The sequence below is a fragment of the Coregonus clupeaformis genome, unplaced genomic scaffold, assembly GCF_020615455.1.
Source record: "Coregonus clupeaformis isolate EN_2021a unplaced genomic scaffold, ASM2061545v1 scaf2226, whole genome shotgun sequence".
NCBI classification, from domain to species: domain Eukaryota; kingdom Metazoa; phylum Chordata; class Actinopteri; order Salmoniformes; family Salmonidae; genus Coregonus; species Coregonus clupeaformis.
In genome coordinates this window covers 980-73,068 of record NW_025535680.1, presented here as the reverse complement: position 1 = coordinate 73,068, position 72,089 = coordinate 980, and the positions used below count along the sequence as shown (strand labels likewise).

The 72,089-nt window shown below is 46.2% G+C and overlaps 1 protein-coding gene across 2 annotated transcripts; it reads right to left on the bottom strand.

Annotated features, from left to right (window-relative positions):
- Positions 1-55,001: 55,001 nt before the first annotated feature.
- Positions 55,002-66,492, bottom strand: LOC121567209 (ATP-sensitive inward rectifier potassium channel 1-like). Of its 2 annotated transcripts, none has more exons than XM_041877139.2 (2): positions 66,357-66,492; positions 55,002-56,585 (listed from the first exon to the last, which is right to left on the bottom strand). In XM_041877139.2, the coding sequence occupies exon 2, from the start codon at positions 56,573-56,575 to the stop codon at positions 55,454-55,456; it is 1,122 nt and encodes a 373-aa protein (XP_041733073.1). In that variant the 5' UTR covers positions 56,576-56,585; positions 66,357-66,492; the 3' UTR covers positions 55,002-55,453. The 2 variants fall into 2 exon arrangements, with proteins under 2 accessions (XP_041733073.1, XP_041733072.1); XM_041877138.2 differs by having other exon boundaries at positions 66,408-66,492.
- Positions 66,493-72,089: the final 5,597 nt, after the last annotated feature.

Here is a 72,089-nt window from a genome sequence, read left to right as displayed (position 1 = left end):
TCCACTTGGGAGAGATGAGGATTCCTGTGCCACCGCCGCGCTGACCAGATGCTCTCGGCGTATGCGAGAACACATGATCAGACGAGGAAAGAGCAGTAGGAGTGGCAGTGTTTTCAGTGGTATTCCATGTTTTTGTCAGCGCCAAGAAGTCGAGGGACTGGAGGGTATCATAGGCTGAGATGAACTCTGCCTTGTTGGCCGCAGAACGGCAGCACATACTTGGTTACAACTGTCACGCCCTGACTCAGGGGACTCTTATATGTTGAGTCAGGGTGTGTATATTCTTTGTTGTGTATGTTCTATGTTGTATTATCTAATATGTGTATTTCTATGTTGGCCGGTGTTGTTCCCAATCAGAGGCAGCTGTCGCTCGTTGTCTCTGATTGGGGACCATACTTAGGCAGCCTATTGGCACTGTCTAGTTGTGGGATCTTGTTCCGTGTGAGGAATGTTGTGTGTTCTACCTTGGACTTCACGTTTCGTTTCGTTTCTTGTTTTGTTGGGTGTTTATTTGGTTTAATAAACATGTACGTATATCACGCTGCGCCTTGGTCTGACCAGTCATTCAACGAACGTGACAGAAGATCCCACCAAACACGGACCAAGCAGCGTGCCCAGGAGCAGCAGACACCCTGGACACAGGTAGTGGAGAAGAGATCATGGACTTGGGAGGAGATAAGAGAGGATCTGGCCAAGCACATGGAGGCCCTGAAAGGGATGAGGGAGAAGGAGGTGAGATTAGCCAATAGCGGACCCTGGGCGAAGGAGGAAGCCCAGGCAGGAGAGGTGAAACAGAGACCCGGGGGGGACACACGGTGTGGACGACGAGGCAGCAGGAGGCCGTTAAATGGCGGATCTGCAGGTTAGGAGAGGAGGCCACCATGTTACGGGGGCTATTGGTTCAGAGGGAGCAGGAGTTATTCGGTCAGAGGTAGGCACTACAGGAGGCTAAAAGGGAGAAGGAAAGAGTAGAGGCATGGCGAGAGGAGCTGGTTAGGCAGCAGAAGGAGCGGGGGTTAATAAAGGAACCCAGTCCTATTCCTCGCACCAAGCAAGTGGTGCGTGTCGCCAGTCCGGTCCGGCCCGTTCCTGCTCCCCGCACCAAGACAGTGGTGCGTGTTCCCAGTACGGCCCGGCCGTTCCTGCCCCCTCGCACCAAGCCTGTGGTACGCTGTCGCCAGTCCGGCCCGGCCCTTCCTGCTCCTCGCACCAAGCCAGTGGTGCGCGCTCGCCAGCCCGGCCCGGCCTGTTCCTGCTCCTCACACCAAGCCAGTGGTGCGCGTCGCCAGCCCAGCCCGGCCTGTGCCTGCTCCTCGCACCAAGCCAGTGGTGCGCGTCGCCAGCCCGGCCCGCCTGTTCCTGCTCCTCGCACCAAGCCAGTGGTGCGCGTCGCCAGCCCGGCCCGGCCTGTGCCTGCTCCTCGCACCAAGACAGTGGTGCGCGTCGCCAGTCCGGCCCGGCCTGTTCCTGCTCCTCGCACCAAGCCAGTGTTGCGCGTCGCCAGCCCGGCCCGGCCTGTTCCTGCTCCTCACACCAAGCCAGTGGTGCGCGTCGCCAGTCCGGCCCGGCCTTTTCCTGCTCCTCGCACCAAGCCAGTGGTGCGCGTCGCCAGTCCGGCCCGGCCTTTTCCTGCTCCTCGCACCAAGCCAGTGGTGCGCGTCGCCAGTCCGGCCCGGCCTGTTCCGGCTCCTCGCACCAGACCAGTGGTGCGTTTGTCCAGTCCGGCACGGCCCGTGCCCGTTCCACCGGAGCTGCTCCACTCCGGAGCCAGAGCAGTCCGCTCCACCGGTGCCTGATCCAGCTCCGTTCAGCTGCTCCACTCCGGAGCCAGAGCAGTCCCCTCCACCGGTGCCTGATCCAGCTCCGGTCAGCTGCTCCACTCCGGAGCCAGAGCAGTCCGCTCCACCGGGGTCCAGTCCAGCTCCGGTCAGCGGCTCCACTCCGGAGCTAGAGCAGTCAGCTCCACCGGTGCCCAATCCAGCTCCGGTCAGCGGCTCCAGTCCAGACCATGACGTCAGCCCCTCTCCAGGTTCGGGGTCTCCCACACCAGGGTCCAGACAGGGCCTGGCGTATCGTGGGAGGAAGGAGAGGGGAAGTAGCGCGCCGAGGTCCAGACCAGACCAGGGGCGCAACAGGGAGGCGGAGAGTGAGAGGTCTTCTCGCCCCGAGCCGGATCCGCCTCCGAGGCGGAATGCCCACCCGGCCCCTACCCTGTTATGTTTATGTTGTGCGGTCGGAGTCCGCACCTTTGGTGGGGGGTACTGTCACGCCCTGACTCAGGGGACTCTTATATGTTGAGTCAGGGTGTGTATATTCTTTGTTGTGTATGTTCTATGTTGTATTATCTAGTATGTGTATTTCTATGTTGGCCGGTGTGGTTCCCAATCAGAGTCAGCTGTCGCTCGTTGTCTCTGATTCGGGACCATACTTAGGCAGCCTATTGGCACTGTCTAGTTGTGGGATCTTGTTCCGTGTGAGGTATGTTGTGTGTTCTACCTTGGACTTCACGTTTCGTTTCGTTTATTGTTTTGTTGGGTGTTTATTTCATTTAATAAACATGTACGTATATCACGCTGCGCCATGGTCTGACCAGTCATTCAAAGAACGTGACAACAACAAACTACCAATAGTGTGTTAACACACTAAACAGATCATTTGTTTAAATAGTTTAAATAGAGAATGCATCTAAATGTAGCTCAGCTGGTAGAGCACGGCGCTTGTAACGCCAAGGTAGTGGGTTCGATCCCCGGGACCACCCATACACACAAAAAAAATGTATGAACGCATGACTGTAAGTCGCTTTGGATAAAAGCGTCTGCTAAATGGCATATTATTATTATTATTACATCAAATATATCCCTCAAATAAATTATAGATAAAAGGCTGGTGCATTTAAATGGGTGGTGCATTTATAGATTTTGTTGTTTGTTTTATTGATCAGGGATGCCAACCGTGCTGCAGAGTAGATGGGACTTACAGTATATGAGTTCTGACCTCTATATGATTGTGATAATATACAGGAACTCAAGTCCTTTTGTTCACCTGACCTAGAACACCTCACAATCAAATGCCGACCGTATTACCTCCCAAGAGAATTCTCTTCAGTTATAGGCAACTTGGATGGAAAATTACTGACGATAATAGCAGACGATATTGCTACTCCTATTTTCCATGTCTTCAATTTAAGCCTCCTAGAAAGTGTGTGCCATCAGGCCTGGAGAGAAGCAAAAGTCATTCCGTTACCTAAGAATAGTAAAGCCCCTTTTACTGGCTTAAATAGCCGACCAATCAGCCTGTTACCAACCCTTAGTAAACTATTGGAGAAAAAAAAAAGATGTTTAACCAGATACAATGCTATTTTAAAGTAAACACATTGACACAGACTTTCAGCACACTTATAGGTAAGGAAGGACATTCAACAAGCACAGCACTTACACAAATGACTGATGATTGGCTGAGAGTAATTGATGATAAAAAAGATTGTGGGGGCTGTTTGTTAGACTTCAGTGTGGCTTTTGACATTATCGATCATTGTCTGCTGCTGGAAAAACACACGTGTTATGGCTTTACACCCCCTTGATATATTGTGGATAAAGAGTTACCTGTCTAACAGAACACAGAGGGTGTTCTTTGATGGAAGCCTCTCCAACATAATCCAGGTAGAATCAGGAATTCACCAGGGCAGCTGTCTAGGCCACTTACTTTTTTCAATCTTTATGAACGATATGCCACTGGCTTTGAGTAAACCCAGTGTGTCTATGTATGTGGATGACTCAACACTATACAAGTCAGCTACTACAGCGAGTGAAATCACTGCAACACTTAACAAAGAGCTGCAGTTAGTTTCAGAATGGGTGGCATGGAATAAGTTAGTCCTAAATATTTCTATATTTGGGACAAATCATTCACTAAACCCTAAACCTCAACTAAATCTTGTAATGAATAATGTGGAAATTTAGCAAGTTGAGCTCACTAAGTGAGTAATGTGAGTAAGGTTTAGTCTGAAGCTGCTTTTAAAGCCAAGAAGAAAAATGAATTACAATGATATATTTTACTTTATAAGGACTGAAAGCTAAGGCAAGGCTACCAAGCTTGCTAGGACAGAACAGATCAGATCAATTAACACTGAGGTGTGAAGTGAGAGGTGTCAAAGCGCTTGAGCAACAATGGCAGGAGAGTTTCACAGCCTCCCCCACCCAAATGCAGAGGCCTTTGAAGCCCCCTCTATCTGTGCAGAGGTCATTACAATACAGTACATTTTACATTTACATTTACATCATTTAGCAGACGCTCTTATCCAGAGCGACTTACAAATTGGTGCCTTCAACTTATGATAGCCAGTGGGACAACCACCTTTAAAAAAAAATATTATGGGGGGTGGGGGAAGAAGGATTACTTTATACTATTCCAGGTATTCCTTAAAGAGGTAGGGTTTCAATTGTCTCCGGAAGGTGGTCAGTGACTCCGCTGTCCAGGCGTCGTGGGGGAGCTTGTTCCACCATTGGGGTGCCATAGCAGCGAATAGCTTTGACTGGGCTGAGCGGGAACTGTGCTTCCGTAGAGGTAGGGGAGCTAGCAGGCCAGAGGTGGATGAAGGTAGTGACCTCGTTTGGGTGTAGGGTCTGATCAGAGCCTGAAGGTAAGGAGGTGCCGTTCCCTTCACAGCTCCGTAGGCAAGCACCATGGTCTTGTAGTAGATGCGAGCCTCAACTGGAAGCCAGTGGAGTGTGCGGAGGAGAACTTGGGAAGGTTGAACACCAGACGGGCTGCAGTGTTCTGGATAAGTTGAAGGGGTTTAATGGCACAGGCAGGGAGCCCAGCCAACAGCGAGTTGCAGTAATCCAGACGGGAGATGACAAGTGCCTGGATTAGGACCTGTGCCGCTTTCTGTGTAAGGTAGGGTCGTACTCTACGAATGTTGTAGAGCATGAACCTGCAGGATCGGGTCACTGCTTTGATGTTAGCGGAGAACGACAGGGTATTGTCCAGGGTCACGCCAAGGTTCTTTGCACTCTGGGAGGAGGACACAATGGAGTAGTCAACCGTGATGGCGAGATCATGGAGCGGGAAGTACTTCCCCGGGAGGAAGAGCAGCTCCGTCTTGCCGAGGTTCAGCTTGAGGTGGTGATCCAACATCCACACTGCAGAGATGCGATTCTCCACCTGGTTATCAGAAGGGGGAAAGGAGAATATTAATTGTGTGTCGTCTGCGTAGCAATGATAGGATAGACCATGTGAGAATATGACAGAGCCAAGTGACTTGGTGTATAGAGAGAATAGGAGAGGGCCGAGAACTGAGCCCTGGGGGTCACCAGTGGTGAGAGCATGTGGTGCGGAGACAGATTCTCGCCACGCCACCTGGTAGGAGCGACCTGGTACCCCCTGGATTCATCTCTATTTTGAACTGATATGCAGCCAGGACACTTCAATTGTAAATTACCTCAATAAGAAACAGTATTGTTGCTTTGATCACATCAGAAGATATCCTCTTCGCAATCTCCAAAATACAACAGCCACAGGACAGCTTTGTTTGGACGTCGTAAAGGACCATTCGCCGAAACTGAAGAGATATAGCTAGCTAACAACCTCCTTTAACACCGTGGAAAAAAACGGTGGACAGAGACTTGATAGCTACGTTAGATAGCTAGCTGGGATTTTCTACAAGGAATCTGACTCCCGAAAAAAGCTTCTCCCAAGTGGGTGTGACACCTACTCCCGTTGGATTCTACCTGGTGATCTGTTCACCGTCTGCCCTTGCCTGTCTCTCCCTGTCTGGTACAGGTACCCCCGCCACACTCCACCCTCTCTCCTGAGCTTTCGCTCACCTCCAGCACACACGCACTGTTGGGGCGAGTGACTCTGAACTTACAAGTCATTATAAAATGCTCAAAAAACATTAAGGGAATACTTAAACAACACAATGTAACTCTAAGTCAATCACACTTCTGTGAAATCAAACTGTCCACTTAGGAAGCAACACTGATTGACAATAAATTTCACATGCTGTTGTGCAAATGGAATAGACAACAGGTGGAAATTATAGGCAATTAGCAAGACACCCCCAATAAAGAAGTGGTTCTGCAGGTGGTGACCACAGACCACTTCTCAGTTCCTATGCTTCCTGGCTGATGTTTTGGTCACTTTTGAATGCTGGCGGTGCTTTCACTCTAGTGGTAGCATGAGACTGAGTCTACAACCCACACAAGTGGCTCAGGTAGTGCAGCTCATCCAGGATGGCACATCAATGCGAGCTGTGGCAAGAAGGTTTGCTGTGTCTGTCAGCGTAGTGTCCAGAGCATGGAGGCGATACCAGGAGACAGGCCAGTACATCAGGAGACGTGGAGGAGGCCGTGAGGGAGGGCAACAACCCAGCAGCAGGACCGCTACCTCCGCCTTTGTGCAAGGAGGAGCAGGAGGACACTGCCAGAGCCCTGCAAAATGACCTCCAGCAGGCCACAAATGTGCATGTGTCTGCTCAAACGGTCAGAACCAGACTCCATGAGGGTGGTATGAGGGCCCGACGTCCACAGGTGGGGGTTGTGCTTACAGCCCAACACCGTGCAGGATGTTTGGCATTTGCCAGAGAACACCAAGATTGGCAAATTCGCCACTGGCGCCCTGTGCTCTTCACAGATGAAAGCAGGTTCACACTGAGCACATGTGACAGACGTTCTGCTGCCTGCAACATCCTCCAGCATGACCGGTTTGGCGGTGGGTCAGTCATGGTGTGGGGTGGCATTTCTTTGGAGGGCCGCACAGCCCTCCATGTGCTCGCCAGAGTTAGCCTGTCTGCCATTAGGTACCGAGATGAGATCCTCAGACCCCTTGTGAGACCATATGCTGGTGCGGTTGGCCCTGGGTTCCTCCTAATGCAAGACAATGCTAGACCTCATGTGGCTGGAGTGTGTCAGCAGTTCCTGCAAGAGGAAGGCATTGATGCTATGGACTGGCCCGCCCGTTCCCCAGACCTGAATCCAATTGAGCACATCTGGGACATCATGTCTTGCTCCATCCACCAACGCCACGTTGCACCACAGACTGTCCAGGAGTTGGCGGATGCTTTAGTCCAGGTCTGGTAGGAGATCCCTCAGGAGACCATCCGCCACCTCATCAGGAGCATGCCCAGGCGTTGTAGGGAGGTCATACAGGCACGTGGAGGCCACACACTACTGAGCCTCATTTTGACTTGTTTTAAGGACATTACATCAAAGTTGGATCAGCCTGTAGTGTGGTTTTCCACTTTAATTTTGAGGGTGACTCCAAATCCAGACGTCCATGGGTTGATAAATTTGATTTCCATTGATAATTTTTGTGTGATTTTGTTGTCAGCACATTCAACTATGTAAAGAAAAAAGTATTTAATAAGATGATTTCATTCATTCAGATCTAGGATGTGTTGTTTAAGTGTTCTCTTTATTTTTTTGAGCAGTGTATAAAGCAATGGGACCTAAATCTTTCTCAGATTATTACCAATCCCACAAGGTATGACTCCAAACACCCAGAATAGGCTTCTTTCCTTGATGTTATCCCCACAAATAATCATGATAGGTATCAGTCTGGTATTTTATCTGCCTGTGTTCGTAATGGCTGCTCAGTGAAACGACCTGTCCTGATTTGTCATAGACGCTTGCTAAAAAACTTTAATGAGCAAGCCTTCCTTCATGACCTGACCTCTGTAAATTGGTATAGAATCAGCTTGATCCCCTCTGTCGAAGACGCTTGGACCTTCTTTTTTAAATATTTTCAGTGGTGTTGTTAACAAACATGCCCCCATAAAGAAAATGAGAATTAAAAACAGGTTCAGCCCCTGGGAATTGACTGTGATCTGGCAGAGTTACTCCACCTCAAGAATTCCATTTGGCGAAAGGCTCGGCACACGCATACTCAGGCTGACTGGCTCTCGTTCAGGCAAATGAGAAAGAAGTGCACTCAGGCTATCCGGAATGCCAAAGTTAGTTACTTTAAGGATTAGTTCTCTCTCTGTAACCCCAAGAAGTTCTGGAAAACGGTTAAAGACCTGGTGCATAAACCTTCCTGACAAGGAGCACATGGCTGAGCTCTTTAATCACCACTTCATTAAGTCAGGATTCCTATTTGACTCAGCCATGCCTCCTTGATGTCTCCAAAATGTCCTCATCTCCCACCCCTTCTAATGCGACTAGCCCCGATGCTCCTCCCTCTTTTCCCCCTGCCCCGCTACAAAGTTTCTCCCTGCAGGCGGTCACGGAGTCTGAGGTGCTAAAGGAGCTCCTTAAACTTGACCCCCAAAAACCATCTAGGTCAGATGGTTTAGACCCTTTCTTCTTTAAGGTTGCTGCCCCTATCATCGCCAAGCCTATCTCTGACCTTTTTAACCTGTCTCTCCTCTCTGGAGAGGTTCCCATTGCTTGGAAGGCAGCCATGGTGCATCCTTTATTTAAAGGGGGAGATCAAGCTGATCCTAACTGTTATAGACCAATTACTTTTTTGTATTGTTTATCAAAAGTGTTGGAAAAACGTGTCAATAATCAACTGACTGGCTTTCTTGATGTCCATAGTATTCTCTCTGGTATGCAATCTGGTTTCCGCTCACCTCTCCCAAAGAGTGCAGTGTATAAAGTCAGAACATCTGCTGTCTCAGCCACTGCCTGTCACCAAGGGTGTACACCCAAGGCTCGATCCTAGGCCCCACGCTCTTCTCAATTTACATCAACAACATAGCTCAGGCAGTAGGAAGCTCTCTCATCCATTTATATGCAGATGATACAGTCTTATACTCAGCTGGCCTCTCCACGGATTTAGTGTTAAACGCTCTACAACAAAGCTTTCTTAGTGTCCAACAAGCTTTCTCTGCCCTTAACCTTGTTCTGAACACCTCCAAAACAAAGGTAATGTGGTTTGGTAAGAAGAATGCCCCCCTCCCCACCGGTGTGATTACTACCTCTGAGGGTTTAGAGCTTGAGGTAGTCACCTCAAACAAGTACTTGGGAGTATGGCTAGACGGTACACTGTTCTTCTCTCAGCACATATCAAAGCTGCAGGATAAGGTTAAATCTAGACTTGGTTTCCTCTATCGTAATCGCTCCTCTTTCACCCCAGCTGCCAAACTAACCCTGATTCAGATGACCATCCTACCCATGCTAGATTATGGAGACATAATTTATAGATCGGCAGGTAAGGGTGCTCTCCAGCGGCTAGATGTTCTTTACCATTCGGCCATCAGATTTGCTACCAATGCTCCTTATAGGTGTCACGGTCGTCTGACGAATGAGTAGACCAAAGCGCAGCGCGTTGAGTGAACATGACTTTATTAAGATAAAGTACACTAACCAAAACAATAAACACTGACGAAACGTGAAGTCCAACAGTACACGACTGAACACGGAACAAAAACCCACAAAGACAAGGTGAAAACACACAGTTTAAATATGGCTCCCAATCAGAGATAACGAGCCGACAGCTGACACTCGTTACCTCCGATTGGGAGTCATATGACTAACAAGAACACTCTAAACATAGAAATGAACAACTAGAAAACCCAACATAGAAATACACCCAAATGAAAATGAACAACCCTGGCTCAATAATCAAAGTCCATGGAGCCAGAGTGTCACAGTACCCCCCCCTAAAGGTGCGAACTCCGGGCGCACCAGCATACAGTCTAGGGGAGGTTCTGGGTGGGCGTCTGTCCATGGTGGCGGCTCTGGCACTGGTCGTGGTCCCCACCCCACCATAGTCACTACCCGCTTACGTAGCCTCCTCCAAATGACCACCCTCCCATTTAACCCCACTGGATTAAGGGGCAGCACCGGACTAAGAGGCAGCACCGGACTATTTTTATTTTTATTTTTTTTATTTCACCTTTATTTAACCAGGTAAGCCAGTTGAGAACAGGTTCTCATTTACAACTGCGACCTGGCCAAGATAAAGCAAAGTAGTGCAATAAAAACAACACAGAGTTACATATGGGGTAAAGAAAAAAAACATAAAGTCAGAAAATACAACAGAAAATATATATACAGTGTGTGCAAATGTAGCAAGTTATGGAGGTAAGGCAATAAATGGGCTATAGTGCAGAATAATTACAATAGTATTAACACTGGAATGCTAGATGTGCAAGAGATTATGTGCAAATAGAGATACTGGGGTGCAAAAGAGCAAATTAAATAACAATATAGGGATGAGGTAGTTGGGTGGGCTAATTTCAGATGGGCTGTGTACAGGTGCAGTGATCGGTAAGGTGCTCTGACAACTGATGCTTAAAGTTATTGGGGGAGATAAGAGTCTCCAGCTTCAGAGATTTTTGCAATTCGTTCCAGTCATTGGCAGCAGAGAACTGGAAGGAATGGCGGCCAAAGGAGGTGTTGGCTTTGGGAATGACCAGTGAGATATACCTGCTGGAGCGCAGACTACGGGTGGGTGCTGCTATGGTGACCAATGAGCTAAGATAGGGCGGGGATTTGCCTAGCAGTGATTTATAGATGGCCTGGAGCCAGTGGGTTTGACGACGAACATGTAGTGAGGACCAGCCAACAAGAGCGTACAGGTCACAGTGGTGGGTAGTGTATGGGGCTTTGGAGACAAAACGGATGGCACTGTGATAGACTACATCCAATTTGCTGAGTAGAGTGTTGGAGGCTATTTTGTAAATGACATCGCCGAAGTCAAGGATCGGTAGGATAGTCAGTTTTACGAGGGCATGTTTGGCAGCATGAGTGAAGGAGGCTTTGTTGCGAAATAGGAAGCCGATTCTAGATTTAACTTTGGATTGGAGATTCTTTAGTGAGTCTGGAAGTTGAGTTTACAGTCTAACCAGACACCTAGATATTTGTAGTTGTCCACATACTCTAGGTCAGACCCGTCGAGAGTGGTGATTCTAGTCGGGTGGGCGGGTGCTAGCAGCGTTCGATTGAAAAGCATGCATTTAGTTTTACTAGTGTTTAAGAGCAGTTGAAGGCTACTGAAGGATTGTTGTATGGCATTGAAGCTCGTTTGGAGGTTTGTTAACACAGTGTCCAATGAAGGGCCAGATGTATACAAAAATGGTGTCGTCTGCGTAGAGGTGGATCTGAGAGTCACCAGCAGCAAGAAGCGACATCATTGATATACACGGAGAAAAGTGTCGGCCCAAGAATTGAACCCTGTGGCACCCCCATAGAGACTGCCATAGGTCCAGACAACAGGCCCTCCGATTTGACACACTGAACTCTATCTGAGAAGTAGTTGGTGAACCAGGCGAGGCAGTCATTTGAGAAACCAAGGCTATTTAGTCTGCCAATAAGAATGCGGTGGTTGACAGAGTCGAAAGCCTTGGCCAGGTCGATGAAGACGGCTGCACAGTACTGTCTATTATCAATCGCGGTTATAATATCGTTTAGGACCTTGAGCGTGGCTGAAGTGCACCCGTGACCAGCTCGGAAACCGGATTGCATAGCGGAGAAGGTACGGTGGTATTCGAAATGGTCGATGATCTGTTTGTTAACTTGGCTTTCGAATACTTTCGAAAGGCAGGGCAGGATGGATATAGGTCTGTAGCAGTTTGGATCTAGGAGTGTCACCCCCTTTGAAGAGGGGGGATGACCGCGGCAGCTTTCAATCTCTGGGGATCTCAGACGTTATGAAAGAGAGGTTGAACAGACTAGTAATAGGGGGTTGCGACAATTTCGCGGCTAGTTTTAGGAAGAAAGGGTCCAGATTGTCTAGCCCAGCTGATTTGTAGGGGTCCAGATTTTGCAGCGCTTTCAAAACATCAACTGTCTGAATTTGTGTGAAGGAGAAGCGGGGGGGCATGGGCAAGTTGCAGCAGAGGGTGCAGAGTTGGTGGCCGGGTTAGTGGTAGCCAGATGGAAAGCATGGCCAGCTGTAGCAAAATGCTTGTTGAAATTCTCGATTATTGTAGATTTATCGGTGGTGATAGTGTTTCCTAGCCTCAGTGCAGTGGGCAGCTGGGAGGAAGTGCTCTTATTCTCCATGGACTTTACAGTGTCCCAAAACTTTTTGGAGTTAGTGCTACAGGATGCAAATTTCTGTTTGAAAAAGTTAGCCTTTGCTTTCCTGACTGCTTGTGTATATTGGTTCCTAACTTCCCTGAAAAGTTGCATATCGCGGGGGCTATTTGATGCTAATGCTGTACGCCACAGGATGTTTTTGTGCTGGTCAAGGGCAGTCAAGTCTGAGGAGAACCAGGGGCTATATCGGTTCTTAGTTCTGTATTTTTGAATGGGGCATGTTTATTTAAGATTGAGAGGAAATTACTTTTAAGGAACAACCAGGCATCCTCTACTGACGGAATGAGATCTATATCCATCCAGGATACCTGGGCCAGGTCAATTAGGAAGGCCTCCTCGCTAAAGTGTTTTAGGAGCGTTTGACAGTGATGAGGGTGGTCGTTTGACCGCGGACCCGTTACGGACGCAGGCAATAAGGCAGTGATCGCTGAGATCCTGGTTGAAGACAGCTGAGGTGTATTTAGAGGGTATATTAGTCAGGATGATATCTATGAGGGTACCCATGTTTAAGGATTTAGGGTTGTACCTGGTAGGTTCGTTGATAATTTGCGTGAGGTTGAGGGCATCTAGCTTGGATTGTAGGATGGCTGGGGGTATTAAGCATATTCCAATTTAGGTCACCAAGCAGTACAAACTCAGAGGATAAATGGGGGCAATCAATTCACATATGGTGTCCAGGGCACAGCTGGGGGCTGAGGGGGTCTGTAGCAAGCGGCAACAGTGAGAGACTTATTTCTGGAAAGGTGGATTTTTAGAAGTAGAAGCTCAAACTGTTTGGGCACAGACCTGGATAGTATGATAGAGCTCTGCAGGCTATCTCTACAGTAGATTGCAACTCCACCCCCTTTGGCAGTTCTATCTAGACGGAAAATGTTATAGTTGGGGATGGAAATTTCAGAATTTTTGGTGGCCTTCCTGAGCCAGGATTCAGACACTGCTAGAACATCAGGGGTTGGCAGAGTGTGCTAACGCAGTGAATAACTCAAACTTAGGAAGTAGACTTCTGATATTTATGTGCAAGAAACCAAGACTTTTGCGATTACAGAAGTCAACAAATGATAGCTCCTGGGGAGTAGGAGTGATACTGGGGGCTACAGGGCCTGGGTTAGCCTCTACATCACCAGAGGAACAGAGGAGGACTAGAATAAGGATACGGCTAAAGGCTTTAAGAACTGGTCTTCTAGTGCGTTGGGTACATAGAATAAAGGGGGCAGATTTCCGGGTGTTATAGAAAAGATTCAGGGCATTATGAACAGACAAGGATATGGAAGGACATGAGTAAAGTGGAGGCAAACCTAAGCGTTGGGTAACACTGAAAGAGATAGTATCTCTAGAGGCATAAATTGAGTCGGTCTGTGAGTGTATGGGTGGAGGGACAAAGGGGCTAACCAAGGCAGGTTCAGCTAGGCTGGGGGTCTACAGTGATATAGTACAATTAGAAATAACCGAAACAACAATAAACTAACCATGTTTGGGCTGAGGCTAAACATAAACAGGATGTAGTACCGTAAAAAGGAACAGTCCAGCAGATATCAGCTGTATAGCTGAGTTATCACAAGGTCCGGTGGTGAAGCGCCAGTGAGGGGCAGCACCGGACTAAGGGGCAGCACCGGACTAAGGGGCAGCACCGGACTAAGGGGCAGCACCAGGATAAGGGGCAGCACCAGGATAAGGGGCAGCACCAGGATAAAGGACAGCACCGGGCTAAGGGGCAGTACCGGACTAAATGGCGGATCCTGGCTGGCTGGCTCTGGCGGATCCTGGCTGGCTGGCGGATCCTGGCTGGACGGCTCTGGCGGATCCTGGCTGGACGGCTCTGGCGGATCCTGGCTGGAGCGGCTCTGGCGGATCCTGGCTGGACCGGCTCTAGCGGCTCCGATCTGGCGGACGGCTCCTGAAGGCTCATGGCAGACGGGCGCTTTGCAGGCTCAGTACAGACGGGCGCTTTAGCGCCCGTTGGGCAGACGGGCAGTTCAAGCGCCGTTGGGCAGACGGGCAGTTCAGGCGCCCGTTGGGCAGACGGGCAGTTCAGGCGCCGTTGGGCAGACGGCAGACTCTGGCCGGCTGAGCGCACTGTAGGCCTGATGCGTGGTGCCGGAACTGGTGGTCCCGGGCTGAGGACACGCATCTCAGGGCTAGTGCGGGGAGAAGGAACAGGGCATGCTGGGCCCTGGGGACGCACCGTAGGCCTGATGCGTGGTGCCGGAACTGGTGGTCCCAGGCTGAGGACACGCATCTCAGGGCTAGTGCGGGGAGCAGCAACAGGGCATGCTGGACCCTGGGGACGCACTGTAGGCCTGATGCGTGGTGCCGGAACAGGTGGTCCCAGGCTGAGGACACGCATCTCAGGGCTAGTGCGGGGAGCAGGAACAGGCCGGGCTGGGCTGGCGACGCGCACCGTATCCCTGGTGCGAGTGGCCGGAACAGGCCGGGCCGGCGAAGCGCACCATATCCCTGGTGCGTGGAGCAGGAACAGGCCGGGCTGGGCTGGGCGACGCGCACCGTATCCCTGGTGCGAGTGGCCCAGCCGGGCCGGGCTGGCGACGCGCACCGTATCCCTGGTGCACACAGGCCGGCTGGCGAGCGCACCGTATCCCTGGTGCGTGAGCAGAACAGCCGGGCTGGGCTGGCGGCGCGCACCGTATCCCTGGTGCGCAGTGGCCGGAACAGACCCGGCCGGGCTGGCGGGCGCACCGTATCCCTGGTGCGTGGAGCAGGAACAGGCCGGGCCGGGCTGGCCGAGCGCACCGTATCCCTGGTGCGAGTGGCCGGAACAGGCCGGGCCGGGCTGGCGGCACGCGCACCGTATCCCTGGTGCGAGTGGCCGGAACAGGCCGGGCCGGGCTGGCAAAGCGCACCGTATCCCTGGTGCGTGGAGCAGGAACAGGCCGGGCTGGGCTGGCGACGCGCACCGTATCCCTGGTGCGAGTGGCCGGAACAGGCCGGGCCGGGCTGGCGAAGCGCACCATATCCCTGGTGCGTGGAGCAGGAACAGGCCGAGCTGGGCTGGCGACGCACACCGTGGGCCCTGATGCGTGGAGTAGGAACAGGTCGGTCCGTACCGAACACACACCACTGGCCTTAACTGGGGATCAGGAACGGGCCGGACCGGACTGGTAACACACATCAGTCTCTCACGCCGTGCCACAACAACTTCCCTCCCTCTACTGCGGCCAATGGCTCCCGTAATCCGATAGCCTTCTCTCCACATCTCCCTGTGGCAGCCTCCTGCTGCCCAGCCGCCAAGCCATGTGCCCCCCAAAAAATTTTTTGGGGTTGCCTCTCGTCCTTCCAACGATGGCCCTGCTGACGCCGTTGCTCCTCTCTCGCCAGGGCCTTGATCCTCCCCAAGGTCCCTTGCCCCGAGCATGTCCTCCCAGGACCACGATTTGCCCACCTGGGCCATCGCCAGCCTCTCGATCTCCTTACCCGGCGCCTCCTCCCATGTCCAGCTGTCTTGCTCCTGGACACGCTGCTTGGTCCTTTTGTGGTGGGTTTTTCTGTCACGGTCGTCTGACGAATGAGTAGACCAAAGCGCAGCGCGTTGAGTGAACATGACTTTATTAAGATAAAGTACACTAACCAAAACAATAAACACTGACGAAACGTGAAGTCCAACAGTACACGACTGAACACGGAACAAAAACCCACAAAGACAAGGTGAAAACACACAGTTTAAATATGGCTCCCAATCAGAGATAACGAGCCGACAGCTGACACTCGTTACCTCCGATTGGGAGTCATATGACTAACAAGAACACTCTAAACATAGAAATGAACAACTAGAAAACCCAACATAGAAATACACCCAAATGAAAATGAACAACCCTGGCTCAATAATCAAAGTCCATGGAGCCAGAGTGTCACAATAGGACACATCACTGCGCTCTATACTCCTTTTTTTATTATATTTTTTTTATTTTTTTTATTTTATTTCACCTTTATTTAACCAGGTAAACCAGTTGAGAACAAGTTCTCATTTACAACTGCGACCTGGCCAAGATAAAGCAAAGCAGTGCGATAAAAACAACAACACAGAGTTACATATGGGGTAAAACAAAACAAAGTCAAAAATACAACAGAAATACATATATATACAGTGTGTGCAAATGTAGCAAGTTATGGAGGTAAGGCAATAAATAGGCTATAGTGCAAAATAATTACAATTAGTATTAACACTGGAATGATAGATGTGCAAGAGATGATGTGCAAATAGAGATACTGGGGTACAAATGAGAAAAATAAATAACAATATAGGGATGAGGTAGTTGGGCGGGCTAATTTCAGATGGGCTGTGTACAGGTGCAGTGATCGGTAAGGTGCTCTGACAACTGATGCTTAAAGTTAGTGAGGGAGATAAGTGTCTCCAGCTTCAGAGATTTTTGCAATTTGTTCCAGTCATTGGCAGCAGAGAACTGGAAGGAATTGCGGCCAAAGGAGGTGTTGGCTTTGGGGATGACCAGTGAGATATACCTGAATGTGATCTGTAAACTGGTCATCTCTGTATACCTGTCACAAAACCCACTGGTTGATGCTTATTTATAAAACCCTCTTAGGCCTCACTTCCCACTATCTAAGATACCTACTGCAGCCCTCATCCTCCACATACAACACCCGTTTTGCCAATCACATTCTGTTAAAGGTCCCCAAAGCACACACATCCCTGGGTCGCTCCTCTTTTCAGTTCGCTGCAGCTAGCGACTGGAACGAGCTGCAAAATACACTCAAACTGGACAGTTTTATCTCCATCTCTTCATTCAAAGACTCAATCATGGACACTCTTACTGACAGTTGTGGCTGCTTCACGTGATGTATTGTTGGCTCTACCTTCTTGCCCTTTGTGCTGTTGTCTGTGCCCAATAATGTTTGTACCATGTTATGCTGCTACCATGTTGTGCTGCTGCCATGTTGTGTTGCTACCATGTTGTTGTCATGTGGTGTTGCTGCTATGTTATTGTCTTAGGTCTCTCTTTATGTAGTGTTGTGGTGTCTCTCCTGTCGTGATGTGTGTTTTGTCCTATATTTGTATTTTTAATCCCAGCCCCCGTCCCCGCAGGAGGCCTTTTGCCTTTTGTAGGCCGTTATTGTAAATAAGAATTTGTTCGTAACTGACTTGCCTGGTTAAATAAAGGTACAATTAAATTAAAAACAAATAAACTGCTTGGAGTAACCCTGGATTGAAAACTGTCATGGTCAAAACATGTTGATACAACAGTAGCTAACATGGGAAGAAGTATGTCCATAATAAAGCGCTGCTCTGCCTTAACAACACTATCAACAAGGCAGGTCCTACAGGTAACTGATGCAAGCAGTAGAATCAGATAAAAAAAGCAGATAAAAATACACCTTATGGAACAGCAGGGACTATGAAGAGACACACACACACACACAAACGCTAGCACATGCACTCTACACACGCGTACATTGTAATATTGTTGTATGTTGGCATTATACATTTTGTATTGTAGATATGTAGTGATGTAATAATGTTAATGATGTACTGTTTTATATTTTGTTGTATGTGTAATGTAAGTGCCTTAATGTGTTTGGATCCCTGAAGCCGATACCACGACGGCCCTCAAGGAACTACACTGGACTGTGCAAACTGGAAACCACATATTCTGAAGCCGCATTTATTTTAGCTGGGGACTTTAAAAAAGCAAATTTGAGGAAAATGCCACCGAAGTTACATCAACACATTGCCTGTAGTACTCGCGCTTCAAAAACTCTCGACCACTGTTACTCTCCCTTCCGGGATGGCTACAAGTCCCTCCCCGCCCTCACTTCGGTAAATCAGATCACGACTCCATTCTGCTCCTCCCTTCCTAAAGGCAGAAACTCAAACAGGAAGTACCCATGCTAAGGTCTATTCAACGCTGGTCTGACCAATCAGAAACCATGCTTCAAGATTGTTTTGATCACGCGGATTGGGATATGTTCCGGGTTGCCTCTGAGAATAACATTGATGTATACACTGACAAGGTGACTGAGTTCATCAGGAAGTGTATAGGGGATGTTGTTCCCACTGTGACTATTAAAACCTACCCAAACCAAAAACCACGGATAGATGGCAGCATTCGCGCAAAACTGAAAGCGTGAACCACTGCATTTAACCACGGAAAGGTGACTGGGAAATTTTTTGAATACAAACAGTGCTGTTATGCCCTCCGTGAGGCAATCAAACAGGCAAAACATCAGTACAGACGCAAAGTGAAGTCGCAATTCAACAGCTCAGACAGGAGACGTATGTGGCAGGGACTCCAGACAATTACAAAGGGAAAACCAGCCACGTTGCGGACGCCGACGTCTTGTTCCTGGACAAGCTAAACACCTTCTTTGCCCGCTTTGAGAATAACACAGTGCCACCATCGATGCTCGCTTCTGAAGACTGTGGGATCTCATTCTCTGTGGCCGACGTGAGTAAGAGAGTTACGCGTGTTAATCCTTGCCTCCCAGACAGCATTCCTAGCTGCGTCCTCAAAGCATGCGCAGACCAGCTGGCTGGAGTGTTTTTACGGACAATCCCTGCCTATCCCACTCTGCTGTCCCCACTTGCTTCAAGATGTCCACCATTGTTCCTGCACTTCAATTTGCATACCACCCCAATAGATCCACAGAAAATGCAATCACCATCGCATTGCACACTGCCCTATCCCATCTGGACAAGAGGTATACCTATGTAAGAATGCTGTTCATTGACTACAGCTCAGCCTTCAACACCGTAGCACCCTCCAAGCTCATCATTAAGCTCGGGGCCCTGGGTCTGAACCCCGCCCTGTGCAACTGGGTCCTCGACTTCCTGACGGGCTGCCCCCAGGTGGTGAAGGTAGGAAACAACGCCTCCACTATGCTGATCTTCAACACAGGGACCCCACAAAGGTACGTGCTCAGTCCCCTCCTGTAATGCTTGCGCACCCATGACTGTGTGGCCACGCACGCCTCCAACTCAATCATCAAGTTTGCAGACGACACAACAGTAGTATGCCCGATTACCAACAATGACGAGACAGCCTACAGATAGGAGGTGAGGGCCCTGGCAGAGTGGTGCCCGGAAAATCACATCTCCCTCAATGTCAAGAAAACAAAGGAGCTGATCGTGGACTTCAGGAGACAGCAGAGAGAGCACGCCCCCATCCATATCGTCGGGACCGCAGTGGAGAAGGTGAAAATCTTCAAGTTCCTCGGCGTAAACATCACTGACAATCTGAAATGGTCCACCCACACAGACAGTGTGTTGAAGAAGGAGCAACAGTACCTCTTCAACCTCAAGAGACTGAAGAAATTTGGCTTGGCCCCTAAGACCCTCACAAACCTTTTACAGATGCACCATTGAGAGCATTCTGTCGGGCTGTATCACCGCCTGACACGACAACTGCACCGCTCCGCAACTGCAGGGCTCTCCAGAGGGTGGTGCGATCTGCCCAACGCATCATTGAGGGCACGTTGCCTGCCCGCAAGGACACCTACAGCAACCGATGTCGCAGGAAGGCCAAAAAGATAATCAAGGACATCAACCACCCGAGCTATGGCCTTTTCATCCCGCTATCATCCAGAAGGGGAGGTCAGTACAGGCGCATCAAAGTTGGAGCTGAGAGACTGAAAAACAGCTTCTATCTCAAGGCCATCTGACTGTTAAATGGCCATCACTAGCCGGCCGCCACCCAGTACCCTGCCCTGAACTTAGTCACTGTCACTAGCCGGCTACCACCCGGTTACTCAACACTGCACCTTAGAGGCTGCTGCCCTATATACATAGAGATGGAATCACTGGTCACCTTAATAATGTTTACATATTGTTTTACTCATTTCATATGTACACTACCAGTCAAAAGTTTTAGAACACGTACACATTTTCTTAATTTTTTACTATTTTCTACATTGTAGAATAATAGTGAAGACATAAAAACTATGAAATAACACATATGGAATCATGTAGTAACCAAGAAAGTGTTAAACAAATCAAAATATATTTTATATTTGACATTCTTCAAATAGCCTCCCTTTGCCTTGATGACAGCTTTGTACACTCTTGTCATTCCCTCAACCAGCTTAACCTGGAATGCTTTTCCAACAGTCTTGAAGGAATTCCCACATATGCTGAGCACTTGTTGGCTGCTTTTCCTTCACTCTGCAGTCCGACTCATCCCAAACCATCTCAATTTGGTTGAGGTCGGGGGATTGTGGAGGCAAGGGCATCTGATGCAGCACTCCATCACTCTCCTTCTTGGTCAAATATCCCTTACACAGCCTGGAGGTGTGTTGGGTCATTGTCCTGTTGAAAAACAAATGATAGTCCCACTAAGCCCAAACCAGATGGGATGGAGTATCGCTGCAGAATGCTGTGGTAGCCACGCTGGTTAAGTGTGCCTTGAATTCTAAATAAATCACAGACAGTGTCACCAGCAAAGCACCCCTACACCATAACACCTCCTCCTCCATGCTTTACGGTGGGAAATAGACATGCGGAGATCGTCCGTTCACCCACACCGTGTCTCACAAAGACAGAGCTTTTGGAACCAAAAATCTCAAATTTGGACTCCAGACCAAAGGACACATTTAAAGACCATTGCTAGTGTTTCTTGGCCCAAGCAAGTCTCTTCTTCTTTTTGGTGTCTTTTAGCAGGGGTTTCTTTGCAGCAATTCGACCATGAAGGCCTGATTAACACAGTCTTCTCTGAACAGTTGATGTTGAGATGTGTCTGTTACTTGAACTCTGTGAAGCATTTATTTGGGCTGCAATTTCTGAGGCTGGTAACTCTAATGAACTTATCCTCTGCAGCAGAGGTAACTCTGGGTCTTACATTCCTGTGGCGGTCCTCATGACAGACGCGTGATGGGTTTTTCGACTGCGCTTGAAGAAACTTTCAAAGTTCTTGAAATGTTCCGTATTGACTGACCTTCATGTCTTAAAGTAATGATGGACTGTTGTTTCTCTTTGGTTATTTGAGCTGTTCTTGCCATAATATGGACTTGGTCTCACCACTTTCCGGAGACACTTGAAACCCCACCTCTTTAAGGAATATCTGGGATAGGATAAAGTAATCCTTCTACCCCCCCTTACCCCACCCCCCAAAAAATGTAAAGTGGTTGTCCCACTGGCTATCATAAGGTGAATTCACCAATTTGTAAGTCGCTCTGGATAAGAGTGTCTGCTAAATGACGAAAATGTAAATGTAAAATGTATTTTACCAAATAGGGCTATCTTCTGTATCTACCTTGTCACAACACAATTGATTTACTCAAACGCATTAAGAAGGAAAGAAATTCCACAAATTACCTTTTAAGAAGGGACACCTGTTAATTGAAATGCATTCCAGTTGACTACCGCATGAAGCTGGTTGAGAGAATGCCAAGAGTGTGCAAAGGTGTCATCAAGGCAAAGGGAGGCTATTTGAAGAATCTCAAATGTAAAATATATTTTGATTTGTTTAACACTTTCTTGGTTACTACATGATTCCATATGTGTTATTTCATAGTTTTGATGTCTTCACTATTATTCTACATTGTAGAAACTAGTAAAAATAAAGAAAAACCCTTGAATGAGTGTAATGAATACTCGGACGGAGTGGTAAGATCCAATCGCAGAATTGCGATGTTTTATTAAAGTACAGACAAGGGAATTGCTTAATCGTGGTCGGGCGAGCTGTGGTCAAAACCGGGCAAGGCAGAGACAGGCAGAGGTACCAAGGGAGCGGGCGTAGTCGTAGTCGAGGGCACGGGCACAGGATCAGAGTATGGTAATCACTGGGAGAAACAAGCAGAGGATTAAGCAATTCGGGGAGTCAAACAACAAAGCACAGGTCTGATACACTGGTAATCAAAATAACAAACTCTCTCTCTCTCTGAACAAAACGCTTAGCAAGTCACAATGGAACAATACCTCGCACCGACTGAACCTCTGAGCACACCTTATATCCTAACTCTAATTACTGACAGGTGTGCTCAGAACTCAGGTGAAACAGATCTAGTCTGATGACTCCCCCTCTCTGTAGATCGGGGGAGTGTCAGACTCTGTCTAGACCCAGCCAAACCCCGATCCCTTATAGTATCCCCCTCCCCAGGGCCGGCTCCTGACGGCCTTCTTCCTCTACCGGGTGGTCTTCCTCTGGGTCGGGGTCCTGGATGATCTGGGTGTTCGGCATGGAAAGTGGCCTTGAGAGCGGAATCCAGTATGTCTTTAGCAGGGATCCAGGACCGTTCCTCAGGTCCATATCCCTCCCAGTCCACGAGATATTCGATGCCCCCTCGTCTCCGTCTTGAATCCAGTATCTCGTGGACTGTATAGGTGGTGTCCTGTTCATCCTCCAAAGGTGGTGTAGTAGGTTGTTGAGCGATTGGGGGGTACATCGGGCTATAGTGGACAGGTTTCAACAGAGAGACGTGGAACGTAGGGGTTATCCTGTAGTGTCGAGGGAGTAACAGACGGTAGGTGACAGGGTTAATACAGTGGGGAAAAAAAGTATTTAGTCAGCCACCAATTGTGCAAGTTCTCCCACTTGAAAAGATGAGAGAGGCCTGTAATTTTCATCATAGGTACACGTCAACTATGACAGACAAAATGAGAATTTTTTTTCCAGAAAATCACATTGTAGGATTTTTCATGAATTTATTTCCAAATTATGGTGGAAAATAAGTATTTGGTCAATAACAAAAGTTTCTCAATACTTTGTTATATACCCTTTGTTGGCAATGACACAGGTCAAACGTTTTCTGTAAGTCTTCACAAGGTTTTCACACACTGTTGCTGGTATTTTGGCCCATTCCTCCATGCAGATCTCCTCTAGTGCAGTGATGTTTTGGGGCTGTCGCTGGGCAACACGGACTTTCAACTCCCTCCAAAGATTTTATATGGGTTGAGATCTGGAGACTGGCTAGGCCACTCCAGGACCTTGAAATGCTTCTTACGAAGCCACTCCTTCGTTGCCCGGGCGGTGTGTTTGGGATCATTGTCATGCTGAAAGACCCAGCCACGTTTCATCTTCAATGCCCTTGCTGATGGAAGGAGGTTTTCACTCAAAATCTCACGATACATGGCCCCATTCATTCTTTCCTTTACACGGATCAGTCGTCCTGGTCCCTTTGCAGGAAAACAGCCCCAAAGCATGATGTTTCCACCCCCATGCTTCACAGTAGGTATGGTGCTCTTTGGATGCAACTCAGCATTCTTTGTCCTCTTGAGTTTTTACCAAAAAGTTATATTTTGGTTTCATCTGACCATATAACATTCTCCCAATCCTCTTCTGGATCATCCAAATGCACTCTAGCAAACTTCAGACGGGCCTGGACATGTACTGGCTTAAGCAGGGGGACACGTCTGGCACTGCAGGATTTCAGTCCCTGGCGGTGTAGTGTGTTACTGATGGTAGGCTTTGTTACTTTGGTCCCAGCTCTCTGCAGGTCATTCACTAGGTCCCCCATGTGGTTCTGGGATTTTTGCTCACCGTTCTTGTGATCATTTTGACCCCACGGGGTGAGATCTTGCGTGGAGCCCCACATCGAGGGAGATTATCAGTGGTCTTGTATGTCTTCCATTTCCTAATAATTGCTCCCACAGTTGTTTTCTTCAAACCAAGCTGCTTACCTATTGCAGATTCAGTCTTCCCAGCCTGGTGCAGGTCTACAATTGTGTTTCTGATGTCCTTTGACAGCTCTTTGGTCTTGGCCATAGTGGAGTTTGGAGTGTGACTGTTTGAGGTTGTGGACAGGTGTCTTTTATACTGATAACAAGTTCAAACAGGTGCCATTAATACAGGTAACGAGTGGAGGACAGAGGAGCCTCTTAAAGAAGAAGTTACAGATCTGTGAGAGCCAGAAATCTTGCTTGTTTGTAGGTGACCAAATACTTATTTTCCACCATAATTTGCAAATAAATTCATAAAAAATCCTACAATGTGATTTTCTGGATTTTTTTTTCTCAATTTGTCTGTCATAGTTGACTTGTACCTATGATGAAAATTACAGGCCTCTCTCATCTTTTTAAGTGGGAGACCTTGCACAATTGGTGGCTGACTAAATACTTTTTTTCCCCACTGTACGTCTCAGTACCTTGAAAGGCCCGATGTACCTGGGTTGGAGCTTCTTGCAGCTCCGTCGGAGACGCAGGTCCCAGGTAGACATCCACACTCGTTGCCCGGGTTGATAAGTGGGAGTAGGTCTCCGGCGTCGGTCGGCGTAGGTCTTTTGCTGTTGTGAGGCCTGACTGAGATGTTGATGGGCCGTCTCCCAGACCTGCGCACTCCGACGGAACCACTCGTCTACAGCCGGTACCATCCCGGGTTCGGTATCCCACGGGAACAGGGGTGGTTGATACCCTAGAACACACTGGAAGGGCGTTAGATGTAGGGAGGTGTGAATGAGGGAGTTCTGAGCATACTCTACCCAAGGAAGGAATCGGCTCCACTCTTGCGGCTGCCGCGAACATTGTTGCCGTAGATATTTCCCAATTTCTTGGTTGAGCCGTTCTGTCTGCCCATTGGCCTGGGGATGATATCCGGAGGTTAGGCTCACCGAGATGCCCAAGCGTTCGCAGAAGGCTTTCCATACCCGTGATACAAACTGGGGTCCTCGGTCTGACACAATATCCTCCGGAACTCCAAACTGCCGGAACACCTGGTTAAACACAGTCTCAGCCATCTGAGTGTCGTTAGGCAAACGGGTCATGGGTACTAACCGGCACATCTTGGAGAATCGGTCGATGACCACGAGAATTACAGTATGGCCCTCTGATTCTGGTAGATCTGTAACAAAGTCCATTGCAATGTGCGACCAGGGTCGTTGAGGAGTTGGCAATGGCATCAGCTTACCCTCCGGTAGTGCACGAGGCGCCTTGGATTGAGCACATACTGGACAGGATAAGACATAGTCCCTGACATCATCTGTTAGGGAATCCCACCAGTATTTTCGGCTGATGAGTCGTGTAGTTCGAGTGATTCCGGGATGACCAGATCCCAGCGACGTGTGGCACCATTCCAACAGTTGAGGTCGAAGCAGAGCTGGTACAAACACCTTTGACACCGGGGTTTCTGGAGGGGCTGGTTCCGCTAGTAGGCTCTCCTGAATAGTGTCATCGATAGCCCACCTCACAGGACCAGCACGGCAACTCATGGGGAGGATAGGTTCTGGTTCCACGGGTCTTTCCGCGCGCTCGAACCGTCGGGAAAGCGCGTCCGCCTTGCCATTCTTGGACCCGGGGATATAAGAGACCGTGAATCGGAAACGGTTGAAGAATAGAGACCACCTTGCCTGTCGGGAGTTCAGTCGTTTAGCACTGTGAAGATACTCCAGGTTGCGGTGGTCCGTGAGAACTTGGAAAGGATGATCTGCTCCCTCCAGCCAATGTCTCCACTCCTCCAGTGCTAACTTCACCGCCAGTAATTCACGATTTCCCACGTCGTAGTTCTGCTCGGCCGAATTCAGTTTCTTAGAAAAGAAAGCACAGGGTCGTGATTTAGGCGGCTCACCTTGGCGCTGGGATAGCACGGCTCCAACTCCAACCTCCGAGGCGTCCACCTCCACGATAAATGGCAAGGTAGGATCCGGCTGACATAAAATGGGAACGGTGGTAAAGCGTTGTTTCAAAGTCTCAAAAGCACGCACTGCCCCCTCCGTCCAGTTCAGACCGCGACCCTTGTAGCTGGTCATCGCCGACAGGGGGAGCTGCGGTTGTGCTGAAATTACGCACGAACCGTCTATAGTAATTGGCAAACCCTAAGAATCTCTGGAGCTCTTTCACCGTCTGGGGTTGAGGCCAGTCTCGTACCGCTTGCACCTTGGATTCATCCAGTTTTACCCCTTCGGGAGTGAGTATGGCCCCAAGGAAGGAAATCGTAGTGACATGGAATTCACTCTTTTCTGCCTTCACGAACAGAGAGTGTTGTCGGAGTCGGTCCAGAACCTGTCGTACATGGGACACATGTTCACTCAGAGAGTTAGAGTAGATTAGAATGTCATCAATGTACGCTATAACAAAGCGATCAATCAAGTCCCTGAAAATGTCATTCATGAACGCCTGAAACACTGAGGGCGCGTTGGTAAGTCCATAGGGCATGACACAATATTCATAATGCCCTCGATGTGTGATGAAGGCGGTCTTCCATTCATCCCCTTCTCTAATGCACACCAGATTGTACGCACTCCTGAGGTCCAGTTTACTGTAGATTGAGGCCTGCCCCACCTGCTCGAGGGCTGCCGGAATCAAAGGAAGAGGGTAACGATTTTTAATGGTAATATCGTTCAAACCTCGATAGTCTATACAAGGACGCAGTCCGCTATCCTTTTTCTTAACGAAGAAAAAACTGGATGCGCGGAGACGTAGATGGGCGAATGGCCCCTTGCTGTAGCGCCTCATCAATATACTTGCTCATAGATTCTCGTTCCGGCTGTGACAAAGGATAGATTCTTCCCGCGAGGAGGTGTAGCCCCGGATAGCAGATCAATTGCGCAGTCCCAGGCCCGATGAGGTGGTAACACGGTAGCCCTCTCCTTGGAGAACACCTGCGCGTAATCCTGGTATTCTGTTGGAACAACAGTAGACACCGCACCCTGCGCATCCTCCACAGTAGACGTTTTGCAAGGTAAATTAAGGCACTCTGCCCTACATACCTCACTCCAAGCAGTGATATTACCAGATTTCCAGGAGATGACCGGATCATGGGTGACGAGCCAGGGGTGGCCGAGAACTAGCGGCTCCCGTGGAGTGGAGATGACGAACAGAATGATGTTCTCATGGTGCATGGAGCCCACTTGTAACTTTATTACCTCGGTACGGTGCGTAATGAACCCAGTGCCCATGGGCTCACCGTCTAGCGCGTTGACTCGCAGGGGTGGTTGAATTGGGATCAGTTGTACTCCCAATTCCTCAGCGAGACCCACATCCATAAAACTGGCAGCCGCCCCGGAATCAATAAGACCTTCCAATCTGCGCACTCTCTCTCCGACAGATAAGGTAACTGGCACATACATTTGTTTAGATGTAATGTTGAAAACTTGAGTCTCACTCACCGGTTTGGCAGTTCCGAGGCGATATTCTGGGGTACGGTTTGGTCGTACCGGACATTGACGAATGAAATGACCCGACTGACCACAGTACAGGCATACGTCCGTCTTGCCGACGTTGTTGTCTCACCGAGATTTGTAAGGGTGACCGTCCCAGTTGCATGGGTTCCTCCTCAGATTCTCTCCTCCGCTCTGTCGATTGCTTAGGACCAGTGACCGAGGGCTCCCGGACTGCGGATACCTTGTGTTGCACTAACAAATTATCAATAGAGATGGCTATGTTGATAAATTCATGCAGCGCAGTGATATCTCCCCGACAAGCCAACGCAGTCTGCACTTCTTTGCGCAGCCCTCTTCGGAAAACGGTGAGCAAAGCAGTCTCGCTCCATCCGCTACCGGCTGCTATTGTACGGAACTCTAATGCGTAGTCGGCTACTGTGCGACGGCCCTGCTGAAGTTCGCATAGTTGGTCTCCCACACTACGCCCAGATACTGGGTGGTCGAACACCTCTCGGAACAGTTTCTTAAACTGAACTTCCGCATTCAACTCGGGGACCTCAGCTGCCCACAGCGCAGTAGCCCAATCCAGTGCTCTTCCCGTTAGCAGAGAAATCATGAAATCGACCCCTGCTACGGTCATCGGGAAACATAGTACGATTATAGCGTATACAGGGACGTCTGGAGTAGAAACCCCTGACATTGGCCAGGTTCCCGTCGTACTTTGTCGGTAGAGAAATCGGAGGTGCATGACGAGGACTGACCGTGCTCGGGTGGTGCCTTCAGCCGCACCAGCGTTGAGTAGCTGCAGGAGTTCATCCATCCGTTTCTCCTGTATCTCCCATCGCCTCTGTAATTCCGCTGGATCCATGGTTGAGGCGAGGTATTCTGTAATGAATACTCGGACAGAGTGGTAAGATCCAATCGCAGAATTGCGATGTTTTATTAAAGTACAGACAAGGGAATTGCTTAATCGTGGTCGGGCGAGCTGTGGTCAAAACCGGGCAAGGCAGAGACAGGCAGAGGTACCAAGGGAGCGGGCGTAGTCGTAGTCGAGGGCACGGGCACAGGATCAGAGTACGGTAATCACTGGGAGAAACAAGCAGAGGATTAAGCAATTCGGGGAGTCAAACAACGAAGCACAGGTCTGATACACTGGTAATCAAAATAACAAACTCTCTCTCTCTCTCTCTCTCTGAACAAAACGCTTAGCAAGTCACAATGGAACAATACCTCGCACCGACTGAACTTCTGAGCACACCTTATATCCTAACTCTAATTACTGACAGGTGTGCTCAGAACTCAGGTGAAACAGATCGAGTCTGATGACTCCCCCTCTCTGTAGATCGGGGGAGTGTCAGACTCTGTCTAGACCCAGCCAAAACCCCGATCCCTTATAATGAGTAGGTGTTCTAAAACTTTTCACCGGTAGTGTATATACTTTATTCTACTCTATTCTAGTCTATGCCACTCCGACATGCTCGTCCTAATATTTATATATTTCTTAATTCCATTCTTTCAATTTGAGATTTGTGTGTATTGTTGTGAATTGTTAGATACTACTGCAATGTTGGAGCTAGGAACACAAGCACTTTGCTACACCCGCAATAAAATCTGCTAAATATGTGTATGTGACCAATAACATTTTTTTAACACTATTATTTCAATAGAACATCTTGATTTACTGTGTTATATTGAAATATACTGATCTAAATATTATTTATTTATTTATTTTATGTAAAAAAAAAGCTGTCCCACCTTTTGATGTCAATACCGAAACACACACTTATTAAAAGACAGTAGAATAAATGTGCCTTAAGCCACACCCTTACAAATATCACCAAGTGATGGGATTGGCCACATTCTGTCTGCAAACATTCTGGAGAAAATGAGTGAGCAAGTTGGTGAATCGTCACTACAAAACATCTAATATATCAAGAAATATGTAAAGTACCGTTTTGGGACTAAAATATATATTTATATAAGATAGCCAGACATATGTAGCTATGGGGATCTTTAAAGTCCAAAATAAGTCAAAATTGTCACAACCGAAATGGTCACAACCGAAACAAGTGACAACATTGAGATATATAGACGTCTCATCTTTGTATTTTTGCCATTATGGAATCTGTGACAGCATGGGCAGCTCATTTGAGGCAATCTCCATTTTAAAGTTGCATGCGCCATGCTCTATCAACTGAGCTACAGAGGACCACCATGTGGGTAGAGGACAAGTGCACACTTCAGGAAAAAGTGTAGAGTATTGAGATGCATAGCCAGCAGGGGGGCTCCAACCCTCCATGAGCCTAAACATTGACATCTATTTGGCCAAAACATAGACGTCTATAATGTGCTATAATGTTCTATACTGTACTGGGCTCTACTGTACTGCCCTCTACTGTACTCTACTGTACTGCACTCTACTGTACTGTACTATACAGTACTGTACTCTACTGTACTGGACTCTACTGTACAGTGCTCTACTGTACTGCACTGTGCTCTACTGTACTGTAGTTTACTGTCCTCAAATTTACTCTACTTGAGTGTCTTCCAATTGAAGAAAAGGCCCATAGACTCTTCATCTAGTGGCCACCCAAGATCACATAAATTCAGTCTTTAGTCTCAACTCACTGGGTCTAGATCTTGGCTTGTGTGGTAAAAGTTTGGGGAAAATAGGATATAAATTAGCAGAAAAAAATGTTTACCCCCAATTTGCACTAATTCTGTAGAATGACAGAAGTCTTTAATGAGTCTAACACGAAGGATATAATAATGCTCCCAGACAAGGCCCAAATCCCCGTTCTTCGCATGAAGAAAATAAGGAAATACAGGGAGCGGAGATCAGGGTGCCTCCACCAATACAGGGGGCGGAGTGAGTGGGTAACCCGCCTCCACCATCCGTTCTATTGGCCAACATGTAATCACTGGAGAATAAACTGGATGAGCTCCGTTTGAGACTATCCTACCAACGGGACATTCAAAACTGTAATATCTTATGTTTCACCGAGTCGTGGCTGAACGACGACACAGATAATATACAGTTGGCTGGGTTTTCTGTGCATCGGCAGGACAGAACAGCTACGTCCGGTAAGACGAGGGGTGGGGGTGTGTGTCTATTTGTCAATAACAGCTGGTGCGCGATGTCTAATATTAAAGTAGTCTCGAGGCATTGCTCGCCTGAGGTAGAGTACCTCATGATAAGCTGTAGACCACACTATCTACCAAGAGTGTTTTCATCTATATTTTTCGTAGCTGTCTATTTACCAACACAAACCGACGCTGGCACTAAGACCGCACTCAATGAGCTATATAAGGCCATAAGCAAACAAGAAAATGCTCATCAAGAAGTCGCGCTACTAGTGGCCGGGGACTTTAATGCAGGCAAACATAAATCAGTTTTACGTAATTTCTGCCAACATGTCACATGTGCAACCACAGGAAAAAAAAACTCTAGACCACCTTTACTCCACACACAGAGACGCGTACAAAGCTCTCCCTCGCCCTCCTTTTGGAAAATCTGACCATAATTATATCCTCCTGATTTCTGCTTACATGCAAAAACTAAAGCAGGAAGTACCAGTGACTCGCTCAATACAGAACTGGTCAGATGACACGGATGCTAGCACAGACTGGAATATGTTCTGGGATTCATCCAATGGCTTTGAGGAGTATACCACCTCAGTCACCAGCTTCATCAATAAGTGCATCGACGAAGTCGTCCCCACAGTGACCGTACGTACATATACCAACCAGATGCCATGGATTACAGGCAGGCAACATCCGCACCGACGCTTATAAGAAATCCCACTATGCCCTCAGACGAACCATCAAACAGGCAAAGCGACAATACAGGACTAAGTTTGAGTCCTACTACACCGGCTCTGATGCTCGTCGGATGTGGCAGGGCTTGCAAACTATTACGGACTACAAAGGGAAACCCAGCCGCGAGCTTCCCAGTGACGCCAGACGGGCTAATTGCCTGTTAAGCTCGCTTCGAGGCAAGCAACACTGAAGCATGCATGAGGGCACCAGCTGTTCCGAACAACTGTGTGATCACGCTCTCCGTAGCCGATGTGAGCAAGACCTTTAAACAGGTCAACATCCACAAGGCCGCAGAGCCAGATTACCGGGACGTGTACTCAGGGCATGAGCGGACCAACAAGCAAGTGTCTTCACTGACATTTTCAACCTCTCCCTGACCGAGTCTGTAATACCTACATTGGGGAAAAAAAGTATTTAGTCAGCCTCCAATTGTGCAAGTTCTTCCACTTAAAAAGATGAGAGAGGCCTGTAATTTTCATCATAGGTACACGTCAACTATGACAGACAAATTGAGGAAAAAAAATCCAGATAATCACATTGTAGGATTTTTTATGAATTTATTTGCAAATTATGGTGGAAAATAAGTATTTGGTCACCTACAAACAAGCAAGATTTCTGGCTCTCACAGACCTGTAACTTCTTCTTTAAGAGGCTCCTCTGTCCTCCACTCGTTACCTGTATTAATGGCACCTGTTTGAACTTGTTATCAGTATAAAAGACACCTGTCCACAACCTCAAACAGTCACACTCCAAACTCCACTATGGCCAAGACCAAAGAGCTGTCAAAGGACACCAGAAACAAAATTGTAGACCTGCACCAGGCTGGGAAGACTGAATCTGCAATAGGTAAGCAGTTTGGTTTAAAGAAATCAACTGTGGGAGCAATTATTAGGAAATGGAAGACATACAAGACCACTGATAATCTCCCTCGACCTGGGGCTCCACGCAAGATCTCACCCCGTGGGGTCAAAATGATCACAAGAACGGTGAGCAAAAATCCCAGAACCACACGGGGGGACCTAGTGAATGACCTGCAGAGAGCTGGGACCAAAGTAACAAAGCCTACCATCAGTAACACACTACGCCGCCAGGGACTCAAATCCTGCAGTGCCAGACGTGTGCCCCTGCTTAAGCCAGTACATGTCCAGGCCAGTCTGAAGTTTGCTAGAGTGCATTTGGATGATCCAGAAGAGGATTGGGAGAATGTCATATGGTCAGATGAAACCAAAATATAAGTTTTTGGTAAAAACTCAACTCGTCGTGTTTGGAGGACAAAGAATGCTGCGTTGCATCCAAAGAACACCATACCTACTGTGAAGCATGGGGGTGGAAACATCATGCTTTGGGGCTGTTTTTCTGCAAAGGGACCAGGACGACTGATCCGTGTAAAGGAAAGAATGAATGGGGCCATGTATCGTAAGATCTTGAGTGAAAACCTCCTTCCATCAGCAAGGGCATTGAAGATGAAACGTGGCTGGGTCTTTCAGCATGACAATGATCCCAAACACACCGCCCGGGCAACGAAGGAGTGGCTTCGTAAGAAGCATTTCAAGGTCCTGGAGTGGCCTAGCCAGTCTCCAGATCTCAACCCATATAAAATCTTTGGAGGGAGTTGAAAGTCCGTGTTGCCCAGCGACAGCCCCAAAACATCACTGCTCTAGAGGAGATCTGCATGGAGGAATGGGCCAAAATACCAGCAACAGTGTGTGAAAACCTTGTGAAGACGTACAGAAAACGTTTGACCTGTGTCATTGCCAACAAAGGGTATATAACAAAGTATTGAGAAACTTTTGTTATTGACCATATACTTATTTTCCACCATCATTTGCAAATAAATTCATTAAAAATCCTACAATGTGATATTCTGGAAACATTTTTCTCATTTTGTCTGTCATAGTTGACATGTACCTATGATGAAAATTACAGGCCTCTCTCATCTTTTTAAGTGGGAGAACTTGCACAATTGGTGGCTGACTAAAAACTTTTCCCCCCCACTGTACATGTTTCAAGCAGACCATAGTCCCTGTGCCCAAGAAAGTGAAGGTAACCTGCCTAAATGACTACCGCCCCGTGGCACTCACGTTGGTAGACATTAAGTGCTTTGAAAGGCTGGTCATGGCTCACATCAACACCATCATCCCGGAAACTCTAGACCCACTCCAATTCGCATACCGCCCCAACAGATCAACAGATAACGCAATCTCAATCGCACTCCACACTGCCCTTTCCCACCTGGACTAAAGGAATACCTATGTGAGAATTCTGTTAATTGACTACAGTTCAGCGTTCAACACCATAGTGCCCACAAAGCTCATCACTAAGCTAAGGAACCTGGGACTAAACACCTCCCTCTGCAAGTGGATCCTGGATGTGACACTCTGGCTCTATGGACTTTTATTTTGAGCCAGGGTTGTTATTTTTCTGTTGGGTGTATTTCTATGTTTGCTTTTCTGTTGGGTTGGTTTCTATGTTTGGTCATTGACTCCCAATCGGAGGTAACGAGTGTCAGCTGTCGGCTCGTTATCTCTGATTGGGAGCCATATTTAAACTGTTGTGTTTCACTGTGTGTTTGTGGGTTTTTGTTCCATGTACAGTCATTTGTCACTGTGGACTTCACTATCGTCATTCGTTTATTTGTTTTCGTGGTTGCTTTGATTAAATAAAGTCATCATGTTCACTCAACGCGCTGCGTATTGGTCCGCTTCCTCAGACGATCGTGACAGAAAAACCCACCATAGAAGGACCAAGCAGCGTGTCCAGGAGCAAGACAGCTGGACATGGGAGGAAGCGCCTGGTAAGGAGCTCGAGAGGCTGGCGATGGCCCAGGTGGGCAAATCGTGGTCCTGGGAGGACATGCTCGGGGGCAAGGGACCTTGGGGGAAGATCAAGGCCCTGGCGAGAGAGGAGCAACGGCGTCAGCAGGGCCATCATCGTTGGAAGGACGAGAGGCAACCCCAAAAAGTTTTTTGGGGGGCACATGGCAGGCGGCTGGGCAGCAGGAGGCTGCTACAGGGAGACGTGGAGAGAAGGCTATCGGATTACGGGAGCCATTGGCGAGTAGAGGAAGGGAAGTTGTTGCGGCACGGCGTGAGAGACTGATGTGTGTTACCAGTCCGGTCCGGCCCGTTCCTGATCCCCAGTTAAAGCCAGTGGTGTGTGTTCCCAGTACGGACCGGCCTGTTCCTGCTCCACGCACCAAGGATAGGGTGCGCTTCGCCAGCCCGGCCCGGCCTGTTCCGGCCACTCGCACCAGGGATACGGTGCGCGTCGCCAGCTCAGCCCGGCCTGTTCCTACTCCACGCACCAGGGATACGGTGCGCTTCGCCAGCCCGGCCCGGCCTGTTCCGGCCACTCGCACCAGGGATACGGTGCACGTCGCCAGCCCAGCCCGGCCTGTTCCTACTCCACGCACCAGGGATACGGTGCGCCCGCCAGCCCGGCCCGGCCTGTTCCGGCCACTCGCACCAGGGATACGGTGCGCGTCGCCAGCCCAGCCCGGCCTGTTCCTGCTCCACGCACCAGGGATACGGTGCGCCGCCCAGCCCGGCCCGGCCTGTTCCGGCCACCCGCACCAGGGAGACGGTGCGCGTCGCCAGCCCAGCCCGGCCTGTTCCTGCTCTCCGCACTAGGCCTTATGTGCGTCCCCAGGGCCAAGCATGCCCTGTTGCTGCTTCCCGCACTAGCCCTGAGATGCGTGTCCTCAGCCCGGTACCTCCAGTTCCGGCACCACGCATCAGGCCTACGATGCGTCCCCCAGGGCCAAGCATGCCCTGTTGCTGCTTCCCGCACTAGCCCTGAGATGCGTGTCCTCAGCCCGGTACCTCCAGTTCCGGCACCACGCATCAGGCCTACGGTGCGTCCCCAGGGCCAAGCATGCCCTGTTGCCTCTCCCCGCACTAGCCCTGAGATGCGTGTCCTCAGCCCGGTACCTCCAGTTCCGGCACCACGCACCAGGCCTACGGTGCGCCTCAGACGGCCAGAGTCTGCCGTCTGCCCAACGGGGCCTGAACTGTCCGTCTGCCCAACGCCGTCTGAACTGCCCGTCTGCCCAACGGCGCCTGAACTGCCCGTCTGCCCAACGCCGTCTGAACTGTCCGTCTGCCCAACGCCGTCTGAACTGCCCGTCTGTACTGAGCCTGCAAAGCCGCCCGTCTGCCATGAGCCTTCAGAGCCGTCCGCCAGACCGGAGCCGCTAGAGCTCTCCGCCGGACAGGATCAGCCAGAGCCTTCCGCCAGACAGGATCAGCCAGAGCCTTCCGCCAGACAGGATCAGCCAGAGCCTTCCGCCAGACAGGAGCCAGAGCCGTCCGCCAGACAGGATCAGCCAGAGCCTTCCGCCAGACAGGATCAGCCAGAGCCTTCCGCCAGACAGGATCAGCCAGAGCCTTCCGCCAGACAGGATCAGCCAGAGCCTTCCGCCAGCCAGGATCCGCCAGAGCCGTCCAGCCGGGATCCGCCAGCCAGCCAGGATCCGCCAGAGCCAGCCAGCCAGGATCCGCCATTTAGTCCGGTACTGCCCCTTAGCCCGGTGCTGTCCCTTATCCTGGTGCTGCCCCTTATCCTGGTGCTGTCCCTTATCCTGGTGCTGCCCCTTAGTCCGGTGCTGCCCCTTAGTCCGGTGCTGCCCCTTAGTCCGGTGCTGCCCCTGAGTCCGGTACTGCCCCTTAGCCCGGTGCTGCCCCTTAGTCCGGTGCTGCCCCTGAGTCCGGTGCTGCCTCTTAGTCCAGTGCTGCCCCTTAATCCTGTGGGGTTTAGTTGGGGGGTGGTCATTTGGAGGAGGCTACGTAAGCAGGTAGTGACTATGGTGGGGTGGGGACCACGACCAGTGCCAGAGCCGCCACCATGGACAGACGCCCACCCAGACCCTCCCCTAGACTGTATGCTGGTGCGCCCGGAGTTCGCACCTTTAGGGGGGGGTACTGTGACACTCTGGCTCTATGGACTTTTATTTTGAGCCAGGGTTGTTATTTTTCTGTTGGGTGTATTTCTATGTTTGCTTTTCTGTTGGGTTGGTTTCTATGTTTGGTCATTGACTCCCAATCGGAGGTAACGAGTGTCAGCTGTCGGCTCGTTATCTCTGATTGGGAGCCATATTTAAACTGTTGTGTTTCACTGTGTGTTTGTGGGTTTTTGTTCCATGTACAGTCATTTGTCACTGTGGACTTCACTATCGTCATTCGTTTATTTGTTTTCGTGGTTGCTTTGATTAAATAAAGTCATCATGTTCACTCAACGCGCTGCGTATTGGTCCGCTTCCTCAGACGATCGTGACACTGGACTTCCTTACGGGCCGCCCCCAGGTGGTAAGGGTAGGCAACAACACATCTGCCACAATGATCCTCAACATGCTTAGTCATCTCCTGTACTCCCTGTTCACCCACGACTGAGTGGCCAAATTTGACTCCAACACCATCATTAAGTTTGCTGACGACACAGCGGTAGTAGGCCTGATCACCGACAACGACGAGACAGCCTATTGGGAGGAGGTCAGAGAACCTGGCAGCGTGGTGTGAGGACAACAACCTCTCCCTCAACGTGAGCAAGACAAAAGAGATGATCGTGGACTACAGGAAAATGAGGGCCGAACACGCCTCCATTCACTTCGACGGGGCTGTAGTGGAGCGGGTCGAGAGTTTCAAGTTCATTGGTGTCCACATCACCAACAAACTATCATGGTCCAAACACACCAAAATAGTTGTGAAGAGGGCACGACAACGCCTTTTCCCCCTCAGGAGACTGAAAAGATTTGGCATGGGTCCCCAGATCCTCAAAAAGTTCTACAGGTGCACCATCGAGAGCATCCTGACCGGTTGCATCACCGCCTGGTATGGCAACTTCTCAGCATCCGACCGTACGGCGCCACCCACCCCTTTGTTTTTACACTAATGCTACTCGCTATTTATTATCTATGCATAGTCACTTTAACCCTAACTACATGTACAAATTACCTCGACTAACCCGTACCCCCGCACATTGACTCGGTACCGGTACCCCCTGTATATAGCCTCATTATTGTTATTATATTTTGTTACGATTTTTACATTTTAATTATTTAGTAAATATTTTCTTAACTCTATTTTATTAAAACTGCATTATTGGTTAAGGTCTTGTAAGTCAGCATTTCACCTGTTGTATTCGGCACATGTGACAAATAACATTCAATTTGATTTGATTTGACCCACATACCATGATTATGGTTGCTTTCAATTCTAAAATAGACCAGCAACACTTATGCCTCATTTTATCAAGCCAACGGCACAGAAATTGGCTGCTTTTGTCTGTGCCTTTAAATTGGCCAGGTATATTATGCAAATGAGCGCAGACTCCCCTAATATTCACAGAAAGCATCTCCTGAAGCTCCGTTGGGTTTGAACTAAAGGGAATTTGTTAACTGTATCATAGAGATAATAATTTTTAATCTACCCTTTACGTCCACCTCTCACAAACAGTAATGTTGAACGAAAGGGGAACTGTGCTACTTCGTATGCGTAATGCATTTTGGATATTAAATATATAAATATTTTGTAATTTTGCAACAAACCTATGTATTATAATGGTAATTCCTGCAATGTATTAAGTAATATCTTTTGACAATTGGCATTTGTATAGGACATATATACAGTTGAAGTCGGAAGTTAACATACAGTGGCTTGCAAAGGTATTCACCCCCCTTCGCATTTTTCCTATTTTGTTGCCTAACAACCTGAAATTAAATTGGATTTTTTGGGGGGTTGGTATCATTTGATTTACACAACATGCCTACCACTTTCAAGATGCAAAATATTTTTTATTGTGAAACAAACAAGAAATAAGACAAAAAAACGGATAACTTGAGCGTGCATAACTATTCACCCCCCCAAGGTCAATACTTTGTAGAGCCACCTTTTGCAGTAATTACAGCTGCAAGTCTCTTGGGGTATGTTTCTATAAGCTTGGTACATCTAGCCACTGGGATTTTTCCCCATTCTTCAAGGCAAAACTGCTCCAGCTCCTTCAAGTTGGATGGGTTCCACTGGTGTACAGCAATCTTTAAGTCATACCACAGATTCTCAATTGGATTGAGGTCTGGGCTTTGACTAGGCCATTCCAAGACATTTACATGTTTCCCCTTAAACCACTTGAGTGTTGCTTTAGCAGTATGCTTAGGGTCATTGTCCTGCTGGAAGGTGAACCTCCGTCCCAGTCTCAAATCTCTGGAAGACTGAAAAAGCTTTCCCTCAAGAATTTCCCTGTATTTAGCGCCATCCATCATTCCTTCAATTCTGACCAGTTTCCCAGTCCCTGCAGATGAAAACCATCCCACAGCATGATGCTGCCACCACCATGCTTCACTGTGGGGATGGTGTTCTCGGGGTGATGAGAGGTGTTGGGTTTGCGCCAGACATAACGTTTTCCTTGATGGCCAAAAAGCTCAATTTTAGTCTCATCTGATCAGAGTACCTTCTTCCATATGTTTGGGGAGTCTCCCACATGCCTTTTGGCGAACACCAAACGTGTTTGCTTATTTTTTTCTTTAAGCAATGGCTTTTTTCTGGCCACTCTTCCGTAAAGCCCAGCTCTGTGGAGTGTACGGCTTAAAATGGTCCTATTGACAGATACTCCAATCTCCGCTGTGGAGCTTTGCAGCTCCTTCAGGGTTATCTTTGATGGCTCTCTGATTAATGCCCTCCTTGCCTGGTCCGTGAGTTTTGGTGGGCGGCCCTCTCTTGGCAGGTTTGTTGTGTTGCCATATTCTTTCCATTTTTTAATAATGGATTTAATGGTGCTCCGTGGGATGTTCAAAGTTTCTGATATGTCTTTATAACCCAACCCTGATCAGTACTTCTCCACAACTTTGTCCCTGACCTGTTTGTAGAGCTCTTTGGTCTTCATGGTGCCGCTTGCTTGGTGGTGCCCCTTGCTTATTGGTGTTGCAGACTCTGGGTCCTTTCAGAACAGGGGTATATATACTGAGATCATGTGACAGATCATGTGACACTTAAATTGCACACAGGTGGACTTTATTTAACTAATTATGTGACTTCTGAAGATAATTGGTTGCACCAGATCTTATTTAAGGGCTTTATAGCAAAGGGGGTGTTATGAGTTTCTGGTATCGAGAAGTTCAGGATGCAAGATAATATGGGACACAGATGGAGAGATGATTCAGTCATTATTTAATGGTTACAATAATGGATTCAATGACAGGCGGTACGGACGTAGCCTCCTGCCATCTGAATGACTTCCATAGAAAATCTCTCAGTTTATATAATTCTCTCCGAGCTGCTTCTTCCAACATCTGCCAACCATCATTGAGTGTCACTCATCTACCACAATAGCATCCCCATACTTGGTATTGTGTGTCACCCTAGCCAGGCCATTCCATCACATACACCTTCTAAGATTAGCACAAGTAGCCCCCAATCTTGTATCAAAAGTCATTATAACAGGGGGTGAATAAATTGGCATGCACCACTTTTCTGTTATTTATTTTTTCAAATTTTTTGAAACAAGTAATTTTTTTCATTCCACTTCACCAATTTGGACTATTTTGTGTGTGTCCATTACATGAAATCCAAGTAAAAATCCATTTAAATTACAGGCTGTAATGCAACAAAATAGGAAAAACGCCAAGGGGGATGAATGCTTTTGCAAGGCACTGTACACTTAGGTTGGAGTCATTAAAACTCGATTTTCAACCACTCTACAAATTTCTTGTTAACAAACTATAGTTTTGGAAAGTCGGTTAGGACATCTGCTTTGTGCATGACACAAGTAATTCTTCCAACAATTGTTTACAGACAGATTATTTCACTTATAATTCACTGTATCACAATTCCAGTGGGTCAGAAATGTACATACACTAAGTTGACTGTGCCTTTAAACAGCTTGGAAAATTCCAGAAAATGATGTCATGGCTTTAGAAGCTTCTGATAGGCTAATTGACATCATTTGAGTCAATTGGAGGTGTACCTGTGGATGTATTTCAAGGCCTACCTTCAAACTCAGTGCTTCTTTGCTTGACATTATGGGAAAATCAAAAGAAATCAGCCAAGACCTCAGAAAAAAGATTGTAGACCTCCACAAGTCTGGTTCATCCTTGGGAGCAATTTCCAAACATCTGAAGGTACCACGTTCATCTGTACAAACAATAGTACGCAAGTATAAACACCATGGGACAACGCAGTCGTCATACCACTCAGGAAGGAGACGCGTTCTGTCTCCTAGAGATGAACGTACTTTGGTGCGAAAAATGCAAATCAATCCCAGAACAACAGCAAAGGACCTTGTGAAGATGCTGGAGGAAACAGGTACAAAGATATCTATATCCACGGTAAAACGAGTCCTATATCGACATAACCAGAAAGGCCGCTCAGCAAGGAAGAACCCACTGCTCCAAAACAGCCATAAAAAAGCCAGACTACGGTTTGCAACTGCACATGGGTACAAAGACCGTACTTTTTGGAGAAATGTCCTATGGTCTGATGAAACAAAAATAGAACTGTTTGGCCATAATGACCATCGTTATGTTTGGAGGAAAAAGGGGGTGGCTTGCAAGCCGAAGAACACCATCCCAACCGTGGAGCACGGGGGTGGCAGCATCATGCTGGGGGGTGCTTTGCTGCAGGAGGGACTGGTGCACTTCACAAAATAGATGGCATCATGAGGAAGGAATATTATGTGGATATATTGAAGCAACATCTCAAGACATCAGTCAGGAAGTTAAAGCTTGGTCGCAAATGGATCTTCCAAATGGACAATGACCCCAAGCATACTTCCAAAGTTTTGGCAAAATGGCTTAAGGACAACAAAGTCAAGGTATTGGAGTGGATATCACAAAGTCCTGACCTCAATCCTATAGAAAATGTGTGGGCAGAACTGAAAAAGCGTGTGCGAGCAAGGAGGCCTACAAACCTGACTCAGTTACACGAGCTCTGTCAGGAGCTTGTGGAAGGCTACCTGAAATGTTTGACCCAAGTTAAACAATTTAAAGGCAATGCTACCAAATACTAATTGAGTGTATGTAAACTTCTAACCCACTGGGAATGTGATGAAAGAAATAAAAGCTGAAATAAATAATTCTCTCTACTATTATTCTGACATTTCACATTCTTAAAAATAAGAGGTGATCTAACTGACCTAAGACAGGGAATTTTTACTAGGATTAAATGTCAGGAATTGTGAAAAACTAAGTTTAAATGTATTTGGCTAAGGTGTATGTAAACTTCTGACCCACTGGGAATGTGATGAAAGAAATAAAAGCTGAAATAAATCATTCTCTCTACTATTATTCTGACATTTCACATTCTTAAAAATAAGAGGTGATCTAACTGACCTAAGACAGGGAATTTTTACTAGGATTAAATGTCAGGAATTGTGAAAAACTGAGTTTAAATGTATTTGGATAAGGTGTATGTAAACTTCAGACTACACAGTGCCTTGTAAAAGCATTCGTCCCCCTTGGCGTTTTTCCTATTTTGTTGCATTACAACCTGTAATTTAAATGGGTTTTTATTTGGATTTCATGTAATGGACATACACAAAATAGTCCATATGAAAAATGAAATGAAAAAAAATTACTTGTTTCAAAAAATTCTAAAAACTAAATAACGGAAAGGTGGTGCGTCCATATGTATTCACCCCCATCGCTATGAAGCCCCTAAATAAGATCTGGTGCAACCAATTACCTGCAGAAGTCACAAAATTAGTTAAATAAAGTCCACCTGTGTGCAATCTAAGTGTCACATTATCTCTGCATATATACCCCTGTTCTGAAAGGCCCCAGAGTCTGCAACACTACTAAGCAAGGGGCACCACCATGCAAGCGGCACCATGAAGATCAAGGAGCTCTCCAAATAGGTCTGGGACAAAGTTGTGGAGAAGTACAGATCAGGGTTGGATTATAAAAAAATATCTGAAACTTTGAACATCCCACGGAGCACCATTATATCAATTTCTTTTTTTAATGGAAAGCATATGGCACCACAACATACCTGCCAAGAGAGGGCCGCCCACCAAAACTCACGGACCAGGCAAGGAGGGCATTAATCAGAGAGGCAACAAAGAGACCAAAAATAACCCTGAAGGAGCTGCAAAGCTCCACAGCGGAGATTGGAGTATCTGTCCATAAGGCCACTTTATGCTGTACACTCCATAAAGCTGGGCTTTACAGAAGAGTGGCCAGAAAAAAGCCATTGATTAAAGAAAAAAATAAGCAAACACATTTGGTGTTCGCCAAAAGCCATGTGGGAGACTCCCCAAACATATGGAAGAAGGTACTCTGGTCAGATGAAACTCAAATTGAGATTTTTGGCCATCAACGAAAAAGCTATGTCTGGCGCAAACCCAACACCTCTCATCACCCCGAGAACACCATCCCCGCAGTGATGTATGGTGGTGGCAGCATCATGCTATGGGGATGTTTTTCATCGGCAGGGACTGGGAAACTGGTCAGAATTGAAGGAATGATGGATGGCGCTAAATACAGGGAAATTCTTGAGGGAAACCTGTTTCAGTCTTCCAGAGATTTGAGACTGGGACGGAGGTTCACCTTCCAGCAGGACAATGACCCTAAGCATACTGCTAAAGCAACACTTGAGTGGTTTAAGGGGAAACATTTCAATGTCTTGGAATTGCCTAGTCAAAGCCCAGACCTCAATCCAATTGAGAATCTGTGGTATGGGGGGTGGGGGTGGGGGGCTGAATAGTCATGCACGCTCAAGTTTGCTGTTTTTTTGTCTTATTTCTTGTTTGTTTCACAAGAAAAAATATTTTGCATCTTCAAATGGGTAGGCATGTTGTGTAAATGAAATGATACAAACCCCCATTAATTCCATTTTAATTTCAGGTTGTAATGCAACAAAATAGGAAAAATGCCAAGGGGGTTGAATACTTTTGCAAGCCACTGTATGTGGGAACTCCTTCAAGACTGTGGGAAAAGCATTCCAGATGAAGCTGGTTGAGAGAATGCCAAGAATGTGCAAAGCTGTTTGAAGAATCTCAAATATAAAATATATTTGGATTGTTTAACACGTTTTTGGTTACTACATGATTCCATATGTGTTATTTCATTGTTTTGATATCTTCACTATTATTCTACAATGTAGAAAATAGTAAAAATAAAGAAAAACCCTTGAATGAGTAGGTGTTCTAAAACTTTTCACCTGTCATTTTTTTAAATAAATGCTTTTACTTCTGAACATTTACTTATTTTGGTCCCTTGTCTGCCAGAAAGTATATATTTTTTAAAACCTTTATTTAACCAGTTGAGAACAAGTTCTCATTTACAACTGTGACCTGGCCAAGATAAAGCAAAGCAGTGCGATAAAAACAACAATACAGAGTTACACACGGGATAACCAAAACTTACAGTCAATAACACAATAGAAAATCTATATACAGTGTGTGCAAATGTAGTAAGTTATGGAGGTAAGGCAATAAATAGGCCATGGTGCAAAATAATTACAATTTAGTATTAACACTGGAGTGATAGATGTGCAGAAGATGATGTGCAAATAGAGATACTGGGGTGCAAATGAGCAAAATAAATAACAATATGGGGATGAGGTTGTTGGGTGGGCTAATTACAGAATCAGAATACTGATCTTTAGTTACCAGACAAAGTTACAACATGATAAAAACGTAGTTTATATATAATTAATTTTACCTGCATGACTATAGAAAATATAGTTTCTCCCCTAGTTGATCTGTAGCCCTGTTTCAATAAACACCTATTTATCACTACTAGCCATTTCAACCGGTTTATGAGCCAATTTCATTCATTTTGTTCATTTCAGTGTGAAACAAAATTATTTGATGAAAAAATACATTTCCTCTGGATAAGAGATTGAAAAAGGAGAATATCCTTAAGAGGTTTCTCTTGTGTTTATCACAGTGACATCACCCAGGTTCCTACAGGACCGTTGCTAACCATGTCAGATGGCTACTGGGGGTTGTTGTGGCGTTAGAAGCGTTATGTAAGAGCCTCAGAAGGCTATGTTGTGATTTCTTCCCAACATGGGATGTACATGGATGGGAGGAGGCGGCTTTTGATCTCTTGTTATCATATATTATGTCAGGTCTGTGTTTATGGTAACTGCTGTTTACAGTAAAGTATTCAGTATTACCGGCATTACAGATGTAGGATCTTAATTTGTTCGCCCTGTTGCAGGACAACTTTCCTGCAATGCAGGACATTTAAAACGTGTAATGTATTTGAGGTTTAAAAAGGCCTCTGAAGTTTGTAACTTCCACTTTGAAATTTCAGACTTGATTTTCCCTTACGAAAACTGTGTTAACCCCTACAGAATTGTCCATTAGTTATAATCCACATAATCATTCAAATGTTTTGTTGCTGCAAGATCTATTTCCCGCTGTAGTAAACTGGTTTAAATTAAGATCCTACATTTGTTGTCTACGTACATTTGAGTCAGTGCCCTATGTTTGTGTGTGTGCCTGAGTGAGTGTGTGTGTGTGTGTGTCAGCTCTGATGTTTTCGGATGTTTATTTGCTGTCACAACTCTTCTTTGTTTGTAGATGAAGGACTGGGGATGGGGGTGACACCAGAGTTGTGTTGGGTTCTGTTGAGCCAACAGTTCTTGTGCTGACGTTACTTCCAGAGGCAGTTTGGTACTCGGTAGTGAGTGTTGCAACCGAGCACAGACCATTTTTAAGCTTTACATGCTCCAGCACTCTGCGGTCCCGTTCTGTCAGCTTGTGTTGCCTACCACTTCGCCGCTGAGCCGTTGTTGCTCCTAGACGTTCCTATTTCACAATAACAGCACTTACAGTTGACTGGGGCAGCTCTAGCAGGGCAGAAATTTGATGAACTGACTTGTTGGAAAGGTGGCATCTATGACGGTGCCACGTTGAAAGTCACTGAGCTCTTCAGTAAGGCTATTCTACTGCCAATGTTTGTCAATGGAGATTGCATGGCTGTGTGCTCAATTTTATACACCTGTCAGCAACGGGTGTGGCTGAAATAGCCAAATCCACTAATTTGAAGGGGTGTCCACATACTGTACCAGTCAAAAGTTTGGATACACCAACTCATTGCAGGCTGTTTCTTTCTTTTTACTATTTTCTACATTATAGAATAATAGTGAAGATGTCAAAACTATGAAATAACACATATGGAATCATGTAGTAACCAAAAAAGTGTTAAACAAATCAAAATATATTATATATTTTAGATTCTTCAAAGTAGCCACCCTTAGCTATTGATGACAGCTTTGCACACTCTTGGCATTCTCTCAACCACTTTCATGAGGTAGTCACCTGGAAAGCATTTCAATTAACAGCTGTGCCTTGTTAAAAGTTAATTTGTGGAACTTCTTTCCTTCTTAATGCGTTTGAGCCAATCAGTTGTGTTGCGACAAGGTAGGGGTGGTATACATAAGATAGCCCTATTTGGTAAAAGACCAAGTCCATATTATGGCAAGAACAGCTCAAACAAGCAAAGACAAACGACAGTCCATCATTCCTTTAGACATGAAGGTCTGTCAATACAGAACATTTCAAGAACTTTGAAAGTGTCTTCAAGTGCATTCGCAAAAACCATCAGGTGCTATGATGAAACTGGCTCTCATGAGGACCGCCACAGGAAAAGCAGCCAACAAGTGCTCACCATTTGTGGGAACTCCTTCAAGACTGTTGGAAAAGCATTCCAGGTGAAGCTGGTTGAGAGAATGCCAAGAGTGTGCAAAGCTGTCATCATGGCAAAGGGTGGTGTGATGAGGTGATGTCGAATGAGTCAGGCGCAGGAGGGTAAATCACAGAATAACAGGCTTCATTCCAAAAAATACAGAGTTACGCAGAAATGCGTCAAACACTCTAAAAAAATACAAGGCACACGTACATGGAGCTCCACCGAGCTTAGCTATCCTCCACAATAAACAATCACACACAAAGACAAGGGGGCAGAGGGAACACTTATACAGGTACTGATGAGGGGACATGAACCAGGTGTGTGTAGTAACAAGACAAAACAAATGGAATGATGGGATGAGGAGCGACAGTGGCTAGAAGGCCGGTGACGACGAACGCCGAAGCCTGCCCGAACAAGGAGAGGTGGCAGCTTCGGAGGAAGTCGTGACAGGTGGCTACTTAGAATAATCTAAAATCTAAACTCTATTTTGATTTGTTTAACACTTTTGTGGTTACTACATGATTCCATATGTGTTATTTCATTCATAGTTTTGATGTCTTCACTATTATTCTACAATGTAGAAAATAGTAAAATTAAAGAACAACCCTTGAATGAGTAGGTGGGTCCAAACTTTTGACTTGTATTGCATATATAGTGTAGCTGGCTGATGTCAGCTGCCATTTTGTGTTAGCTAGCTTGCTAGTTACCTACCCAGGCTAGCTAACATTAGCTAGCTAGCTACTAAGTTAGCTAATGACGTTGCTAACATTAGTGTGTTGCATGTTGGTTGACTGGCTAAGTAACGTTAGCTATTTGAACATTAAGTGTTGGAGTTGCCTAAAATGATGTGTTAATGTAACGTTACCTTTACCATCTCAGCAAATGAATTGTTACTTTACCGGCGTAAAGATTGCGTTATTAGTCCATTGCCCAACTCGTGGAGTTGCAATGATCATGAGAACGGTGAGGAATCAGCCCAGAACTACACGGGAGGATCTTGTCAATGATCTCAAGGCAGCTGGGACCATAGTCACCAAGAAAACAATTGGTAACACACTACGCCGTGAAGGACTGAAATCCTGCAGCGCCCGCAAGGTCCCCCTGCTCAAGAAAGCACATATACAGGCCCATCTGAAGTTTGCCAATGAACATCTGAATGATTCAGAGGAGAACTGGGTGAAAGTGTTGTGGTCAGATGAGACCAAAATGGAGCTCTTTGGCATCAACTCAACTCGCCGTGTTTGGAGGAGGAGGAATGCTGCCTATGACCCCAAGAACACCATCCCCACCGTCAAACATGGAGGTGGAAACATTATGCTTTGGGGGTGTTTTTCTGCTAAGGACAACTTCACCGCATCAAAGGGACGATGGACGGGGCCATGTACCGTCAAATCTTCCCTCAGCCAGGGCATTGAAAATGGGTCGTGGATGGGTATTCCAGCATGACAATGACCCAAAACACACAGCCAAGGCAACAAAGGAGTGGCTCAAGAAGAAGCACATTAAGGTCCTGGAGTGGCCTAGCCCGTCTCCAGACCTTAATCCCATAGCAAATCTGTGGAGGGAGCTGAAGGTTCGAGTTGCCAAACGTCAGGCTCGAAACCTTAATGACTTGGAGAAGATCTGCAAAGAGGGGTGGGACAAAATCCCTCCTGAGATGTGGGCAAACCTGGTGGCCAACTACAAGAAACGTCTGACCTCTGTGATTGCCAACAAGGGTTTTGCCACCAAGTACTAAGTACTGTTTTGCAGAGGGGTCAAATGCTTATTTCCCTCATTAAAATGCAAATCAATTTATAACATTTTTGACATGCGTTTTTCTGGATTTTTGTTTTGTTATTCTGTCTCTCACTGTTCAAATAAACCTACCATTAAAATTATAGACTGATCATGTCTTTGTCAGTGGGCAAACATACAAAATCAGCAGGGGATCAAATACTTTTTTCCCTCACTGTACATAGATAACTTTTGAATTTTCATTCACAGGAGCAGACCTCAACTCATGGACACCTGTTCCCAAGAACTCTAAGGCTTCACGCCACAATGACTACCGCACTATAGCACTCACATCTGTAATCATGAAGTGCTTTGAGAGGCTGGTTATGGCACACATCAAATCCATAATCCCAGACACCCTAGATTTGCATACCACACTGCCCTCACACACCTAGATAAAAGGAATACCTATGTGAAAATGCTCTTCATTGACTACAGCTCAGCGTTCAACACCATTGTCCCCTCCAAGCTCTTCACCAAGCTTAGGACCCTGGGACTGAACACCTACCTCTGCAACTGGATCCTGGACTTCTTGACGGGCCCACCACAGGTGGTGAGGGTAGGCAACATCACCTCCGCCACGCTGACCCTCAACACGGGGGCCCCAAAGGGGTGTGTGTGCTTAGTCCCCTCCATTTTCTCATAGGTATTCCTTCACCCACAACTGCATGGCCACGCACGACTCCAACACCATCATCAAGATTGCTGATGACGCGACGGTTGTAGGCCTGCTCACCGGCGACAATGAGACAGCCTACAGGGAGAAGGTCAGTTATCTGGACGTGTGGTGCCAGGACAACAACCTCTCCCTCAACGTCAGTAAAACCAAGGAGCTGATCGTAGACTACAGGAAATGTGGGGGTGAGCACGCCCTCATCCACATCTGCAGTGAAGTGGGCCGAGAGCTTCAAGTTCCTCTGTGTCCAAATCAATAAGGTCTTAAAATGGTCCACACACATGCACACAGTTGTGAATAAGGGGCAACTGTGCCTCTTCCCCCTCAGGAGCTTGAAAAGGTTTGGCATGGGCCCTAAAATCCTCAAAACAGCTGTACCATTGAGAGCATCTTGACTGGTTGCATCACTGCTTGGTATGGCAACAGCACCGACCTCGATCGCATGGCGCTACAGAGGGTGATGCGGACAGCCCAGTATATCACTGGGGCCGAGCTCCCTGCCATCCAGGACCTCTATACCAGGCGGTGTGAAAGGAAGGCCCGGTAAATCTCTCAAGACTCCAGCCACCCAAGCCATTGACTGTTCTCTCTGCTTCTGCACAACAAGCGGTATCAGTGCACGGAGTCTGACACCAACAGGCTCCTGAACAGCTTCTATCCCCAAGCCATAAGACTGCTAAATAGCTAACAAAATGGCTACACAGACTATCAGAGTTGACCCTTCTATTTTATTTTTTGCAGTGTCTCAATACACACTCACAGGGCCCTACACACACTGACACTCCAACACACACACAAACACTCACTCCATAATTTGCTCACACACACGTAATATGCACATACACTGCTCTTTCCATGACATAGACTGACCAGGTGAACCCAGGTGAAATCTATGATCCCTTATTGATGTCACTTGTTAAATCCACTTCAATCGTGTAGATTAAGGGGAGGAGACAGGTTAAATAAGGATTTTTAAAAAATAAGGTGTTCCTAATGTTTTGTACACTCAGTGTACATTGATACTGACTCTAAACACATGCACATGCACACGCACACCCACTCACAGACAATCATCATATACGCTGCTGCTACTCTGTTTATCATATATCCTGATGCCTAGTCACCTTACCCCTATACATATCTACCTCTATCACTCCAGTATCCCTGGCGGCAGGTAGCTTAGTGGTTAAGAGCGTTGTGCCAGAAACTGAAAGGTTGCTGGTTCTAATCCCCAAGCCGACTAGGTGAAAAATCTGTTGATGTGCCCTTGAGCAAGGCACTTAACCCTAATTGCTCCTGTAAGTCGCTCAGGATAAGAGCGTCTGCTAAATGACCAATTTATTATTGTAAATATGGTACTGGAACTGACCCTGTATATGGTATGCTTAATTGCTTTCTCGTGATCTTCTTATTTCTTATTTTTGTTCTACCTTGTTATTTTTTAGTATTACATTGTTATTGACTGCTGCATTGTTGTGTTTAGAGCTTGCAAGAAAGGCATTTCACTATACTTGTGCATGTGACATTAAAAACTTAAACTTGAAACACACACCCCTGTCAGAAGCAGAACAGCCTCCCCTAGTTTTTACATGCCGTTTCTGCAGTGCCTGCAGAACCCTTTTTGGTACCAGGTAGAACCCTTTTGGTTCTACACTGCAAGAATGACATGCCAAAAACAAGACAATTCATTCCCAAATAAAGGAAAGAAATGCTAAAAGTAAGCAAAATTATCTACTAGTGCACAGAGATACTCCTACTCTTCCTACTTTCTTAAAATAAGACAAAATATGTAGTTGACTAGAAACCCCTTCAATCTTAAAATAAGTGATTTCAAGCAATTCAGTCTAATTTTAAACATGGCTAGTTTTGTGAAATATTTAAATAATTAAGCAAAAACCCTTAAATCAAGCATTTTTCACTTTTTTCCCAAACCCATACCTTAATCTTTGATGAAAATGTCTATAATCAAAACGACACAATGAACTAAAACATGCACAAGAGGCTGACAATAAGACTGAAATTGGATGAACTAGACTTGTTTCAAGAATCTTACGGTATAGAAAAATGAGGGCAAACCACTTTAAACAAGAACTAATTCCTTTTCAAATAAATGTATTTTAACATGGTGCACTCCACAATGTACTTCAACATATTGCACTTCACAATGAACCTAAACATTAATTAACTAAAAAGTGAAAGCATAGGCTTTTGCTTTTTATTGTATTTCTTGTCCAACATAAGTTTTGACGTTACGAAATAAACCATGGTCTATATTTTGTGATAATTCAAACATAAAACTGGAACACATCAATTATAATTTGAAAAGTTCACAATTAGTTATGGTTAGAATTGCAACAGCCCCAACCCACATCTAACACAGCATGAACAACATTTTTTGTGATGGAATACCTGTAATCCAATTATTTGGATTGAGACCAGGGTTAAAGCGACTGTCCAGTGCTTCTGAATGTACTTGATACTGATCTACCGTACACAATCACTTCTTTGCAGCCAAGATAATGCATTTTGTGAAAACATTTGTAATGGAATTTACGTATGTATATCTGTTGACTGTAAACATGTGTTTGATTTCACCTTTGTTGAAATATCAAGCAACTTCCTACAGTAACAGCACAACAGACACAGACAGCATGCTAGACTTGGGGAGAAGCGATTCAAGCAAAGCATCCAAGTTCAAATTGATTGGATTATCAACATTATAGCTACTTTCAACTACCAATAAAAATGCAATAAACATGTTACATAAGAAAGGGAAAGGATTTTTTTTTTGTGCCATTTCCGGTGAGGAATGTTCAGATACAGTTCTGGGAAGAGATGTTTTGAGAGTCAGCTTTTTCTTCACATCGAATGTACACACAAAGAGTTTGTAAAACACGATTCTCACTGGACAGTCGCTTTAACCCATAAGAGTCTAAACCCTGTCTAATAGGAGTCATAGCAGGCCAACATTTTTGGCATTACTCCTATCAGCCCATACAAACGCATTGAATAACAGATTCACTACATGGAACAACAGATAGTCCCACTGTTCTGAAGTGTCTGTCATATATCTGAGAGATATAAGAAAGATCAGGAAACGTCGTTTTTTTTTATTTATTTTTTTACATGTATTTAAAAGAAACTGGTAGAGTATGGATGGGAACAGAATGTAGGAAGGGTTAGGGCTTATGGGGAGTAGATGGGGACAGGCTGTCGGAAGGGTTGGGCTTAAGGGGAGTGGATGGGGACAGAATGTAGGAAGGGTGGAGAAGTGTTAGTCTATTGTCCAAAATCATTTTTCCCACTCCCGCCATGGCCTTTTTGTAGGACATGGTGGTGTCTCCATCATGGATCCCATCTTTCAGCACTTCTGTTTGGAGGACTGAGAGGAGTGTTGAAATAGTCTTTGGATAGGTCATATGGGGGCCATAGTGGAAGCCAATGAGATAGAGCACCCCCTCCTGCAGCTGGGTTGTGGGGAAGGTGGTGACTGGACAGGTTCCAACTGCCTCTATGCAGTTAGGACCTTCCCCAACAATCAGGACAGGGCAGGAGAGGGACCATCTCTGCAGGTAAGTCTCTGGGTCCTCCAACGATCAGGACGAGGCAGGAAAGGAACCTTTTTTGCAGGTAAATCTCCGGGCCATCCAACGATCAGGACAGGGCAGGAGAGGGACCATTTCTGCAGGTAAGTCTCTGAGTCCTCCAACGGCTAAACGTAAAATAGTAATAAAGAAAATGAGGGTATTAGCAAATTGAACAATGGAACGGAGTCTAATGAATCATGAACAATAACGTTTAAGGCAGATATTTAAAAAAAATTATAATAATATGAAGGAGTGTACATTATAGATCACATAAGGGCTTGATATACTGCACATATTTACCTTCAGGACATGAAGCAGAGCTTCAAGCTCAGACTTCTTCTTATGAGATGATGGAAACATGGCATGCTCTTCTACATGGAGGGAGAAAGGGAGAAACAGAGAGATGATAAGAAACGGAGAGCAGGAGTTTTGAGTATACCTGTCTAGAACACCTGTTACCAATCTCCTCCCTCCCTCCCTCCCTCCCTGTGACCCCCAACGCCTACAGTAAAACAATGCCCATCACATTAATGCAGCAGTTCATATGGAACATAGAGGCAATATTCTTACCTTTGTCAAGAGTGGCCATTGGTGGCTTCATTAGCTTCTTACCAACCCCGTAGAAGGCCACTTTGGTCTGAAAGCACTCCCAGCGCCCTTTCACCTCTTCTATGTAGTTGTCACATTCGTTGAAGGATGGGTCAGACCAAGGCGCAGCGTGAAATGCATACATGTTTATTTACAATGATAAACACACAAACAAAACAACGTAACATGAAGTCCTCAGGCTAAACCCAAAACACGCCTCTACACGGACCAAGATCCCACAACTAATGATACCAAACAAGCTACTTAAGTATGATCCCCAATCAGAGACAACGAGCGACAGCTGCCTCTGATTGGGAATCACACCCGGCCAAACATAGAAGTAGAACAACTAGAACTAAACATAGAACATACAACATAGATTTCCACACCCTGACTCAACATACAAGAGTCCCATAAGTCAGGATGTGACAGTAGTCTGGATTTTCTTTGTCAACGATCAAGAAAGAATGACGCTGGAGGGAATAGCAGGCGTTTTACGGGCTCGCGACCAATTGTACTATTATTATTAATTTTTTGCACTGATCGTAACTTTTTTTAAACATTATGTTTCTGTCATCGTTTCCTATTATCGAGAACAGCTTCTGGACATCAGAACAGCGATTACTAACCTCGACTTGGATGAGCATTTCTACTTCAATGAATCAGAGGCGAAGGACATACTGCTTATTCTGGACCAGGCCCAAATCCCTGACACTCGGAAGAGGCAGCGTTATAGAGGCCAGCATGCGGGATACCTAAAGAGACTATGTCGGTGAGTGGATAAACCGCCTCTACCCTCCATTCTATTGGCAAAAATGCAATCACTGGAGAATAAACTGGATGAGCTCCATTCAAGACTATCCTATCAACATGATCTGAAGAACTGTACTAATATTAAGGAAGGCTCGAGGTTCTGCTCGCCTGAGTTAGAATACCTCATGATAAACTGTAGACCACAATATTTACCAAGAGAGTTTTCATCTATATTTTTCGTAGCTATCTATTTACCACCACAAACCGATGCTGGCACTAAGACCGCACTCAACGAGCTATATAAGGCCATAAGTAAACCAAAAAAATACTCTCTCAGAGGCGGCGCTCCTAGTGATTTTAATGAAGGAAAACGTAAATATTGTTTTCCTATTTTCTACCAGCATGTCACCTGTACAACTCTAGATCACCTTTACTTCTAGTGCTTACAAGCAAAAACTCAAACAGGAAGTACCAGTGACACACTCAAAACGGAAGTGGTCAGATGAAGCGGATGCTAAGCTACAGGACTGTTTCACTAGCACAGGCTGGAATATGTTCCGGTATTCATCCGATGGCATTGAGGAGTTTACCATATCAGACATTAATAAGTGCATCGTCCCCACAGTGACCGTACGTACATATCCTAACCAGAAGCCATGGACTACAGGCAACATCTACACTGCGCTAAAGCCTAGAGCTGCCGCTTTCAAGGAGCGAGACACTAGTCCGGACGCTTATAAGAAATCCCGCTACGCCCTCCGACTAACCATCAAACAGGCAAAGCTTCAATACAGGACTAAGATCAAATTGTCGGATGTGGCAGGGCTTGCAAACTATCACGGAAACCCAGCCGCGAGCTGCCCAGTCACACGAGCCTACCAGACGAGCTAATTGCCTTCTATGCTCGCTTTGAAGCAAGCAACACTGAACCATGCATGAGAGCAGCAGCTGTTCCGGGCGATTGTGTGATCACGCTCTGCATAGCCGATGAAAATAAGACAGATGGATTACCAGACATGTACTCAGAGCATGCACTGACTAGATGGCAAGGGTCTTCACTGACATTTTCAACCTCTCCCTGACTCAATCTGTAATACCAACATGTTTCAAGCAGACCACCATAGTCCCTGTGCCCAAGAACGGCAAGATAACCTGTCTAAATGACTATTGCCCCGTAGCACTCACATCTGTAGCCATGAAATTATTTGAAAGGCTGGTCATGGCTCACATCAATACTATCATCCCAGACACCCTGGACCCACTCCAATTCACATACCGCCCCAACTGATCCACAGATGAAACAATCTCTATTGCACTCCACACTGCCCTTTCCCACCTGGACAAAAGGAACATAAGAATGTTGTTCATTGACTACAGCTCAGCATTGAAAACCATAGTGACCTCCAAGTTTATCAGTAAGCTAAGGACCCTTGGATTAAACACCTCCCTCTGCAACTGGATCCTGGACTTCATGACAGGTCTATGCACAGTCACTGGACTCTAACCACACACTCACGCATACTACACTGACACTCCAGCACACACACACACACACACACACACACACACACACACACACACACACACACACACACACACACACACACACACACACACACACACACACACACACACACACTACATACACTCACCCACACAAAACGCACACACACATGCATATTGACGCCACTCACACATAGACACTCTTTCACACTCCTCACCTACGCTGCTGCTACTCTGTTTATTACCTATCCTGATTGCCTAGTCACTTTTACCCCTACCTATATGTACTGTACATATTACCTCAATCACCTCAACTACCTCGTAGAACATTGACTCGGTACCGGTACTCATTGTATATAGCCTCATTATAGTTTTTTTTTATTGTTTCACATTTTCCTTTTTTAATTTGTTATAGGTTTTACGTCCTACTACTCACTCACTTTCAAAAGCAGCATGCATGTTCCAGTGAAGTATTATCTTGGGGATGTCCTTGCACTTCACAGTTATAATGAATAGGTGTTCTAATGTGGTCCTGCAGTAGCTCAGTTGGTAAAGCAAGGCACACACAATGCCAGGTTTGTTGGTTTGTTTCCCGCTGGGATCACAAAAATGTATGCATTTAGATAATGTGAGTTGCTTTGGATAAAAGTGTCTGCTGTGGCATATTGAATAAAAGCAATTTGAGTCATATCTGGATTGTAAATGTTTTTAATACAAATATTAGTTTGATAGTCTCTTCAAGTCTGATTCTTAAAACAAGCCTAAATACAGTATCTTCAAATACCTGTTATCGGTAGATACCAGCTTCAAAAAGCTGTTCTCTCAGGAATGTGTCTCATTTAACTTGTGGTACTCCCTATACTAAGATTCAATAACTGAGTAAGATAACTCAAGATATATATTCTTAAAACAAGCTAAATAGTCTAACACGGTCAGCACTTGATAAGTAAATAATTCTTAAAATAAGATACGATTTTAAAGTATGAATGCAAGAAAATCAGATTTGTTCAGATTTGTCGTTTTTGCAGTGTTCAACCAAAAAGGGTAACCTATGGGCACAGCCGAAGAACCCTTTTGAAACCCTTTTTTTCTAAGAGTGTGCAACTGGCTTCTATTTCTATGGCCACATATTTCCTCCAAAAGCTCACATATTGGTCATATTAGGTTGTTCTAAGTTATCAATCACTTCAAATTCCCCGTTGTCGATTCCGTTAATGGAGTGGAGGTGGTGTCCCTTCATGTTGTGGAAGCAGTAGGCACAGTGTGCAGTAGCCACGGGCACCACCTTGGAGAAGTTGAAGAAGTTCACTCTGTACTTGCCCTCTTTGCTGCGGGAGATGATGGGCAGGAAGTTGTAACCCCACATGATTTCCTGAGGGATGAAGGAAGTCCTGACCTGGCAGGCTGAGCTGGTGTACTCGGCTGTGCCGTCCAGAAAGACCACCAGCTCAAACTCTTGCTTATGGAGTGTGTCCACTGCCATCTCAAAGAAAGGGCTAGTCTTGTCAATCACATGGTAGAGTGTGAGAGGGCACACAAAGAAGAGGTTGTCCTTCCCAGCGTCCACCATGAACTCAATGTTCACCTGGTCCATGATGATCATCTCTCCGTCGGGTTTGATGGTTGTCCTCAACAGCTTGCCGTAGATCTGGCTCCCGATCATCAGGGTCTTGCGTAAGTTGGCCACTCTTATCATGAGGCAAAGCAAGTCCTTCTTAGGACAGATGACAGCCATCTCACTGAATGTGATGGTCTTGGCTCTTTTCTTAGGGATGGAGATCTTGGCCAGGATGACTCCACACATGAAGCAGTTGATGATGTTACCTATGAGGTACTGGATAATGATGAGTGTTACAGCACCAGAACAGAAAGGGGTGATGGCGCGTCCACCGTACCCGATGCTGGTCTGGGTCTCCATGGAGAAGAGGAATGCTGTAATGAGATTGTAGACATTGTCCACACAGGGGATGTGGCCATTTGAGGGGTTCTGCCACGCCAGGTCCCCGTTGCTCCGGGCGATCCAGAACCACAGCAGTCCGAAGATGAACCAGCTCAGGGTGAACGAGGCGATGAAGAAGAAGAGGACAAAGCGCCAGCGGAACTCCACAAAGGTCGTCCAGAAATCCATGAGGAAGGCAAACTGGTTGCTGTACTTCACGTTGCCGAATTCAATGTTGCAGCGGCCATATTTGGTCACCAGCCGGGCTCTGCGGATTCTTCTCTCCACCAGGTGGTCATGGATGCGCTTCCGGATGCCAAACACCATTTTCTAGAACCTGTAGAGAGAAGAACAATTTGTTTGTGAAATAGTTTATGTTTTACCCCCTTTCATTCTATGGAACCAATTAGGTAAAACACACGGTAAAAAGTCCCACTGACCTTCATTCTCATCAAAATCTCATTATATGAAACAACTCAGTAGCACAAACACCTCAGTCAGTCTATGATCAATTAAATTATTTCACATACAGTACCTACCCCAGCCATCAGTCTTATTATTTAACTGTAAAATGTTGCTCTAGCTACTAGCAGTTGCTATGCATCACTTGAACATTTCTATCCGCAGTTAAATCCTGTAATCCTGGGCACATGCCATAGTCAAGACCCAGATGATTTTACCATCATCCATTAGCCTTTATTATGTTTAAATCAGTGATTTTGACTGTAAAACGTCATATTCTGTTATCTTAGGGGGAATTGGCAATGTATAGACCCATAATGGAATTAGTGTTATATCTTAACAAATATTTAACGTCCATAGGTTTGTTTAGTGTCTCTTGCACAATGGTAGGCCTGGTTATGTGAGTTTTGCTGAATAGTCACAAGGGTAGACCTGGTTTATGAGCGTATTGGGACATAGCCACATGTGTAAACCTGGTTCGTATTGGTATTTGGCCTCAAATATGCAGGTGTAGATCTGGTTTATATTACAGTTTTTTCCAACTGCTTACACACAAAATATTTTCATGTCACACAATTTTTGAAACCTCTCACTCAAAGTGCAAAACTACACACCAAATCTCCAAAACCATAAGCTATTTCTCAGCTTTTGACTCAGTTGTCAATTGCATAAAACACTTTTTCAAAACACTACACACAATTCTCTACCTAAAACACAAAAAATCTAACAGGAAGTGACTTGCTTTCCTTTTCCAAACACAACCAATCAAAATGCTACACTTATTCACCAGGTCAAACACACTCTCCTCACATGTTCAAACACTAATAGCTTAACTGATCACTAACCAATCACTGCTTTACTGTACTATAGGACTGTTTTGAACAATGGATGAGATAACAATGGACAGAGAGCAAGAGGAGTAGGAGGGAGAGGCAGGGGAAGAGGAAGAGGAAGAAGAGGACGAGGAGCAAAGAGAAGGAAGGAGAGCCATCTCTGATGAGATTAGGGCAACACTTGTTGATCATGTGATCAACCACGGTTTGACCATGAGAGAGGCTGGACTGAGAGTCCAGCCCAACTTGAGGTCGATTTACAGTGGCGTCCATAATTCGAACCTTCAGAAATGAGAACAGGTATGCAACTATCTAATGACTATTTTAGCATTACAGTAATGTACTGTAAAACACGTATGACTGCATAGTATTGCATAAACATTTGTAACTCATCAATGCTGTAAGCCTGTCGACCATAGACCGCATCCTCCAATGGCACCAAGTGACGATGAAACAACTTTACAAGGTGCCATTTGAGAGAAACTCTGACAGAGTCAAGTCTGCAACATGACTTTTGTAGAGGTATGTATGCACACTACTTCCAGTACTTCAGACATACCATATTTACTCATCTGTATATCATTTTGTCTGTTACAGAGAGTATTGGAGATGGATGCCCATGTACATTTATTTATGTGGATGAGGTTGGCTTCAACCTCACCAAAACCAGGCGCCCATGGAAGAAATGTAATAGGACAGAGGGCAATTACCAATGTCCCTGGACAGCGTGGGGTAATATAACTATGTGTGCTGCCATCACTCAAAAACGGGTTCCTCCATCACAATGCCACACTGGGTCCGTACAACACCGGACATATCCTCACTTTTCTGGATGCAATTTCACACAATGCTAGTCCCTGATCCAGATCAGGAGCCTGCTAGATTTGTGGTTATATGGGACAATGTTAGTTTTCATCGGGCTTGTTCTGGTCCAAAACTGGTTTTCCACCCATCCACAATTTGTAGTTTTGTACCTACTCCCATATTCACCTTTTCTAAATCCCATAGAGGAATTCTTCTCAGCCTGGCGCTGGAAAGTGTATGATCGCCAACCCTATGCCAGCATGCCGCTTCTCCAGGCAATGGAGGACACATGTGGGGACATAGAGGAAAGCCTCTGTCCAAGGTTGAATCGCCATGCTAGGAGATACTTCCCTCGATGTTTGGCAAGAGAAAACGTATCTTGTGATGGGACTATGTTGTGGCCAGACCAGCCCGGAGAAGAGATGAAGCGTAACCTTAGCACTGGTACTGCCCCCCTACCATTTCCTGGACTGCCCCCGGACCCCCACACACAATTGTGCTCTTTACTGTATTCTAAAGAATATACTTTTGGTTTACATATGTTTATGGTTTTGTTGTATGCTGCTGTATACAACAGTAATGTTTGGCCTAATAAATATTTTCTGTTTCTACATCGCATTGGTGTTTACAGTGTACTTGTTACCTCTCAGCAGATTACTTTCACTGTAGAACATTGTATTGAAATGTATATATAAGCCTATGAAAGACCAAAGAGCTTTAGATTTAGAACAACAGTGTTTACATGGTATATCCAAACATGTACTATTATGAAAGAAGTGTTTGCCATTTGATGCAAATGCTTCATTCTGACATGTGTTTATGGCATTTTGAATGAAGTGTTACATTTTGAAGGAGATGTGAGGCATTTTGCATTTTGTGTGTGCAGTTTTGGGAATTGTGTGTAGAGTTTTGAAAAAAGGAGACATAGTTTTGAAAACGTGTGTAAGCAGTTGGAAAAAACTGTAGTATTGGGACTCAGTCAAAAGTGTAGACCTGGTTTGTAGGAGTACCTGAGCTGAGGTGCAGGGGTAGACCTGGTTTACAATATAAAATATAAATCAGGCTTCGGCACATTTAGACCTGGCTTAGTTGAATAATTGGGTTCAAGCACAGGTGCAGACTTTGTATGTACAGTGGGGAAAAACTGTATTTAGTCAGTCACCAATTGTGCAAGTTCTCCCACTTAAAAAGATGAGAGAGGCCTGTAATTTTCATCATAGGTACATGTCAACTATGACAGACAAAATGAGAAAAAAAAATCTAGAAAATCACACTGTAGGATTTTTAATGAATTTATTTGCAAATTATGGTGGAAAAATAAGTATTTGGTCAATAACAAAAGTTTCTCAATACTTTGTTATATACCCGTTGTTGGCAATGACACAGGTCAAACGTTTTCTGTAAGTCTTCACAAGGTTTTCACACACTGTTGCTGGTATTTTGGCCCATTCCTCCATGCAGATCTCCTCTAGAGCAGTGATGTTTTGGGGCTGTCGCTGGGCAACACGGACTTTCAACTCCCTCCAAAGATTTTCTATGGGGTTGCCCGGGCGGTGTGTTTGGGATCATTGTCATGCTGAAAGACCCAGCCACGTTTCATCTTCAATGCCCTTGCTGATGGAAGGAGGTTTTCACTCAAGATCTCACGATACATGGCCCCATTAATTATTTCCTTTACACGGATCAGTCGTCCTGGTCCCTTTGCAGAAAAACAGCCCCAAAGCATGATGTTTCCACCCCAATGCTTCACAGTAGGTATGGTGTTCTTTGGATGCAACTCAGCATTCTTTGTCCTCCAAACACGACGAGTTTAGTTTTTACCAAAAAGTTATATTTTGGTTTCATCTGACCATATGACATTCTCCCAATCCTCTTCTGGATCATCCAAATGCACTCTAGCAAACTTCAGACTGGCCTGGACATGTACTGGCTTAAGCAGGGGGACACGTCTGGCACTGCAGGATTTGAGTCCCTGGCGGCGTAGTGTGTTACTGATGGTAGGCTTTGTTACTTTGGTCCCAGCTCTCTGCAGGTCATTCACTAGGTCCCCCCGTGTGGTTCTGGGATTTTTGCTCACCGTTCTTGTGATCATTTTGACCCCACGGGGTGAGATCTTGCGTGGAGCCCCAGATCGAGGGAGATTTTCAGTGGTCTTGTATGTCTTCCATTTCCTAATAATTGCTCCCACATTTGATTTCTTCAAACCAAGCTGCTTACCTATTGCAGATTCAGTCTTCCCAGCCTGGTGCAGGTCTACAATTTTGTTTCTGGTGTCCTTTGACAGCTCTTTGGTCTTGGCCATAGTGGAGTTTGGAGTGTGACTGTTTGAGGTTGTGGACAGGTGTCTTTTATACTGATAACAAGTTCAAACAGGTGCCATTAATACAGGTAACGAGTGGAGGACAGAGGAGCCTCTTAAAGAAGAAGTTACAGGTCTGTGAGAGCCAGAAATCCTGCATGTTTGTAGGTGACCAAATACTTATTTTCCACCATAATTTGCAAATAAATTCATAAAAAATCCTACAACGTGATTTTCTGGATTTTTTTTCTCAATTTGTCTGTCATAGTTGACGTGTACCTATGATGAAAATTACAGGCCTCTCTCATCTTTTTAAGTGGGAGAACTTGCAGAATTGGTGGCTGACTAAATTATTTTTTTCCCCACTGTATGTAAATTGGAGCTGAAGTACAGGTGTAGACCTGATTTGTATGAATATTGGGACTGAAATGCAGAAGTACACCTATTTCTATGACAATTGGGGCTGACATGTAGCAGTAGACTGGTCAAAAATCACATTTTTATTTCACCTTTATTTAACCAGGTAAGCCAGTTGAGAACAAGTTCTAATTTACAACTGCGACCTGGCCAAGATAAAGCAAAGCAGTGCGATAAAAACATCAACACAGAGTTACATATGGGGTAAACAAAACAAAAAGTCAAAAATACAACAGAAAATATATATACAGTGTGTTCAAATGTAGTAAGTTATGGAGTTAAGGTAATAAATAGGCCATAGTGCAAAATATTTACAATTTCGTATAATATTGGAATGATAGATGTGCAAAAGATGATGTGCAAATAGAGATACTGGGGTGCAAATTAGCAAAATAAATAACAATATGGGGATGAGGTAGTTGGGTGGGCTAATGTCAGAAAGGCTGTGTACAGGTTCAGTGATCGGTAAGCTGCTCTGAAAACTGACGCTTAAAGTTAGTGATGGAGATAAGAGTCTCCAGCTTCAGAGATTTTTGCAGTTCATTCAATGACTAAGATATGCAAATAACAGGGTTGGAATGTGAAGCGAATAGCTGGATTTAGGTTACTGTTGGTGTCTTAGGGAATACAGGCCTAAGGAAAGTGGATAACATGGCTGAGATAGGCAAGTAACAGGGATGAGGTGTATAGGCAAAGGAAATGTCAGAGATAATGCATGGTTGATTTCTGTATGATGTTTACTAGTGCGTGCTGTAGTAAAGTGGAGCTTTTTGTTAAAATTAAATGATGTCCTATGCCTAATTGTCATGATGAAGAGAGTTTAGAACCCCTTCAAAAAAAAATTCTTTAGGGGGTAGATCAGCTTTAAAATTGCAGATAGATTGTAGATTCCATCAATGTAATCGTCTGCATCACTTCCAATCACCCATATATTTTTTGCAAGTATAAATATATATATATACAGCACCAGTCAAAGGTTTGGACACACCTACTCATTCAAGGGTTTTTCTTTATTTTTACTATTTTTTCAGAATAATAGTGAAGACATCAAAACTATGAAATAACACTATGGAATCATGTAGTAACCCAAAAAGCATTAAACAAATCAAAATATATTCTAGATTACCCTTTCCCTTGATGACAGCTTTGCACACTCTTGGCATTTTCTCAACCAGCTTCATGAGATAGTCACCTGGAATGCATTTCAATTAACAAGTGTGCCTTCTTAAAAGTTAATTTGTGGAATTTATTTCCTTCTTGATGCGTTTGAGCCAATCAGTTGTGTAGTGACAAGGTAGGGGGGGTATACAGAAGATAGCCCTATTTGGTAAAAGACCAAGTCCATATTATGGCAAGTACAGCTCAAATAAGCAAAGAGAAATAACAGTCCATCATTACTTTAAGACATGAATGTCAGTCAATCCGGATAATGTCAAGAACTTTGAAAGTTTCTTCAAGTGCAGTCGCAAAAACCATCAAGCGCTATGATGAAACTGGCTCTCATGAGGACCACTACAGGAATGGAAGACCCCGAGTTACCTTTGCTGCAGAGGATAAGTTCATTAGAGTTACCAGCCACAGAAATTGCAGCCCAAATAAATGCTTCACAGAGTTCAAGTAACAGACACATCTCAACATCAACTGTTCAGAGGAGTCTATGTGAATCAGGCCTTCATGGTCGAATTGCTGCAAAGAAACCACTACTAAAGGACAGCAATAATAAGAAGAGACATGCTTGGGCCAAGAAACACGAGCAATGGACATTAGACCGGTGAAATGTGTCCTTTGGTCTGGAGTCCAAATTTGAGATTTTTGGTTCTAGCCTCCTTGGATTTGTGAGACACGGTGTGGGTGAACGGATGATCTCTGCATGTGTATTTCCCACCGTAAAGCATGGAGGAGGAGGTGTTATGGTGTGGGGGTGCTTTGCTGGTGACACTGTCTGTTATTTATTTAGAATTCAAGGCACACTTAACCAGCATGGCTACCACAGCATTCTGCAGTGATACGCAATCCCATCTGGTTTGGGCCTAGTGGGACTATCATTGTTTTCAACAGGACAATGACCCAACACACCTCCAGGCTGTATAAGGGCTATTTGACCAAGAAGGAGAGTGATGGAGTGCTGCATCAGATGACCTTGCCTCCAGAGTGCAAAGAACCTTGGCTTGACCCTGGACAACACCCTGTCGTTCTCCACTAACATCAAAGCGGTGACCCGATCTTGCAGGTTCATGCTCTACAACATTCGCAGAGTACGACCCTACCTTACACAGAAAGCGGCACAGGTCCTAATCCAGGCACTTGTCATCTCCCGTCTGGATTACTGCAACTCGCATGCTGCAGCCCGTCTGGTGTTCAACCTTCCCAAATTCTCTCATGTCACCCCGCTCCTCCGCACACTCCACTGGCTTCCAGTTGAGGCTCGCATCTACTACAAGACCATGGTGCTTGCCTACGGAGCTGTGAGGGGAACGGCACCTCCTTACCTTCAGGCTCTGATCAGACCCTACACCCAAACGAGGGCACTACGTTCATCCACCTCTGGCCTGCTAGCCCCCCTACCTCTATGGAAGCACAGTTCCCACTCAGCCCAGTCAAAGCTATTCGCTGCTCTGGCACCCCAACGGTGGAACAAGCTCCCCCACGACGCCAGGACAGCGGAGTCACTGACCACCTTCCGGAGACACTTGAAACCCTACCTCTTTAAGGAATACCTGGAATAATATAAAAGTAATCCTTCTACCCCTCCCTCCCCCCCCCCCCCATAAAAAAAAGTGGTTGTCCCACTGGCTATTATAAGTTGAATTCACCAATTTGTAAGTCGCTCTGGATAAGAGTGTCTGCTAAATGATGTAAACACTTGTTTGGTTACTACATGATTCCATATGTGTTATTTCATAGTTTGATGTCTTCACTATTATTCTACAATGTAAAAAATTGTAAAAATAAAGAAAAACTCTTGAATGAGTAGGTGTGTCCAAACCTTTGACTGGTTGTCACGCCCTGGCTCTGGGGACTCTTAAATGTTGAGCCAGGGTGTGGATTTTTCTATGTTTAGTTTTTCTATGTTTTCATTCTAGATCGTTTTGATCTATGTTGGCCGGGGTGGTTCCCAATCAGAGGCAGCTGTAGCTCGTTGTCTCTGATTGGGGACCATATTTAGGCAGCCTGTTTTGCACTAGTCTTTGTGGGATCTTGTTCCGTAAGGTTTGTTTTGTATTAACCTAGGACTTCACGTATCGTTTGGTTTGTTGTTTTGTTCGTGTGGTGTACTACAAATAAAATGTACGCTTATCACGCTGCGCCTTGGTCCGTGTCTTCAGTCGACGATCGTGACACTGGTACTGTATGTGTATATATATTTACAAGAAAATATATGGGGGATTGGAAATGATGCAGACAATTTCATTGAAAAAAATAAAACAAAACCTTGTTTACACTTTGACTTTTTCCACATTTTGTTGTGTTACAGCCTGAATCGAAAACAAATTAAAAGGAGATTTTGTGTCACTGGCTTACACACAATACCCCATAATATCAAAGTGGAATTATGCTTTTCGATTTTTTTAAACAAATTTATATTTACACTTTGTTATTATGGGGTATTATGTGTAGATAGGTGAGGGGAAAAAATCAATGTAATCTATTTAGAAATTTGGCTGTAACACAAAATAATGTGGAATAAGTCAAGGACACTGTAGGTATTGGAGCTGAGGAATAGGGGTAAATGTCAGTTACATTTCTTATAGGCAGAGCACTGCATGTTCTCATTGGTCACCATTGTGACCAAGAATAAAACATCATTTTTTACATACTTTTCAATAAAAAAAAAAGCAATATGGATGACATATTAGGGTTACTAATGGCATACGATTTGCATAGTGGCATGTCTGAGACACATTTGGGAACAAATGGGTTAAATCCTGTAATCCTGGACACAAGCCATAGTTAAGACCACAAGTCATTATAGAAAGAAAGTTATTGTTGAAATATTTAACTCCACTTGCCCAAATCAGTCAGATAACCATAACCTCCCTAAAACCATCCTCATCTAGCCTACTACAACCATTTGGATGCATATAAACTGGCCCTCTCATAGTAATCACTGGTATGTTACTGAAGAAGTGTTTGATGGATGGAAGTGTTTGATGGATGGTCTCTAGCAAGATTAACAGCATAGGAGCTTTCTGAATAAATCTGGCCTATGTTGCTGCCAAGCTATGACAAATAGTTGGATGTTTGTTAGGGGGTGTTAAGTCAGTGCCGTAAACTGGTGCGTTTGTTTCTACGCTCAAAGCTTTGAAACGTGCTGTATTTCACAAACATCAATCCGATAGTCACACACTATTCTTTGTTGTGAAGCTTTTCTCTTTCTATCTCGCAAAGCCTTTCACACATATTCATTATTTCTTCCCCATTGTTACTGTAAGGTGATATAACGAATGCTGAGATCATCATGAGGTTTACTTTGATACGACGCTTGGCTGATGCTTTTCAATAATATACTTTTGAAATTGAGTGATCATTTTATTAGGACTGTGCGGTTCAGTTGTCATTGTAAATAATAACTCTTCAACAATTAATGATTTCCCCAGGAACATTTCATAATAATTTATCGAAGGTGTGTTACACAGTGTACTGCAACCAATGCCAGGGTAATAGGGGCCAGTTCCACCCTTGTAATCATCGGTTTGTGATTAATTGCGATGTTATGACTACACTTACTCATATTTTGATGTTTCAGCCAATTGCTGTAAATAATTAACTTAATATTTACACTGATAAATGTTGGCACATGTTGTATAATTAATTTATATGGTGAGAGGTCAGAAAGTTTGCTAATTATTTTCCCCTTTTGCGAGAGGGACCATGGCTACTGTAAATATATATACAAAATAAAACATTTAATAAAAAACTATCCCTCTAAAGACAATTTCCTTTTAATGTTAATATCCTCAACAATATACAAGACCACACTACTAGGCCAGCTACAGACGCATCTGCATACAAAGTTTGGAGTGGAGTCAGATTAGTCATATAACACACAATATGTTTACTGGCAGACATGCAACTCTTCACTGTTTTTGTGAACAGTGCTTCTTGGAAACAAGAACATTAGCGGAATGCCAATTAAAAATATATGCACCACTTATGTTAAGAGAGAGTATACACCAAGCCATGTAGTACACCAAGGGCACCTTATCCTCAAAGTGGGTACATGTCAACATAATGGACATCATCATTACACTGTTGTTATAATTGGAGAACACAAAGTGAAGTTTTCACTCACTGGATGATAATGGTCCAGCTAAGTTGAGGTCCTCACTCAAACTGAGCTCACCTGTCAGTGTGTAAACTGTGGAAATCCAAAGATGTGTTGCCCTCGGTCTCTGTCTCTCTCTCAGCCAGTCTCTGAAGGTGTGACCTCTGAACTGTAGAAGTGTTCTCTCAGTGCTACACCTGTGTGCTTTTATAAAGTATTGTACTGGTCGGACTGGAATCACTTCAGGTGATGTTTACACGCACACAAACATAAAGTACTGGTACCGCCCTCCAGCAGGGCTGTTATGTGTTTACCCCACACAGTGCTGGTACCCAGGGCCAGCCTGAATACCTTCTGCTACACCACCAATGTTTAGGCATATATACACACACACACACTTGTATTTGCTGTTGATGGTGTGTCTACACTACTGGTCAAAAGTTTTAGAACACCTACTCATTCAAGGGTTTTTCTTTATTTTTACTATATTCTACATTGTAGAATAATAGTGAAGACATCAAACTATGAAATAACACATATGGAATCATGAAGTAAACAAAAAAGTGTTAAACAAATCAAAATATATTTTATATTTGAGATTCTTCAAATAGCCACCCTTTGCCTTGATGACAGCTTTGCACACTCTTGACATTCTCTCAACCAGCTTCGTGAGGTAGTCACCTGGAACGCATTTCAATTAACAGGTGTGCCTTCTTAAAAGTTAATTTGTGGAATTCCTTTTCATCTTAATTCGTTTGAGCCAAAAGGTTGTGTTGTGACAAGGTATACAGAAGATAGCCCTATTTGGTAAAAGACCAAGTCCATATTATGGCAAGAACAGCTCAAATAAGCAAAGAGAAATTACAGTCCATCATTACTTTAAGACATGAAGGTCAGTCATTACGGAACATTTCAAGAATTTGAAAGTTTCTTCAAGTGCAGTCTCAAAAACCATCAAGCTCTATGATGAAACTGGCTCTCATGAGGACCACCACAGGAATGGAAGACCCAGAGTTACCTTTGCTGCAGAGGATAAGTTCATTAGAGTTACCAGCCTCAGAAATTGCAGCCCAAATAAATGCTTCACAGAGTTCAACAGACACATCTCAACATCAACTGTTCAGAGGAGACTGTGTGAATCAGGCCTTCATGGTCGAATTGCTGCAAAGTAACCACTACTAAAGGACACCAATAATAAGAAGAGACTTGCCTTGGCCAAGAAACACGAGCAATGGACATTAGACTGGTGGAAATGTGTCCTTTGGTCTGGAGTCCAAACTGGAGATTTTTGGAGTGTCTTTGTGAGACGTGGTGTGGGTGAACGGATGATCTCCGCATGTGTATTTCCCACCGTAAGGCATGGATGAGGTGGTGTTATGGTGTGGGGGTGCTTTGCTGGTGACACTGTCTGTGATTTATTTAGAATTCAAGGCACATTTAACCAGCATGGCTACCATAGCATTCTGCAGCGACACGCCATCCCATCTGGTTAAGGCTTAGTGGGACTTTCATTTGTTTTTCAACAGGACAATGACCCAACACACCTCCAAGCTGTGTAAGGGCTGTTTGACCAAGAAGGAGAGTGATGGAGTGCTGCATCAGATGACCTGGCCTCCACATTCCCCCGACCTCAACCAAATTGAGATGGTTTGGGATGAATCGGACCGCAGAGTGAAGGAAAAGCAGCCAACAAGTTGCTCAGCATATGTGGGAACTCCTTCTAGACTGTTGGAAAAGCATTCCAGGTGAAGCATGTTGAGAGTGTGCAAAGCTGTCATCAAGGCAAAGGGTGGCTATTTGAAGAATCTCAAATATATTTTGATTTGTTTAACACTTTTTTGTTTACTACATGATTCCATATGTGTTATTTCATAGTTTTGAGGTATTCACTATTATTCAACAATGTAGAAAATAGTAAAAATAAAGAAAAACCCTTGAATGAGTAGGTGTTCTAAAACTTTTCACTGGTAGTGTAGTTCTCTTTGTTCCTGACCTGCGCTGGTGAGATACTCTTTCTTTCTCTCGCCACCCCAGGGACTCTTGGGGCATGACCTTTTCAGACTATGACTCTCCATCTCCCTCTGATCATGCCTAGAATAATGTAAGGGGGGGACGGCCCCGAGGGAGAGGTATGTTACCTCATTGACCCTCTGGAGGACTTTGAAAGGCCCCACTAACCAGGGGCTCAGATTCCGGCAGGGCAGGCAGAGCGAGAGGTTCCTGGTTGAGAGCCAAACGCGATAACCAGGATGGAACATGGGAGCCTTACTGCGGTGGCGGTCTGCCTGCTCCTTCTGTCAGTGGACGGCGCATTGGAGCCTCACATGGACAGAGTTCCAAAGCTCCTCTGCACACCGGAACCACTTGTCCACCGCAGGGGCTTCGGTCTGGCTCGGGGTCCACAGGGCCAGGACCGGCTGGTACCCCAGGATGCACTGGAAGGGAGTCAGCCCGGTGGAGGTGTGAAAAAGTGAATTCTGTGCGTACACCGGCCAGGGAAGGAACCGGGCCCACTCCCCCTGCCGGTCCTGGCAGGGACTCCTAAGGAACCTCCCCAGCTCCTGGTTCATCCTCTCCAGCTGCCCGTTGGACTGAGGCCGGTACCCGGAAGTGAGGCTGACTGTGACCCCCAGCTTCTCCATGAAGGTTTTCCATACCCGTGACGTGAATTGGGGGCCACGGTCGGAGACAATGTCCTCCGGAAGGACATAGTGCCGGAAGACCTGCTGGAACAGTGCCTCAGCAACCTGGAGAGCGGTAGGGAGACCAGAGAGAGGGATAAAATGGCAAGATTTAGAAAATCTGTCCACAACAACCATAATAGTAGTGTAACTATCAGAAGATGGGAGATCAGTGATGAAATCAATGGACAGATGAGACCAAGGCCGCTGAGGCACGGGAAGTGGAATGACTTGCCTTGCTGGAGTGTGCCGGGGAGATTTGGACTGGTTACATATGGAACATGAGTTGACATAGTGGGCGACGTCCTGCACCAAGGTGGGCCACCAGGACTTCTCGTAGAGGGATTGGATGGTGATACCTGGTTGTCCAGCGGCGAGGGATGTGTGTGCCCAGGTCAACAGCCGATCTCTTACCTCCATGGGAACGTAGATGCTTTCTGGAGGGCAGGTAGCAGGAGCGGGTTCCCTCGCCAGAGCCTGGCGGATGTCCACATCTACGTCCCAAAACACGGGGCCAACGATACGGGAGGACCGATTGATGGGCACTCACAGGACTCTCAACCGGCGTGGAACCACAGGGTAAGGGGAAGCAGGTCTTCCGACATCCTGGTCCCCAGGCGGTGATTTTCATGTTCGACCATGAGATGGTGGGGTTGTGACGTTGGAGCCACAGGAGGCCTAGGATTACCTTGTGTACGGGTGCGGTGGTGATGAAGAAGGGAAGACTTTCCTGGTGCATGGGTCCCATGGTGAGGGTGAGTAGTGCAGTTTTGTGTGTAATTGTGCCGGATCCCAATGGTCGCACATCTAGGGCATGAACAGGAAAGGGAGAAGAGAGCGGGTATGAGGTTAAGTTCAGGGGAGAGGCGAAGGCCTGGTCGATGAAGTTCCCTGCGGCACTGGAGTCCACTAGAGCTGTGGAGACAACACTTGAGGGACAGCCAGCCAGTGAAATAGGAACCATAAAGGGTTTGGCGGAAAACGATGATACTGGAATACTCACGCCCAGCCTGGGAGACGGAAGGTCACGGGGCCGCTCCTCTGCTCCAGTGGACCCTGGATTAGGGTGCACTGGACACCACTGAAGCTGGTGCCCCTCCCGGCTGCAATAGGGACAGAGCCCCAACTGTCTCCGGCGATGCCGCGGAGAGGTGTGGCCCCTACCTCCATGGGTTCAGGCTCTGCTTCAGGACAGCCATAGGAGGGAGGAGAGTGGCGAGGTGGACACCGGCGCTTCCGAAGAAGGTTATCCAGATGGATGGCTATCGAGATGAGATCGTCCAATGAGATGTTGTCATTCCAACTCCGTCTGGACCTCCTCGCTCAGTCCACTGCGGAATAGAGTGCGGAGCGCCGGCTCATTCCATCTGCTGAAAGGTGAGGGCGTACTCCGCAGCGGTCTGGGCACCCTTCCGGAGCTGGAAAAGACGCTCACGTCCCTCTGCCCTCTGGAGGATGGTCGAAGACCGCCCTAAACAGAGCCATGAACCTCTCACATGAACCCAGCTCCTCCTCTCCCCTCTCCCAGATGGCCGTAGCCCACTCCAACGCCCATCCGGTCAGCAGGGAAATGACCGTGGAAATCTTGGACCTCTCGGTGGTGGGGGCTCCCGTCTGATAGATGAAATAGAGGGAGCACTGGAGTAGGAAGCAACGGCATTTCGATGGAGTACCGTCATATTTCTCCAGAAGGGAGAGTCGGGCATCGCTGACCTGGGGAGACGGCTGGGTAGGCTGGGGGGATGGCTCTCTGTGACGACCAGTGGTAGGAGGCCGTCTGATAGGGGTATGGAGAACCTCGCTGGTGGTGTCGAGGTGGTGGAGAATGCAGAGTATCTCCTCCATGGCTGTACCCAGTTTCGCCAGCTGGTCGTGGTGTTGGTGGAGTAGATGACCTTGTTTATTAAACGTCTGGAAGAGAATTGAATCTTCTGCTGTTTCCATCTTGCTGAGGTGTTATTCTGTTACATATACGCCGGGAGTCAGAAAGCAGGTGCAGAAGGTGAGTTTAATAAGAAAGAGATACAAAAGAACAAACATGGGAAGCGTACTAAACATGAGAGACAATCAATAACACCTAAGGACTGATGAACACAGAGGGCTAAATAAAGTGGAAGTAATCAGGGAAGTGATGAAGTCCATGTGTGCCTAATGATGAGACGCAGGTGTGCGTAATGATGGGTTGCCAGGTGTGCGTAATGATGGGTTGCCAGGTGTGCGTAATGATGGGTTGCCAGGTGTCACGATCGTCTACCAATGAGGAGGACCAAGGCGCAGCGTTGAAAGCGAACATATTTATTAAATTGGAATGATCACACGATCAAAACAACAGGCGATAACGTGATGTCTACGGTTATACACAAACCAAAAATAGAACAAACACACCTGGCTCAACAACTAGAGTCCATAGCCAGGGTGTGGCAGCTACCCCTAAAGGTGCATACTGCGACCGCACCTCAAAAGAGCAAAACAGGGGAGGGCTGGGTGGGGCATACATCTCGGCGGCGGTTCTGGCTCCGGCTTGACCCCACTCCTTCTCTAACCCCCAAAAGTACCCCTGGTCCGGTCTGGCCCTGCTGGCCGGAGCTGGACGGAACGTTTACTAGTTGAGCGGATTGCTCTAGCTCCGACGCGTAGACCTCTGACCGGTGCCGGACCAGCCACCGGTGGAACAGGCACAATGGGGCACGATGCCGGACTGAGCGCACACCACTGGCTTGGTGTGGGAACAGGAGCGGCCCGAGCCGCGAGCGCACCCCTGACTGGTGCGGGGAACAGGCAACGGGCCGGGCCCGACTGACGACGCACACCACTGGCTTGGTGTGGGAGCAGGAGCGGCTCGAGCCGGCTGTCGCGCGCACTCCTGACTTGGGCGGGAACAGGCCACGGCCATGCCGACTGACGACGCGCACCACTGACTTGCGTGGGGGAGTAGGAATGGCCGGACCGGCTGGACGACAGCGCACCACACCTGGTGCGAGTGGCAGGAACAGGCCGGACCGATATTAGGAACACACACCACTGGCCCCACGTGGGGGATCAGGAACAGGCCGGACCGACTGGCAACACACGCCAGTAC

Excerpts from the sequence above, each read along its gene's own strand:
- LOC121567209 (XM_041877139.2), bottom strand. The coding sequence starts at position 56,575 with ATGGTGTTTGGCATCCGGAAGCGCATCCATGACCACCTGGTGGAGAGA.